This window comes from Stenella coeruleoalba (genome assembly GCF_951394435.1).
Source record: "Stenella coeruleoalba genome assembly, chromosome: X".
NCBI classification, from domain to species: Eukaryota; Metazoa; Chordata; class Mammalia; order Artiodactyla; family Delphinidae; genus Stenella; species Stenella coeruleoalba.
This window is the reverse complement of record NC_137152.1, coordinates 53,745,825-53,806,772: the sequence shown is the minus strand read 5'-3', so window position 1 is coordinate 53,806,772 and position 60,948 is coordinate 53,745,825. Positions and strand designations below refer to the sequence as shown.

Here is a 60,948-nt window from a genome sequence, read left to right as displayed (position 1 = left end):
CCCCTCTCCTGGGTATGTGAGAAGGTGGCAGTGGTGGAGGGCTCTGTCTGTCACCTCTCCTGTGCTCCCCAAGCGCCTTCCTGCCTGGGATAGGAAGATGGGCCTGGTGAGGCAGAGTGCAAGAGATGAGACTGGGAGACTAGAAGCAAAGGCCGTGACGAAGGTGAAAAACTGCTAATCCCCAGGCCATGTGGGGCCTGCAGACATATTTAGCCCACACAGAGGTATATGGGATTTTTTTAGACTTGAGCCAACATTTTGAAATTAGAGGCTTCACGTAAAATTCTCGAGTCCTGATGTCCCTTGAAGAATGAGAAGACCTGGCAACGCTGGGCCCACATTCCCACAAGTCAACCCTGGGCTTGAGCTGCCCCTGTAGACATCCACACCCTGCACTTGTCACCACTTCCAGCCTTGGCGTCCATACTTCAGCCAGCCCAGCCCACTTCCTTCACTCACACTTATCTGCCTGATCCCTGCAGGGGGTTGAATTTGTATTTCCTTCTCTAGAATGGCCTACTACAGAGTTTCCCCTTTTTTTCTGAGACTTGAGCCAACAAGCGGTGGCACAGAGGTTCAGCATCCTCTGGTCCCGCCTCCTCCCCAAGCCATAGACTTTTTCCTTGGGCAATTTTTGACACCACAGAACAAAACCAAGAAGGGAAGGTTATCATCAAGTCTTACCATTTATTTCTTTATGGGGTTAAACAAGAGCAGAGAGGCTTCTGCCCCACAGTGCAACAAAACAGAAAGCGGTACACATACAGAGACTCTCACCGAAACACAGAGGCAGGGGAAGGGCGACAACTGAACCATAGCCAGGTGAGGGAGGAAGGGACAGGGACTACTAGGAATCCAGCTTGGAGACTCAGTCATAGGAACTAGTGCAAGAAAGTCCTACTCATGAAGCACAGTGTAGAAAATGGCGTAAGAAAGCTGCCCAGCTCTGCTGCCTGTGACGAACGGCAGGGGCAGCTGGAGGGGTGGTGGAAGATCTGGGCAGTGGGGTGGATGGGGACAGTCAAATGACTTCGAGGTGGAGTGAGGTGCCCCTTTCCCCTGCCACTGGGCAAGGCCCTGGGCTGGTCTGAGCCAGGGGTCTCCTGGGCACTTGGTGAGGGGGAAGAGGGGATGGGAGTCTCCAAGGGTCCATTCCCTGGGGTCCTAAGGTCCCCCTTTACTTCCCGGTCCCTTTGTCCCTCCTGAGGATGCAGGAGTTACAAGGCAATACATAGAGTCTCTCACATCTACAGAAGCATCTCTGGAAAGGAGCCAGCACCTCTTCCCCTCCCCAGCTGAAAAGAGCACTCTAGGGATGGGGTATGTGGCTAGGCCTGAAATGCTGAAGGCCAAACATGGAGTGTGTGGGCAGGGCACAGGGCTGGGCAGGGGGAGGGGAACACGCTGTGAGAAATGAGAAAACTGGCAGGGAAGGACTCCCTGGCCTCACAAAGCCTATTTGGGGACCCAGCTGAGGCCCTTGAATGATTCCCTCTCTACTAGTGAGGTTTCCCATTTATCCCCCAGCCAGCTGATTCCAGCTGTTCCCTCCCCCTCCCCCTTTTGGTTTCCCCTAATGCAGCTCCAGGCCCACCCCTCCCCTTAACTCACTGGCATTGCAGCCCAGGACACAGGCCCTTCTGGCACTGAAAGCCGCTTGGCCTGTCCCAGGAACACAGTTGTGGCTTCCTTTCTTGTCTGCTCCTATTGGCTTGTAGATGTCCCAGGCCATGTGGCCTCCCACCCCTAGGAGATCAGCACAAGGCTAATGGCCCCCAAGGGGCTCTCCAGGCCTCTTCTCTCGTGCAGCTCTCTAGCCTGACTAAACACTTCAAGTCTCTCAACCAAGGGACCACAGCACATCGTCTTTATTTAGCAGGTCCTCTTGCCAGTTTCTGGACTTTCTCCAGCTAGGGGCACGGGTGGCTGGATTAGGGGACCTGCTACAGGGTGAGGAGCAGTGTAGTGGTTCCACAATTGGGATAGTAACCCATGGGGTCAGGGATGAGAAGGGATGAATACTCTTTGGTAGGCTGGGGACGGGGACAGGCTGGGGATGGGGGAGGCTCATCTCTGGAAAGCTCTGGGGCAACGCCACCAGGGTTTCCGTCATAGAGGCCTGGGCTAGGACGAGTTGGGGGAGTCTGGGGACCCAGGCCAGGCCTGACCCTCTTGGGCTTAAGTCCCTCCTCCCCATGGAGATCAGAAATGGAAACGTCTTTGGCCCCAAGGCCAAGATCTCCAGGGCAAGAGTGGCCCTTGGGAGTATGTGCACCTTCTGTAAGATATGGCCCTTCAGACAGCGGCAGTCTGACCATGTGCCCTCAGCCTTCTGTTTCAAGGCCCAAGAACCCAGTCCCTGTGCGCCTTCTCCAGAGGGCTCCTTACGCAACCCTTTCTGATTTGGGGACGTGTCCTCGAGCCTGCCTCAACACTGATGATCTGCCTCCCCAAAGCCAGGTGGTGACAGCCCATTTAGCCATCTCTCTAAGCCCTCTGCCCACCTCTCTCCTCTCCTCTCCCTCTTCCCTATCTCCGCTCTCTCCCGCCACTCATTCTGCACCCCCTTCCTATACCTCATGGCCTAGGGTGCTGGGGCACAGCTTAACTGGGGCCCTGACCTAGCCGCAACTGCGTACACCTCACGTCCCAGCTGGGCCCTTCCCTGTGGCGGCCCCACATGGGACAAGGTGCGCTGGAGCGGGAGGAGGGCCGCTGCGTCGTCTGCCGTTGCCTGCAGGGGTGTGGGCAGGAGGAATTAAGGATCGTGGCAACAAAAGGAATGCGGAGGGGGGAAAGAGCTTCTCCCCTCTGTGCCCCCCAACATTCCCTGAAGAGCCAAGGCTGGGTGAGAAGCCTCCTTCCTTGGGGTCAGGGCTCTCAGTGGTGGTGGGCATTTCCACCCCCCACTACCCCCTTTTTTTTTGGCTAAGCCCCATAGATGGGGGCCTGGGAGGGGGGCACCTGCTGCTCCTGCCTTTTTCTCCTGGATGAGTTTTGCAGCTCCCTGGGGCCCTCTGGCGGTTCTGTTGGAGCTGCTTTTGGAGTGGGGGTTGGTAGGGGGCGATGTGTGATTGCCCCATTTCCCCCACCCCCCACCTGGTCCTACACCTCCCATGGGAGGGGCCCCCGCCCCCTCCCCCTGGGGGGGGGCGCTGGAGCTGATGTCGGTGTGTGGTGGAGGTCTGATCTCCCTCCTTGCTGTCACTCTTCCCGAGTCAGGCCCTCGTCTAGGGCAGGCAGTGCCTCCAGGCCCGGTCCCCCACCACCCTGGCCGCTGGAGAAGGACACCATGGTATGGAGGAGCATGAGAACGAGGACGTAGAGCCGGATCCTGCTGGGACTGAGGCGGGAGCCCCCAGAGACCGGCAGCAGGGAGGGATTGTGGCTGAGGTGGCCTGGGGGGTCGTGGCGGGGGTGGTAGTGGGGGTACTGTTGGTGGTAGTGGTGGAAGTAAGAGTGGTGGAATTGCTGGTGGTGGGTTTTAGGGGCTTCAGACTCCTTGAACTTCTTCTTCTCCGACTCACAGGAGACCCACTGCACGTCACAGCACTTGGTTTCCGGCCGCTTTGGCGAAGTATCCAGCAACCCTGCCAATGGATAAGCAAGGCGGGGTGGGGTGCTAAGGGGGCTGCTGGCTATGTCTTTCTGAGAGAGGTGATTGTCAAAGCTGGGGCTGCTCTGGTAGTCCTGCCCAAGACTCTTCCCCCTGCCCCTTAGCATCGTCCCTTTCTGGACACATCTTCCAGGGACCCCAGACAGTTTTTCTGGGGTAACTCCCTGGCCAGGTATGTTTTGGATACAGATGGCCACTCTGCTCTCTCCCCCTATTCCACTTTGCCCCATCCCAACCTGGGGCCTCACTACCTACTCCTGCAGCCACTAACCTTCTCCTGACCCAACTTCCCTGTTGCCCTCCCTGCTCCCACAGCCCCGACCTGGTGCCTGCTCTGGGCCCCTGGCCTCCCCCCTCCTCCCAGGGCCCTGCCTTTACCTGTACAGATAAAGCCAGGGAGCCCTCCGTACACCATTTCCTCATTGTCAGGGAGGATAAAGGGGCACCGGGTCTGCACCTCCAGGCAGTATTGCTTGCAGGGCACCCAGCGCTGGCATTCCTGCTGGGTCACGCTGAAGTATTCTGAGCACAGCCAGGCCTTGTAGACAGCCTGTAGGGAGAGGAAAAAGCATCAGCCCAGGCGCCAGCCCCTTTCCGCTTCAGAGGAGAGGGATGAGGAGGGGTGTACCTGTACTCTATCGGGGGAGGGCACGGTGTGCTCACCAACCCACCCTCAGGATCCAGGGGGTGGGGAAGAAGGGTTTGGGTCAAGACCACTACCTCCGACCCTAAAATCTCCCATTTCATAGCCAGAACTCCCAAGTCCCCAATCCGCAGTCATCCAAGACTTTGAATTTGTTCATTGGTAAAATCACAAAATGACTCCTATATCAGAGCTGGAAGAGGCCCATCCAACCATACCATTTTATAGCTGGTCCCGCGAGATGTCCTGACTTGTCTGAGGTCACCTATATTGAGGTAAATTTCACTTCCATTCAATTCAGCAAACATTTCTTTGGCTGATGGTGTTAAGTTTCTAAACTCAAGAAGAGAGATGGAGAGGATAATCTTTGCTTTACCTCATTAGGGTGTTGTGTAGATCAAATAATATGACACATATGAAAATGTTTTGTAAATTCTATAGTGCAATACAAATGTGAGGGGTTATTTTTAATAAAAACAGGAATCTGCCTTACCAAGCACCACATGTGCCTTCAAGCTCTACTTAACCCGTGCTCTGTCCTGTTGGCGTCCGCCCTGGAGTGGAGCAGACACCACATTTCATTTGGAAACTTTGCTTGGCCGTTTCACTTCGTGGGTATACTTCCTGCCCCTCATCTAGCCCATTTCCACCAGGCACTTGGTCCTGGCTAAGAAAGGTTCCCTGCTCTATACTCTTTGGCTATCATCAAGACCAGAGTTCCTCAACGGCGACACTACTGACATTTTGGACTGGATGATTCTTTGTAGTGGGGGCTGTCCTGTGCATTATAGAATATTGAGAAGCATTTCTTGCCTCTACCCAGTAGTTGCCAGTCGCATCCTCCCCCTCCTCATTGTGACAACCAAGAAATGTCTCTGGCCATTGCCAAATATCCCCTGGGTGGGGGGCAAAATCATCTCCCATTGAGAACCAGTGATCTAACTCCTTGCTACTGAAAGTGTGGACCTGGACCAGCAGCATCACCATCACTTGGAGCTTGTGAAAAGTGCATAATCTCAGGCCCTGCCCCAGACTTGACAAGTCACACCTGCATTTTAACAGGATGCCCAGAGCCCTGCCCACATCCATTCTTCGTATTTTCAGGGGCACCTTCCCATAGTTGCTCCTTGTAGCGATGGTTCTCCGACTTCAGTGTGCCTCAGAATCCCCTGGGACACTTGTTAAAAAGGCAGATGCCCCCCTCCAATTCAGCTTCAAGAGGACTGAGGTGGGCTCAGGAATCTGCCTTTGGAACAAGGGTCCAGGTCATTCTGCGGCCAGAGGCCTTTCAACCACACTCTGAGCAACGTGGTCAGAGCTTCTTACACAGATTTTAAACATTTACACTCAAATACAAATAACTCCACGGTGAACATGGACTTGGGCAATGTAATCCCACACTGGCCTTTTCCAAAGTGGGGGCAGGGGCGTGGTGATGGGTGGTAGTGGGTTGTGGTGCAAGTTACCCCCCTGAGGAACACAGATGTGATACCTCACTGGCTTCTCAAATTTAACATGCTCTAAATCTTAAAATTCAGTTCTTGTTTTTACTCCAAATCTGCCCACGCCCCTGAGTCTTGACCACTTCGGTTAAGTGCCATGACCATCGACCTGGGTATTCAATCCAGAAACTTAGGTGTCAGCCATCACTCCTCTCTTTGCCAGCATCCCCACACGCAGTTCATCAGCAAGGCATGCCAATTCTCCCTCTACTTTCACGACTCTGTGCAGGCACTGTCATTTGTCACCTGGACAACAGTCTCCTATGTGGCCTCCCCACCTCCACCCTTGCTCTTTCCAATGCACTGTTTACACAGGAGTAAGAGCAATCTCAAAATGACATTCAATCACGTTACTCCCTTGCTTCAAACCCTTCAATGCATTTAGAATAAAACCCAAACTTTCGACCACAGACTTCAAACCCCTGCATAACTTGGCCCCTGTCTGTCTCTCCAACCTCATTTTCTCCCTCTCCCATACGGCTCATAATGCTCCACACGCTGAGGTTTTCTTTCTTTTCCTTGAACATGCCCTACTTCTTCCCACCTTGGGGCCTTGGCACACACTGTTCTCTTGGCCTGATATGCTATTCCCCTGCCCCCCACCACTTTTGGCCTGGCTAGGTCCTTCTCAACTTTGAAGCCTCAGTTCAAAAGTCACCTCCTCAGAGAGGGTCTCCCTGACCACTCTAGTTAGAGAATGCCCCCTCATTATTCTTTTTCTTAAATGTTTCTTCACCACAAGTATGAGTTTGTCTGCATCCTTGTTTTGTTTTTCTCTGTCAACCTCACTAAAACGTAAGACACATAAAAGCAGACGTGGGTCGGTCTTATTGACCATATTGAGTACTCATCACAATATATGTAAAAAAACAAGTCTTGCTGATGGAATGAACCAGATGAGTAAATGAGGACATGTCCCTACTCTCAAAGAAATTTCAGTTTCATGGATAGACAGATCTCACTTGAAACGATGGCACATTTTCTATATTATAAGAGAAGTTAAACCACGGGCCACTGGAGTGAAGCAAATAGAAAAGCCAGAAAAGATTTCAGTGAGGTTATGAGTTGAGCTGGGGGAGTTCCCTGGTGGTCCAGCGGTTAGGAATCCACCTTCCAATGCAGGGGCGGTAGGTTCGATTCCTGGCCAGGGAACTAAGATCCCACATGCTGTGGGGCAACTAAGCCTGAGGGCCACAACTACCAAGCCCACGTGCTCTGGAGCCCACGCGCCACAACTAGAGAGAAGCCTGCATGTTGCAACGAAGAGCCCGCACACCACAACGAAAGATCCCGCGTGCCACAACTAAGACCCGAGACAGCCAAAAATAAATAAATAAATATTTTTAAAAAAAGAGTTGAGTTGGGACTCAAGGTAGAATTTTAGATGGCATGGGCAGAGATGAGACAAAAGGGCATTCTGGACTGAGGCAACAGCTTAAGCAAAGGTACAGATGTGAGCACATCATGGTGTGCTAAAAGAATGGAGAACGGTTTCATATGAATGAAGTGCAAAGGATACCAATCTCCCGTGGATGGACACTTAAGTTATTTCCAGGTTTCCACTATCACAAACAATGCTTTGGTGAGCGAGCAGGTCTGTACACACCTCTCTTGAACACTTGTGTTACATTTTATTTATATAAACTCAAGAGTGAAATTATTGGGATAAAAGGTATGTGCAATGGAGTGAGAAGGGAGTGGAAGGAGGTGGAAAGGAACAAGTAAAGGTAAGAGGCAGGGGAAGAGGGAGCTACAGGGGTAGGAGAGGGGCTCAGGGGTTGGATAGAGTGGCAGTGGAGTCCAGGGGCACAAGAGAGGAGGGGAGGAAGAAAGAGAGGGTAAGAGAGTAGGGAGTTGGAAGGTAAGAAATGGTGGTTATAGCGGGGGTAGGAAAAAACAGCACTGGGGAGGAAGCAGGGGAATAAGAGATGGAGGGTGTAAGGGAGGTAAAGAGGTACAGTGAGGGTGAGAGAAGATGAAGGGTAAGAAAGAGTAGGGGATAACAGGGTGGGGGACAGGAGACGTGGAAGATGGGCTGTGAAGAGGAGGGGTAAGAAAGACGGAGGAAGAAAGAGGAGGGTTCAAGAGCCAGCAGGGGAATAAAGGGGGGTAAAGAAGATGGGAACAGAGGAAGGCCAAGATAAGAAAGAGGGATAAGACAACAGAAGGAGATGGGGGAGACAGAAAGAAAAGTAAGACAGGAAACAAAAGGATATCCCTAACGCTAAGGGCCCCAGTACCCTGGAGACTCCCCCCCCCTCCATCTTGTGGGTCCCAGGGCGCCAAGAGGCAGCTCTGTCCACAGCCTCTGCCCCAACCTCTGCAGCCTGGACCCAGAGTCCACCCCCACCCTCACCCTGAATTGTGTGGAACAGCCCAGTCCTCCACTGCTGGGGTTCAGAGGCCCCTGCGCGATTCTCCCTGGGCTCTTTCGGTTTAATATTCCTGCTCCCAGGTGAGGCTGCAGTGGAGGGCCAGCTCTCCTCCCAGGCAACTGCAATTAGCCTAATAGCAGGCGCTGGTGGCCGGGCACTCCCCGCCTCTGCTCTGGGAGAGAGAGAGGGAGTTGAGGGAGGCGGGGCTGGGAGAGGGGTGGCCTGACAGTGGGAGGGAGGCCTTTCTCCTTAGCTAGACGACCCTCCCTCAGGCCCCAGGCCCCAGAGTCACCATGGCGAGCAGGTTGCCTGAGGAGGACACCAGGCCTGTGGGAGGCAAGACAGGAAAAGGCAAGGAACTAGTGAGAGGAATGGAGGAAGTAGAGTGACACGGGGCTGAGAGGTAATCCAATTCCTTAGCCCCACATATGGCCAGCTGAGGTCATTGCTGGCCCATGTGCTTTAAAAAGGGGCTGGGGTCCTTCTCAAATGAAAAGTCTGGCTCTCAGGGCTACCACCTGGACAGCAAGCCTGCCTTAGTCTCCGTAGCCCTTTTCCCTAGGCAGGCCTAAGTCACTTGCCCCATCTCATCAGTGTTAGGACTGAGCCAGAGGGGACCGGGTTGCTTGGGCAGTTGCAGGGGATGTGGGCACTCATCCACAAGGATGGGGAAGAGCCAGGAGAGCTGTGGGGCTTGCTGGAGGCGGGGCATGCAGAGCAAAGGAAGAAATGTCTCAGAACCAGACAACAGTCAATTGGGAGACCCTCGGAGGTCTTTTGCTCTAGTTCCTCAATTCTGGCTGCATATTAGAATCATTCAGAGAGTCTTTTTTTTTTCCCCCCAGGTATCCTGCTATTTTCTTTTTAACTAGTTTTTTAACATCTTTATTGAAGTATAATTGCTTTACAATGGTGTGTTAGTTTCTGCTTTATAACAAAGTGAATCAGTTATACATATACATATGTTCCCATATCTCTTCCCTCTTTTTTTATTTCTTATTTTTGTTTACATCTTTATTGGAGTATAATTGCTTTACAATGGTGTGTTAGTTTCTGCTTTATAACAAAGCGAATCAGTTATACATATACATATGTTCCCATATCTCTTCCCTCCTGCGTCTCCCTCCCTCCCACCCTCCCTATCCCACCCCTCTAGGTGGTCACAAAGCACCGAGCTGATCTCCCTGTGCTATGCGGCTGCTTCCCACTAGCTAGCTATTTTACATTTGGTAGTGCATATATGTCCATGCCACTCTCTCAGTTCATCCCAGCTTACCCTTTCCCCCTCCCCATATCCTCAAGTCCATTCTCTAGTAGGTCTGTGTCTTTATTCCTGTCTTACCCTTAGGTTCTTCATGACATTTTTTTCTTAAATTCCATATATATGTGTTAGCATACGGTATTTATTTTTCTCTTTCTGACTTACTTCACTCTGTATGACAGACTCTAGGTCCATCCACCTCACTACAAATAGCTCAATTTCGTTTCTTTTTATGGCTGAGTAATATTCCATTGTATATATGTGCCACATCTTCTTTATCCATTCATCCGATGATGGGCACTTAGGTTGTTTCCATCTCCGGGCTATTGTAAATAGAGCTGCAATGAACATTGTGGTCCATGACTCTTTTTGAATTATGGTTTCCAGAGAGTCTTTTAAAAATGCTTCTGCTTGGCCCACATTGCACTCCAGATCAAGTCAGTCAGAATCCTTGTGGGTGGGGCCCACACATCTAGAGTTTTTCAAAACACCTCAGTTAATTTTAATATGCAGAGAACTTAGCCCTGCTTCATTTTATAGCTGAGGAAACTGAGGCCCAGAAAAGGTGGGGGGGAAGGACTCTTCTACAGTCACATAAAGTATGGCAGAGGGAGGAACTTGAAACCCAGTTTCTCGACTCTAACTCCAGGGTTCTTCCTACTGGACCATCCTACCAGTGACTGCATTCCAAACTCGGGGGCAGGACACATTAGCGTGGGGAGGGGAGGAGAGCTGAGGAGAACCAGGCCTGCTCTTGGCTTTCAGGCTCTTCAAACTCCAGCCCTGGCAGGAAAGCCTTCTTCATCATGCCCTGTCCTCTGAGCTTAACCATCCTGGACCCTCAAGGTAGCAGCAGATGATGGGTGGGGTGAAAAGCCTTGACCTGACAGTGCCCTGCTTTCCCTACAGAATCCCCTTCCCCACCTCCAGCAGGCCACCGCTGGGCTCAATCAAGTTCTGGCTGCTACAGCCAAGTTGCTATGGGAACTGGGAGGGGAAGGAAGCAGGGAGTAACTAGAGGGAACACCAATTAACCCAAAAAGGAAGCTGAGAAGGCTATCCCACCCCTCCTCCCGGCTGGGCTGTTAAACCACTCTTTTTTTTGTTTTTGTATAATGTCTTTTTTTAAAAAAATATTTACTGGGGCTTCCCTGGTGGCACAGTGGTTGAGAGTCCGCCTGCCGATGCAGGGGACACGGGTTCGTGCCCCGGTCCGGGAAGATCACACATGCCGTGGAGCGGCTGGGCCCGTGAGCCATGGCTGCTGAGCTTGCGCGTCCGGAGCCTGTGCTCCGCAACGGGAGAGGCCACAGCAGTGAGAGGCCCGCGTACCGCAAAAAAAAAAAAAAAAATTACTGATTGATTTTGCCTGCATCAGGTCTTAGTTACGGCACGCGGGATCTTTAGTTGCAGTATGTGGGCTTCTTAGTTGCAGCATGCCTGCGGGATCTAGTTCCCCGACCAGGGATCGAACCCGGGCCTCCTGCACTGGGAGCAGGGCGTCTTACCCACTGGACCACTAGGGAAGTCCCTTAAACCACTCTTGAAATGGGAGCAGGTAAGACGAGGGGTATCCCCACCCATCCTGGGCTCTGCAGCTGCTAGTTTAGGGAGGAGTGGGAGGACCTGGAGAGCCTTACCTTCCTGCTCCCTGACTTGCAGCCCTGGCGGGCATTCTCATCCCTATGCTCCTCTGGGAAGAAGCATGTGACTTCTCCTGGCCCCCAGGGTGCTACGGGAATGCATACAAGTGTGTACCTACAAACACAGCCCACAGCCAAGACTCAGGGCCAGAGGGTTTAGGAAGAGGAGGCCATCCTGGGCTCCTCGGTTAGGGGGCGGGAAAACCCTCCAGAGAGGAGAGCTTCAGTTCCTGCCAACCAGGAAGTCGGCAGTTTCCTTCTTGGATTCCAGCTTGCTCCCCTCCCTAGGGCCTATTTCCCCATCCAAATCCTCCCTACAGACCTCTTCATGGCTCTTTGCTTTCCTAATGCACTCCTGGGACACTTGGCCAGGAGCTGCAGCTGCAGAGACCGTGGAGGCAGAGTGGCAATCTGGGCTGGGCTTGGGAATGAAACCCACTGTCCACAGCACATACATAACCACCCTGCCCCTGGAATTCACCTAGGTGGAAACTGAGGCTCAGAAAAGGGATTTGGTTCAGCCAAGTCAGAAACATGCAAGAAATCAACTATAAAGCCAGGATTAGAAGGGAGGTACTCTGGTGACTAATCCCATGTCTCTTTGTGCTGCATCCATCAATACACAGAGCATTGTGTGAAGGACCTCCTTGAGCAGGTCTGAAAAGAGCCGCACGCTTCTATTCCTGATTCTGGGCTTTCAGAAGGTTGGGTCAGAACAGGGTAAGGTCAAGGTCAATCTCTCCAACCCAGGGGAGGGAGATCTTGGACATATCTCTGGGAGTAGTTCCTTGGGATTGGCAGAGTCAGACTGAGATGAGAGGCATTACAGGGCAAATGCAGGTGGATGACATGGCTTTACTTTAAGTGGCTGTAAAAATAAGCAACAGCTTTCCTGCTGCTGAGAATGAGCAGTCATGAGTCAGAGTGGCCTGGCCTGGCCTGGCCTGGAGGAAAGGCGGGGGAGATGGCTTGAAAGGTGGATAAGAACCCAGAGCTACTGCAGTTCCAGAGGGTCCAGTCACCTCCAAGCCTCTTAGGCCACCTGCTCCAAGGCCAGGGGCAGCCTGGTTAGTGGAGAAGTGGTGTCCCTAGTGCAGGAGCAGTTCTCTGAAGGAGCCTAGATGACCCATATCAATCAGGTGAGCAGAGGAGGCAGGTTCATGACCACTCGAGAATAGGAAGGACTGTGAGAATCACAACTCCACCTCCCTATCTGCTGTTGGAATTTCCACTCCAACGTCACTGCCACAAGCTATCCAGCTACTGACTGCACACCTCTTGTCACAGGGCGCATGCTCTCTCCTAGGGCAGCCCGTATCTTCAGACAAGTCTCGCAGTTAAAGAAGTTCTTTCTCCTTCTGAGCTGAGATAATGCCTCTCTGTGGCATTGCTCGTGGCTCCTCCTAGCTCTTCTGGGACCATAAACTTCCTGTCCCCATGCCAGCCCTGCAGTAGGTATTTGTAAACTTCCCTGAATCAGGTCAGGTCTTCCCATTCATTTTTTCCTGCAATGATCAATTTCTGAACATGTTCAAGTGCCTGGCACTGTGCTGGGGAACTACATATGACAGAGATAGGGAAGACAAGATTGCTATCTTTAAGGAGCAGGAGAGACAACCTTGTGCATCAATCATTAGAAGTCACTGTGATAAACAGTATGTACTTGGTGCAATGATAGCATAAAGGGAGGAAGGATCAATGGTGTTTTGAGGGCTGAAGCACAGGAAAATACCTCCATGTGGGAGAGGCTAGAGTTGGGGCTTGGAAAAAATGGGTAGAAGTTCACTGGGTGGAATAGGGCAGGAATAAGTGCACTTAAAGCAAAGGAATAAGTAGGTATAAAGGCCTGGAGGTGTGAAACAGTGCCGGCTTCAGGCACTGTCGGTAGTTTAGCATAGTTAGAGGGTACAAAGGGGGCCATGATGGGAGATGAGGCTACGGAGGAAGGCCATGCCCATATTATGATATGTTCTGCATGCTGAGGAGGAGCCAGGCTTCATCCTATAGGCAATGGACAGCCTTTAGTGGATTTTAAATAACTGCTTTTTAAAAGATTGCTTATCACTTTTAAGTCAGTGATAAGTTAAGTCTTATCACTGACTAACTTTTCAGATTTATGTTCTGAAAGTGTGGATGATGGAGCACAGGCATCAAGGCTGGAGGTAGGGAGGCCAGTTAGGAGCCTATTGCAACAATCTGAATGAGAGGTGTTGGGGATACCAGGTTTCTGGCTTGGGTGGCAGGATGAATAGTAGTTTCATTCATTAAAGAAGGGAAACCAGGAGGAGGAGTAGATTTGGGGGTGAAGAAGATGAATTCAGTTTTTGGTCATGCTGACTTTGAAATATAGGTCAGTATATACTAGGCTAGGTAGAAATGTCAAGGAGGCAGCTGGACACAATGGTCTGAGCTCAGAAGGAGGGTCTGGGCTAGAAATAAAGGTTTGGGAGTCATCAAGGGTTAAGGAGTTAATCATCAGGAACATAGTAGGACTATACTTTCCCACACCCTTTGACATTAGGTATGGCCATAAGACTTACTTTGGCCAATGAAATGTGAGTTGAAGTGACATGGATCCCTTCTGGGGAGAAGCTTTAAGAGCTGGAGTACGATTTGCCTCCACTGCTGACTGTGGAAGTGGTGTTGAAATGGACCTTTTGCTAGCCTGGGTCTCTTGGTGACTATCATGAACAGATGCTCCCTACTGACCTATTTTGGACATGTATTATGAGCAAGAAATAACTGTTTGTCGTGTTAAGCCTCTGATATTTGGGAATTGTTTGCTACTACAGCGTAACCTGGCTCACTCTGACTGATAAAGTAATAGTGGAAGCCAAGGATATTGCCTAGGGAAAATTAACGCACAGAGAAAAGGACCAACAATGGATCCCTGGAAAACACTAACGTTTAAGGGGCAGGTAGAAGAAGGGAATCTGATGAAGATGGGGGAGTGGTTTAAGAGCTTGGAGAAGAAACAGAAGAGAGTGGCATTCTATAAATTAGGGGAGGAGAGTTTCAAAGAATAAGAGTGGTCAGCAGATGCGGACATGCTGGCAGTCTCATCATGGTGAGATCAGTTTCAGTGGAGCAGTGGGGGCAGAAACCAAATTGAAGCCAATTTAAAAGGGAATGTGAGGGAAGAAAAATTGAGAGAGCTATGTGTAGACTACTCTTCCAAGAAGCCAAACTAGTTTTTCAACTATTTTTTGGGATGTGGTTTCCAGTTCTCTGTTCTACCCTGGTTGTTCCTATTCAGACAAGTTCCTATTTTTCTATGTCCCTTGCAACTGAATGCAACCCCCAGACAGAGTTTATTAACACAGAGTCAAGTAGAAGTATCAGCCCTCCTATCCTAGAAGCTCTGTTTCTGTTACTGCAGCCTAAGACCACATTTGCTCTCTGGGAGACTGTATTGTATTCTTTTGGTAATTCAGTGGAGATGGAGAGGGGAATTTCTGCCTGGAGTGTGGGATCAAAGACACAGCCTAGATCAAAGTCCCTGGAAGGAGCTCAAGCCTTCTGGCAAGACATCTGAATGAATTAAACATCCTTGAGACGGTAGGCTCCCTGAGGACAGGGACTGTGTCTTATCTGTGTAGTTCCCTTAGGACTCCACATGGAATTAGGTATACAGAAGAGATGCCTGCTAAGTACTTGAAATCCAAGCACTTGTAAACCAAGCCTCCAGCAACTAGCCCAGACTGGAGTAAGGTGGAGATCTCCAAGAAAAGGGTGAAAGTAATGGCTTATGTAATGTGTTGCATGAATCTTACAGCTTTGATGGAGAAATTGGGGATGCATTAGCAAAAAAACAAAAAAGAAAAAAATCATAGAAAACTAAGCAAATAGAAAAAAGAGAGGCAATTATTAACTCCAGGAAAACAAGTTGGCCAAGGAAGAAAATGTAATCACAGTATTCTACATGACTCAGCTGTGAACAATATTTATAATCCTTATAATGTAAATATGGAATACTGTTAACACCAGAAATTGTGATATGACAATATTGGATATATGAGGGGAGTGCACATACGGTGCTGCTGGTAGTAAGAGAGCTAAATCCCACTCTAAAAAAATAAAAAGGCAGTACATATTTAAATCAGAAAAAAAAAATAAAGAAATGACAGTATTGGTATATCATTTAGGGATGTGGAGGTAAATATTAGAAGAAACAGCTAAGAGGTTTAGAAGTATTTGACTATGAAGAGTGAAGCTTAGGGTTGGAGCAGAGGGCTTCTGTTTTAATTATAAGCAATGAGCTCTATATTTATCATTTAAAAGATATTACATTACATATCCTTTAAAAGACAGATGCTACAAGAATATATATCTATATATGGAATAGATATACATATGTGTATACATGTATATATATGTATATGTGTGTATCTTTGTGTGCACAAAGATATTTCAAACAGAAAAGTCAAGAAATAGCAGTATTGGCACACCATTAAAAATGTGACAATAAATATCAGAAGAAAAAGCTAACAGAGCTTCAAGTGTTTAACTCTGAAGGGTGACTATATATATGTAGCTTATATGTCTTTTAAAATTATGAACATATATTACTTTGATAAAATGAAAATAAAATAAATATATAAACTGATATGCAGCCATGAACCTCAAAAACAACAAAACAAAATCCCTAAGACTTGACCTGACCAAGCTTGCCAGACTCAGCCAAAAAACCCCAGGCCCTATTGCCCAGTCATGGATCGTCTACTTCATCACCACTGTCTGGGGCATGGGCTTAGGTCAGGTCAGCTTAACAGGCCAGCGGAATTAATGAGTGGCCCCATAGCCAAAGAGAACTCATATGAGAGGAGGGGAACTTTGAGGGCCTCTGTGCCCAACAGCTGTGCAGGCCACCCACCATAGAAATGGTGCCAGTGTGACATGACAACCATGGCTTCATTTGAGTTGCACACAAATGTGTTTGGCATAAAATCCCGCTGCCCCCTCCCAGGGGGCACACACTGTTAGTCTGGGCCCAGGCCCAGGTAGAAATCTCCAGCTCCCTGCAGGGATCATTGTGAAACCAGCTCCTTGCCCCTACCTTACTTCTGTCCCCAAACACAGTACCTTGCTAAACAGATGAGAGGCTGGGGAGAGACCTAATAAAAGGACCTGTTAGTTGTGCTTGGTCTCTGGGGGTGAGGTAAATCAAGGCTTTGGAGTCCTTCCATCTCTGGCTCTTCCCTCCCCTACCTGAGCATATCTCTGTGCCCTCATTCACTAGAATCTCTCCAGTTGCCTTCTGGCTCCTAACCTTCCACCTCCACACTAGACACTTCACCTGCTGCTCCCAAATTACCTTTCCCTTCTCCTAAGGGAAAGTGTTGTCAATCTCAATTGAGTATTAAGCAGTCATTTAGATTAAACACATCTAATTAAGGTGACAATAATTATAGCTACCATTTTTTAGGTGCTTAACATACGCCAGGCTCTGTTCTAAGCAGCTGACCTTTATTAACTCATTGAATCCTCACAACCACCCCCTGAGATGGAGAAACATTTACAGGTGAGGACAGGAAGGACCAGAGTTAAAATAGCTTGTCCAGGACTTTCCTGGTGGCACAGTGGTTAAGAATTCGTCTGCCAATGCAGGGGACATGGGTTCGAGCCCTGGTCCGGGAAGATCCCACATGCCGTGTAGCAACTAAGTCTGTGCGCCACAACTACTGAGCCTGCGCGCTACAACTACTGAGCCCACGCACCACAACAACTGAAGCCTGTGCACTTTAGGGCACGCATGCTGCGACTACTGAGGCTGCATGCTGCAACTACTGAAACCCATGTGCCTAGAGCCTGTGCTCCGCAACAAGAGAAGCCCCTGCAATGAGAAGCCCGTGCACCGCAACGAAGAGTAGCCCCCACTCGCCACAACTGGAGAAAGCCCACGTGCAGCAACGAAAACCCAATGCAGCCAAAAATAAATTTAATTAAAAAAAAAAGCTCGTCCAAGGCCACACAGCCAATAATAATATATGGTGGCTACCATTTCCCGAGCACTTTCCATCTCACAGGCACTGTGCTCTTAAGAGATTAGCATGTTATATGTCATTGAAGCCTAATAATGACCCTATTTCTTAGTTTTGAATTCAAAGAAAATGAGGTTCCAAGAGAGATGAAAGGTCTCAACAACTGTTTTATGGAGAAGACAGATTTCAAGCTGGAATGTGAAGTCAAGTTTACCTGGGCTTCAGTTCCCAAGCTTATACACCATATTGCCCCTAGGATGGTCCCTCCATTTCACTATCACCATTGAAGTAATTAGCTTGTTACTTAAACGAATCTTTTTGATGGAATTTCAAGTCAAGTTGGGGAGAGATTTCTAGGACTGGATGGGAGAGTGATTTTCTAAAATCAGTGTATTCAGCTCACTCCCAATATGAGTAAAGTTTTCTTTGTAAGGGAGTGTCAGGGGAAGAATACTTGGGTACTAGGGGCTACAAATGACCACTTCCATTCCCCCATCAAAGCACTCCCTTTCCTCTTTCCTCTAAATGCATGCATGTGTGCATGCATGGGAGCACAAACACACACACACCCTGGGAGTGTTGAAAAGAGGCAACTGTTCCTGCTCTGATCTTTGGCAACCTGTGATGGGAAGGCAGCTCTCTCCTTGTACAAAGGTCTTCTTGCCTTTGGACATGAGTTCTCCTGTTCTAGGTCTTGTCACGTAGGGGCTCCTGGAACTGCCTTGCCCTGGAAGACTCCAATGCTAGAGTCCATTCCTTCAGAAAGGTTTCAGGGCAGCCACAACACTCTACCTAATTGCTCCTTCTCCCCAGCTTGCTCCATAAATGTTCTTCATCAAAAAGCCTTTGCTCCAGTCAGGTGGAGAGTTAGCCAGAGCTGGGTTCAGATTCTGGCTCTGCCACTAACTGGCTGTATGAACTTGGACAAGTCATCTGTAAGGAGGTAGGGACTCAGTCACTAATTTGCTATGTGACTGTAAGCAAAGTACTCTCCCTCTCTGAGTCTCAATTTGGATCCAAGAAGATGGTCCCTAGGGAGGCAGCATGCATGGGGAGAAGACAGGCTCAAACATCTTTAACCTCAAACATTCCTGTGGTCAAATCCCAGGTTTGCTGTCACCAGTTATGAAAACTCAAACAAGTTACTAAATTCCCTGATCTATACTTTCCTTATCTGCAAAATGGAGATAATAAAAGCACATATCCATAACCTTTCTGTAAATGATGTCTGTAAAGCAACTAGCACAAAGCTTTACCTATAGTAAAATTACACTGGTACAGATTGGGTACCCTGGATTTGACCTGGATTCAAATCCTAGCTCCAACTCTTATTAGCTGGATGACCTTGAGCCAGTTACTTAACCTCTCTGAGCCTGTTTTCTCCTAAGTAAAATGGGGATAAATATACATACACTTCACAGGACAGATGTAAGAATTAAGTGAGATAAAGTATATAAAAAGTGCCTGGGATAATTCCTTTCCTTCCCATGCCCTCCTTTCAAGCTGTAAGATGCAAATAATAAATGGAAAAAAAACACAACTGCCACAAATGTAATCAGAAAAAATCATTAATACATACAAATCAATAATAAAAACACAAGACATGGACAGACAATTCATAAAACAGGCAATAACAAATGACCCATAAACAAGAAAAGCAAAATCTGACCTAAGGAATGCAAATTACAAGCCAAGGCTATAACACTTTTCAGCTACAAATTAGTAAAGTTTAAAAAATATGATAATCAATATTAGACAAGGGTGGTAAATTAGTCTCACATTTTTGGTGAGGGTATAAACTAGAAGCAGCCTTCTGGAAAGAAATTTGGTAAGAAAGAAATTTGTATGTCAAAAGCCTTAGAAAGGTTAATACTCTTTGATTCTGTAAGACTAGTTCCAAATGTTCGTCCTGAAGAGTTAATGTGTATGCTTCCATTTGTATGCAAAACAAGGGAAAGAAAAAGTCATTTTGTGTGCAAATGTTGATGTAAGCTCAGAGAGGGATGGAAGGATACACACCAAATCGTTAACATCAGTGACCTCAGGGCAGTGGGACTGTGGGGGGAGGGAACATGAAGATTACTAAGTGGAATACAGAGGTTTCTTTATAAACCTCTGTATTGTTAGATTTGGTACAATGAAGGTGCATTATTTTGTGATTTAAGAAACTCAGCAAAGCAGAGAAATAAGAAAAAAATGATTGAGATACTATTTATTAAAAAAAAGGAATCACAGATCTGACAAAGATTTATGGACAAAGATATCCATCACAGCTTTATTTACAATAGTAAAAGTTTAAAGTAAATATCCAACAATAGGGTACTAGGTAACTAAATTGCACTAAATTCATGGGATGGGATATTGCATGCTCATCAGGAATGATGTTTGTGGGAATTCCCTGGCGGTCCAGTGGTTAGAACTCCATGCTTTCACTACCAAGGGCCCAGGTTCAATCCCTGCTAGGGGAACTAATTCTGCAAGCCATGCGGCACAGACAAATAAAAGAGGTTTGTGAATATCTAATTACATGGAAAGATATTCAGTATAACTTTAGCAATAAGTTAAAAAGAGCAGGGTAAAAAACCTGGATGATTTCAACTATGTAAAAATATATAGTCACATCTATTAGGGCGGCTATTATCAAAAAAAAAAAGGAAAAGTATAAATGTTGATGAGAATGTGGAGAAATTGGAACCCTGTGCATTCATTGCTCATAAGAATATAAAATGGTGCAGCGCTGTAGAGAACACTATGGAGGTTCCTCAGAAAGTTAAATATAGAATTACCACGTGGTCCAGCAAGTCCATATCCGGGTCTCTAACCAAAAGAATTGAAAGCAGGGATTCAAACAGATACTTGTATACCAATGTTCATAACAACATTATTCACAATGGCCAAAATGTGGAAGGAAATGAAAATATAGGTCCACACAAAAACCTGTCTATGAACGTTCATAGCAGCTTTATTCATAATTGTTCAAAGGTGGAACCAACCCAAGTGTCCATAGAGATGAATGACTTTAAAAAATGTGGTACATCCAGACAATGGAATATTATTCAACCATAAAAAAGAATGAAGTACTGATACATGCCACAACATGGATGAACCTTGAAAACATTATGTTTAATGAAATAAGCCAGACATGAAAGGACAAAAAGTGTATGATTCCACTTATATGAATTACTCAGAATAGTCAAATTCATAGAGATGGGAAATAGAATAGAGGTTACCAGGGGCTGGGGGGAGGGAGGAATGGAGAGTTATTGTTTAATGGGTAAAGAGTTTCTGTTTAGGAGAATAAAAACATTTTAGGGATGAATAGTGGAGATGGTTGTACAACATTGCAAATATACTTAATGCCACTGAATTGTACACCTAAAAATGGTTAGAACGGTAAATTTGATGTTATGTATATTTTACCACAATAAAAAACTATGCTACAAAGAGACATATTAGGAGGAAATACACTATAACATTAAGAGCATCTCTGGGACCTTTTTCCTGTTATATTTCTATTTTCCAAAATTTCTCAGAGACCACCTTTTTGGCAATTGGAAAAAAAGGTATTTTTAAAAGATTCTGAGTCTCTAATAGCTCTGAAAGATTAACCTGGTTGGAAGTTTTAGTTGAGTTCGACACTGAGCAGATATGCTCACCTTTCACACATCAGCCAGGTAGCCATGCTATCTGCTGAAAACCAAATACAAAGACAGGAAACAATGGTAACACTCACCACCACCACTCGTCCTTCTCCAGGCAGAGCTTGGTGAGTTGGCACTTCCTTCTACCTCCAAGAGAAGCCTCGCCATCCCAGGCCAGGGCTCACCAAAAGCCTGGCATGGGAACTGGGTGTCCAAAGGCCAAGCCAGGCCTTCACAGGCTCTGGGGTGATAAGGTCTGATGGTTTCCCCTCCCAGCTCTCCCAGCAGCTGCTGGGCAGGGCTCAGGCCTGCACTAGGTCTGTCTAGGAGACCTACTCCTCTCCTGCCCCGGTTGATCCTTCCGGCAGATTGGGGCTGAGAATCTAACAGATACCCTCCTTCCAGGCAAGAGGAGCCCAGCTCCTCCCATCTCCGTGGTAGAGCCTGTAGAAAAAGGAGGGAGCAAACACCTCCTTTCCTCACGCCCATCCTCTGTCACAGTCTCAAGAGGATACTGGTGATTATCATTGGGGCTCAAGGACAAGAGACTGGGGTATTGAACAAGGAGGATGTTGGTGGGTCCCCACTTTGGATCTGAGCTACTCCAGGGGGTCCCTACAAGTTGCCAGTAGGTGCTGCTGGATTTCCCTTGCAGTTCATCAGCTTCTCACTCCAGCCTCTCAAGAGCCAGCTGGGCATTGCCTCTGACAGCTGGGGGAGTTTATTAAGATTTTCTTCATACATGTCTGCACTGGGGAAAGAACAGACAGACCTGGGTTTGTGTGGCAGTCCTCCCACCTTTTAGCTATGTGTCCTGGATGGGTCGGCCACGTTCCTTCACTGAACCTCAGTTGTCACATTTGTAAAAAGGAAATAATGAGAGTACCTGCCTGCTAGGATGACTATCAGGATTAAATGAGTTCATGGACACACATAAAGCCCCTGGCATCTCCCAGGCACTTGGAGGCTGGCAGTTTTCTTTTCCCCTTTCCCTTTGTTCTTTGGCACCAGCCTGCCTTCACCTTCTGGCCCAGAGACTTGTGGCTCAGGTTCCAGCTCCTTTTTCCAGAATCCATTCAAACAGGAGCTTTGGTCCTGGCAGCTCCTGTCACTCCATGGTAACCCCTTCCTTCACCAGGACCAGCTGCAACTCACCTGGTGCCCTTGCTCTCCTCTCTAAGCATGGCTGCCTGGCTCGAGGTATCAAAAATTCAGGCTTTTCTGAACACCCTCATATACCCAGGGAGAAAAGTCTGGTCCAGCATCCCTGCACACACCCTGGTCTGTGCGCCTGTAACCACAGGAACACAACATACCTATTCCCCAGAGGCCTCCCGACTCAGCATTGGAGAATGGTGCTCCTGGAGGCCCACGTTTGTCTAAAGCCCCCTCAGAAGCTGCCCCTGGTTTTCCAGCAAACACCTGCAGCTGGAATCCACATGTGGCTGAGACGTGAGCTGGGGATGGGGGAGTAGGGGTGGGGGCAGGTCTGATGCCCAGTCTGCAAGGGCACAGGGCAGATAAACAGCCTCACAGGGTGGGAACATAAAAGAATTGCCCATAAAAGAACTGCCCCGAGGGAGAAGTTTTTCTAGGGCAAACTCCCACCCTCGAGCCTAAGGTGTCGTCCTACATATGCACCCACACACCGAAGAGTGGGTGTGCCCTTTCCCTGAGACACCGATGCCTGGGGAGGAGACCAACATGCACCCACATGGCTTAGAGGCACCCTCTCATGCTTGTAATGTGTTCGGAGATCCCTGACTCTCCTTTAACCTCAGCCGCACCCACTGTCTTCCCTTTCCTCACCCTTACCTCCACTGTGTTCAGCAGACTCTTCCAGTCAGACCATGAGAGTGGGTGGAAGGCTGCTGGGCTCCCTTCCTCCACTTAACTCCCCTCCGCCCCCACCTTCAGGAGATACCAGTTTATCCTTCATGGAGGTTCCCGTTGCTATGGTGACTATAGTAGTCAGGCACCAGCCTGTGGGAAGGATGGGAAGTCGCCATGAAGAAGATTGTGCCTTGTGTGTGTGTCTATGTGTCTAAGCATGTGTGCATTCACACACACACACACGTCCACACTGAGTGGGGAGGACAGAAGGCAGGAAGGAGAAAAAGAGCAGAGAGGGATAAAGGGGACAGGAGAAGAGGGGACCAGAAGATGAAAGGGGGGCAGGAGGAGGGATGGGGATCAGAGAGGCGAAGTGTGAGAGGGGTGCGAGGGATGCGAGGGGTGAGGGGGCATGCAGGAGACAAGGGCAAGAGGTGCAGTGCCGGGACGGGGGTTAGGGATGAGGCCAGAAGATGGTCAGGACGCGGGGTAAAGGTTGGTGGAGTATGAGGTAGAGGTGAGAGATGAGGGGAGTGGAGCTGGATGGGAGATGGGAGAGGGCTGGCAGTTAGAAGGGAGCAGGGAGGGGCGTGGGGGGAAGGGGAGGGGTGGGAGCAGGTGGGGGTAACTGTGGGGAGAAGTGGGCGTTGGAGGAGTGAGGTGTGGGTGCGGTTTGGTAAGGGTCTAGCAGAAGGTTGGGAAGGTTGTGGGGTCATTGGTATGTGGGGGTGTTGGCTGTGGGCCAAAATTGGGAGGAATATGGGGATTGGTAGTGGGGTGGGTCAGGGTAGGGGTGAGGGGATCCGGAGAGCTGTGGGCAGCATGGGGCCACTTTCCCACTCTCACGTTTAAGCCCCTATACCCTGTCTGAGCTACAAACATTGCCTTTTCCGTCCCCGGCCCTTCCCAGAAGCCCGGTGCTCACGTTCATGGCCAGTGAGCTTCGGTGGATCTGGACGCCCCTCCTCAGGGGAGCCTTTGCCATGGTCCTGGGAGGCTGCTTCTTGACTGCCTCCCCCTTCCTCCACCCCCTAATGGGGACAAGGGTACTCCCTCTGCCCTCACGAACCCTGGGTCAGGGAAGCTGACTGTGGGGCACTGCTCCGTGCCTGAAAGCTTGGGTGACAACAGGGACCACTTGCCAACTTGGGGCTCCTGCCCTTTGCCCAGTGCCCCGAGCTTCCTGCTCTCAGCACCAGCGTTAGCCTGGGAATCCTGCTTGGCAGGAAAACTGTGGCAGGTGGGAGGAGAGAGGAAGGCAGTGAGGCAGAAACAGCTGCCAGCCGGAGTGGAGGAAGAGGTCCCCAACGGGTAAGGGCAGAAGGCGAGGTGCTGGCTCTGGCAGCCCCCTCCCCTGGGTGTGGGTGTTAGGCATCCTTCCCTGGCCTTGCCTATCCAATGCTGCTGTTGAGGCGGCAGGCTCTGCTCACTGGCCTGAACTCTGAGCTGACACCGACCTCAGAGGTCAGCTGATCCAACCCGCTCTAGACTCTGGAGCCAGAGTCATCTCCACAGCATTTCCCCCAGGGCTCTGTCTGAATCAGGCTAGACCTTTCCCCTGGGAGCAGGAACTCACCTCCTCTCAAGGCACTCTGTTCCCTCTTTGGAAGGAAAAAACTGTTAACTGAACAACTCTGATATGCCAGGCCTAGGTACTGTGCAGACTTCTCATTAATAATGAGCTCATAGGGCTGTTCTGATGAATTACCTCCATTTTACAGATGAGAAAAGTGAGGCTGAGAGAGCTGAAGTCCCTAGCTCAAGGTCACACAGGTAATACATAAAAAAGCTGGGCTTGAACCCAGGACTTTCTAACCATGAAGTCCCTCTGGGGTTAAGCAGAACATGCCTCTTGTTTTGCATCCTGACAACTCTTCTGAGGTCTGAAGTTGGAGACCACACCTTCCTGAGTCTCCTCTTCTTCAGGTGAAACAGCTCCTTCAACTCTGTCCAGGAGAACTTCAGTTTTAGCCTCCTCCTAAACTGCTCAGTGTGAGACCCAGAACCAAACACACAGTATACCAGGTGGGTGTGGGCCAGTCCCGAAGATAACAGAACTATCGCATCCTTCCTTGGCACTAACCTTTATGGTTGTGGCCCTATGGCTAGTGAGAACTGAGAACTGGCCTTCTATCCCTTCTTGGATCAGAGCTATGAGAGAAGAGGCCAGGGTTTTGTTCCCATCTCCACCACTGCCCCCCCCACACCCCATCAGACTATCCTCAATTTAGAGCAGGGAAGGGGCAGAGGTGGAGGAAGAGGCAATCAGAACCAGGTGGGGTGTGGCAGGGCTGGGAGATGGAGAGGGCTGGGGGAGTGAGGGGGTGGTCCAGTAACCACAGGCAGGGCCAGAAGGGCTAAGCAGAGCAGGAGGCAAGGGCTGAGGGGATGCGTGCACAGGGAGGTAAGGGAGGGGTGGAGCGGGGCCCCAGGGGTTGGGAGAGGCCAGCGTGGGAACGGGCACTGGCCTCCCTAAGTTATCATCGCCCTGCTGTGTGAGAGGAAGTCAGTCACACATTAAGGAAATGTCACAGCTGGTACTAAATTGGGAGGTGTCACAGGCAGCATTGAGGACAGGTATGATGTGTGGGGCCCTGTGTGGCCCGAAACAGGGGCAGATGTTGCAAAGGGAGAGAACAGGGTTTCTGGGGCTGCCCGGGAAAGATCTAACTGAAATACTGGGGACAGGCCCCCGGGGATGGGGGTCACCTGGCCTTGGAGCAAAGGCTCCAGGTTTGGTTTCCAGCAGCAGAGGAAGCCACCTCACCCTAGCCTGGGGCGGTGTGCTCTCCACCCTGGAGAAGCTTGGAGGATGTGGCATTATCTCCAAGGGATCCCATTTTGGGGAGGGGCTGGACAGCAGGGCTTGAAACTGGGGGGCAGGCTTGGGGATCTGCAAAAAAGGCCTGGGATAGAGGTGGGGCACTGGGGTGAAGACAGAGGGGCTGCAGGAAGGAGGAGAGCAGGGCTGTCTTTTCCTGTAGGGCCTATAATACAGCTGGAATCCAGAGGCCTGTGGGTATAGGCCTCAGTGAAGGGAGAGCATGTTGGAGAGGGTGGGAAAGACAGGAAGAAAGCTGTGGAGCTGACACTGCCCTTCTCCCAGCACAGCAGGCAGCAAGAGAACAGGCGGAGTTCACTTGAGAGGGAGAGAGAGAGTGAGAGTGTGAAAGCGGCAAGGAGACAAAGGAGGGCAGGGAGGGCCCTGGCCATTGCAAACCTGATGAGAGGCCATGGCCAAAGCGTGAGCTTAGCATCGACGCCATGTGGGTTGGAGTCCTGGCACTTCTGCTCCTTAGCCGACTGGCCTTCGGGCAAACTGCTTGAGCCCCCTGCACCTCAGTTTCCCCATCTGTAAAATGGGGCCCATGATGCTGGTATTACCAGCCTCCCCAGGCAGTTGTGATCTCATAATACACGTGAAAGAGGCTACAAACCCTAAGCAGGACATCACTGCCAGGTATTCTGTTATTCTTACAAAATACTGTCAGCTACCTTTTCCCACTTCAATCTCACAGAAGACTCAGGATGTGGGCAGAGCCAGGATTATTATCCTTGTTTTACGAATGAGGAAACAAAAGCTTAGAGAAGTGAAGTGATGTGCCCAAGGTCACACTACGAACAAGTGGTAGAGATGATCAGGCCTCCTGAATCCAAGATATCAGTCGTCTTTCTCCTCCAACAAACTGCTCGGTAAAAATAATCAACATGAGGGATTATCATTCAGTGCCGGATCAGACAGAGCCTGAAGCCAACTATGACCTGGAGAAAACCCCACGGGAAAGTTGTAGCATGGTCTCTTTTTCATCCTGGAGATTGTGGGAAAGAAAAAGTCGGGGCCACGGGGTTGGAGGGAAGGCCACAAAAGGCAGACATCCTTTATTCCGTCTGCTAGTGGCCCGTGTCCCTCTGCTCGCACTGACATCAAGGGTGTGTGTCTCTATCTCTATATGACAAAATGTGTCCTTTTTCATGTGACAGTACTTCTGCCTGTGTGTCTCTGACATCCTGGGGAGATGTGCATATGTATGACACCTTGTCTGCTTCTGTGGCACCGTTTGTGGGTGTTGACGACCTCTCTCTACCTCTGTGTGACTTTGCCCGGGGTGGTGGTGGTGCTGTTTGGCAGTGTGTGTATGTCTATCTGTCTGTACACCTTTAAGAAGTGGAATATCTCATTTGGTAGTGTGAGTGAGGCAGTGAGTCAGCTGAGGCTGAGGGAGGCGGGAGGGAGACTGCTAGGTTACGAGAACAGGAAAAAGGAGAACGAGAAAGTGAAGTCAGGAGCAAGGAGCTACCCGTTTCCTCCCCAACCCCCTGCCCAAATCCCTAAGGAGCCCACCAAGAGCGTGGAACTGAGCAGAAGTCCGCAGGGGTCACGTCAGATGGAAAGGGGCACTTTCTGTCACTCCCCAAAGCCTCGGAGGGAGACAAGCTAGGCTATGAGACAACTGTCTCCCTCTCCAGCTCTCAGCCCCCAGCTTGAGGATGGGTGAGACCAGCACCCCACCTGGTCTCCTCTTCACTTGACCCTTTGACCTTGCTGTTCTCTTTCCTCTCAGAGGCAGGCCACCTGGCCAGGCTGCACAAACAGAGCAGTAGCACCACGTCCCAAATGTTTACAGCCCCCATACACCCACTGTCCAGAACGACCCTGCTCAGGGTCAAGAAGTTTCTCAACACTCAGCTCTGCCCTAGGCAGGCCCATTCTGCAGGGGCCCCGCCTCTCCTCTGGATGCCCGTCCCCAACAGCCAGTAAGCCAGCTTTCCCTCCACTGCCACCCCAGGGCACTGGGAAAGCACTGGAACTTCTGTAGTGCACCAGCATCCAGTAGTCCTCCCACAAGCTGCTGTGCCCTGCTCCCAGCTCCTTCTCTTGTCAGGGGAGAGGAGCTGGCAGGTACCCTCCTTGGGAGAAAACAGGCACCCTGGGGCTCCACCTGCTTAGACTCTGACTAGCCACCTCAGGTCATATAAGGTCAACAGTGTGCTGTGCCCCATAACCAGGTGCCCCTCCTCTCACCCACTGGCAGGGGCCAAAGGGTCAGGGTTAGGTTGCCAAATAGTCTTCCCCCACCTCTGGCCTTCCCCCTGCACCAGCCAGTCCCAGGACTTTCCATTCCAGCCAAAGAAAGGAAAGGGGCACCGCTAGGTGAGGACGGGGGCTGGGGGAGCCAGAGCCCTCTTTCCATCCCTTTGCCAACCGGGGGAGCCCCCGGACCCCTCCCTCCTCATGCGGGGGGCGGGGCGCGAGAAAGCCCCAGTCAGATGGTGCCCAAAGCCAGAATCAATAGAAGTTGGCCAGGTGGTTACCTGACTTGAATCCCTGAGGCCCTGCTTCCCGGGAGGGTCCCAAGGTAGCACTACCCGTGCCCCACTGAGAACGGTGGGGGTGATGGGGGGAGGTGAGGTGGGTAGAGGGGGAAACCTCCTTTTTTCTCCCGGTCCCACGGCCACGGCTCCCGCCGCCGAAGCGGCAGCCGTTGTGGCCGCGGACGCCAGTCCCTACCTTACAGCCTTTCGTGCAGGACCGGATTGAGTACTCTTCTGCCTGTAAGTATTTATGCAGCACGAGGTCGAACTCGTCATATTTTTCCTGAGCATGTCGGTCGAGCCGCTGGTACGCCTCGATACAGTTGCTACACACCTCCCAGGCCCCGGAGCCCGGGCTAGCCACCAGGGCCAGCAGGTCCCCCAGCAGGGTGTCCAGGCTGCAGTCCAGGCTGTCGGGGCGGTCCATGCCCAGCAGCAAGTCCCAGACCGTGTAGGTGTCGCAAAAGGAAAGAGTGAAGTTCCGAAAGTGGCCTTTGAGCAAGTTTTTTTTGGCGGTGGGGAACTCGGCCGGGGCACGGGAAGGGGAGTCGGGGGGCCGTAGAGGGGGCGCTGGGGTGGTCGGTTCGAAAAGTCTCTGCAAAGATTGCAATTTGGTGCAAGCTGCGTCCAGCCCCGTGGGTTCTGGGACGCCGCCGCAGTCCGGCCCGGGACCGGCGGCGGGGGCGGCTTTGGTCAGGTTGCTGTATCGCGGGCCGCAGGTGCCTGGGGGCGCGCTCGGCTGGTCGGGCGGCTGCGGCGGCGGCGGCAGCACCGCGCGAGGAGGCACCGGCTGCAGCTCCCGGCCGGCCCCCCAGGGCGGCCGCATGGCGCTGCTCAGCTCCCTGGCCCGGGGCCGGGCCCCCGCGCACAGCCACAGATGGTCAGCGAGCAGCACGGTGAAGAAGAGCAGGGACGCCAGGGACAGTCGCCATCGCTGCGCCCGCTCGGAGTCGGCGCAAGGTTTGTCGCTCGGCCTGGGAGCCCAGCAGCAGCAGCAGCAGATAGTCAGCGCGGCGGCGTCTTTCCCGGGCCACATCCAAGCGCCCCTGAACATATTTCAGGGGGGGGTCCGGGCTGGAGGGAAAAGGCGGGCGCGAGGCCGGACGGCCGTCTCGGGCTGGCGGGCGGGCAAGCCGGCTGCGCGCCGCTCCGCGCTCCTCGGCGCCGTCCAGGCTCTACCTCGGGGGCTGCATGGCGAGGCAGGCCGGCCGGCCCGGGGCCCCGCTCAGGCCGGAGTGGCGGGGCGCTCTCGCGCCGTCCCCGCGCCCCTCCCGCGCTCCCTCGCTCGCCGCCCGGGCGCGGCCGCCCGGCCCGCTAGGCGCTGCCCGGCGTCCCGGCGGGGGGCGGTGCGGGGCACTGGGGCGGTGGCGGCTGCGGCGGCGGCGCCGCACTCCTCATAGTGTCGGGCCGCTCAGCTGCCCCGGGCTCAGCGCCACTTCACTCCGCGCCGGCTGCCGCCCGGCTAGCACTCCGCTCCGGCCGTCTCGGCTCGGCGCAGCTCTGCGCCCCTCAGCGCCGCCGTGCGGGCCCGGCCGCCGCGCTCCGCTCCGCTCCGCTCGCCCCGCGCCGCGCTGCTCAGCTCCCGCCCGCCCGTCCGCCCGCCCGCCGGCCGCCCGCTCTGCGCCGCTCCCAGCCTCGCTCGCGCCCTCCTAGGCCCGCCGGCCGGCCCTCTGTTCGGCCCTTCGGGCTTCGCTCGCGCTCCGGCCGTTGGCCGGGGCCGGTCCCGGGCCAGCTCCGCTCCGGCTCCGCGCCCGCCGCTCCCAGAGTTCCGGCTCGGGCGGGCCACCTGGCTCCCGGCGGCGCCACAGGCGCCGGACGCCGACGCGGGGCTTTACTTAGTGCGCCTCTCGCTTCCGCCTCGCGTTCGCACCGCTGTGGCGGCCGCCGAGCGGCACGGCCCCTTGGCTCCCGCTGGCCATGCCCCCTCAGTCTGTCGCCATCTTCCGCTGTGCAGAGAACACCTTGAGAGCCCGTGTGCGAGTGTGTTTGGGGGGGACTGGGGGCGGAGAAAGAGCCACGAAGAGGAGGAGGGAGCGGGACTGGGGCCCCGACTGCGCCTGCGCCTCAGGACTCCCCCCCCCACCCCCCCCCAGCCGGCCGCAGCCTGTGCTGTTTGGGGATGTTTCCAGTCCACCCCCAACTCCATTCACTTCAGCGCCTCCGTTCATCCGCCCGCTCCCCGCGTGTACTGGCCGCACGCTGAGTCCCAGGCCCGGCGCTCCCCCTCCCCCGGTGACCCGGGAGCCCGCCTCCCTCCCCGAAGCAGCCGGTCGCTCCCCCTGAGGGCTAGGGGACTTCTGAGGGTGATTGTTAGAGGCAGAAGGAGGCACCTCCGTAGCGTCTCGCTGCCACCCTGGGTCGCCGCCCCCGTCCCCGTGACTAGGCGACGCTGGAGCCGGCTGCGGATCGGACCAGTCCAGTGTCCCTAACTCCGCTGTCGCCCTCACTGTCCTGCCCCAGGCCAAGGCGGCCCCTGGTGCTGAAGGACAGCTCCCGGCTTAGCTGCTGCAGAGGACAGAGCTTAGAGAGAGTCCTGGAGGGGGCAAGACAGTGGGCTAAGATGGGTAGTAGCGATGGGGTGTCGTTTCTGCCCTTAGTAAGATTTCCACCAGCCTCTCCCCTGTCCTAGCTTCCTGGCTCCCCCTACAGGCTGCTGAGAATAGCTGAGCGAGAGTTAGGGAAGCTGCGCCGCCAGGATGGAACCATGTGCTTGGGGCCCTCACAGAGTCACATGGCACTAGGAACTCAGACGTACAAACGTCCTGCTGCACCACTAACCTTGTTTGGATTCCACCAAATCTCAGACTGATCCGATCGCTTGTTTCCTTTTCTCGTTCCCTCCCACCCCAGTAACTCCCACCTCTAATTTTTGTTAATATTAAGAATACCAACAATAAAGTAGCCTTTGTTGAGCACTTACTAGGTGCTAGATACTGCTCTAGGCACTTTACATTCATTATTTCATTTAATCTTCACAACAGTCTAATTACGTAGGCACTGCTGTTATCTTCATTTACATATGAGGAAGCTGAGGTTTAGGGTGGTTAGGTTGCCTAAAGTCACACAGCTAGTAACCAATGAGGCCAAGAGAGAAACGCAGGTAGTCTGGCTCTAGAGCTTCCCACACTCCAGTCAAGCCCTGGGAAGATGAATGGGTGGAAGATAGTCCTGCCTTCTAGGAAATTGTAGTCTTTATGAGGAATATACAGATGAGGCACATATGTTGGCTACTGGGAGAACTCGTGGACTGGAGACTTGGGTTCAGGTAATAGTTCTACCACTGCACATCCTTTGTGCCCTTGAGAGAGTCCTTTCTCTCTCTGAGTCTCGGTTTTCCCCCGAGTAACACGAGGGGATGCCCAGGGCTGTATGAGATGGGTGGGCATTGTTAGCATTACTCAGAGGTGGGCTGGGGTGGGTGCACGAAAGCTCTCTGGAAGAAGGAGAATTTGAGCTGGTTCCTAAAGAAGTAGCAGAATTTGAGTGGGTGGGTGGGTGGGAAGGGCATTTCAGGTAATAGGAATGCAGGTGAAAAGTTTCAGGGATGAGGAGGAGCTTTGTATGGTTGCAAAGTCACGAGTGTGACAGTTTGGCTGTATTGGTGGTGAGAATTTGTGGGGAAGAGTAGAGGGATTTGAGACAAGGGACAAAACTGTCAGGCATTTGGGAGGCTTATTCATTATATTCCAAGCACTACGCTGGGGACTAGGTAGGAGCCTGAGGTGGATCAGACATGGCGCTGCCCTTCAGATGCTCACAATTGAATTAGGGAGGCAGATATTTTAGAGAAGGAATTGTAACCCAGTATAGTAAGGATGATATGCAAGGGAGGAGAGGTCTCCCTCCATAGAGAGAGGGACTGATCAACTCTGCCAGCGTCCCTCAGAGATGATTTTGCACATAGCCAACTGAGTTGGGGGCATTCATTCATTCATTTATTTAGCAAACATCTACTGAGGACCTGTTATGTTCCAGACACTGTACTAGGCATCAGAGATATAGACATGAGTGAAATACATGTCTTGGGCTGCGGGAGTTTAGTCGAAGTCTTAAGGAATGAGTAAGAATTGGTTAGACAGATGGGAGAGAAGGTGGTGTGTGAAGGATGTCCCAGGCAGAGGGAATGTCATGTGTAAAGTCCCAGGAGCAAAGCCAAGAATGGCATGCTCAGAAACCTGCGAAGTAGTTCATTGTGACTACGTGTGAAATGGGAGCACTGCCAAAAATGAGGCTGACGATTTGGCAGGAGCCAAGTCATGAAGGGCCCCGGGTGCCATGCTAAGTAGTTTGGACTTTATCCCAAGGGTACTAAGAGCCATGGGAGAGGTTGAAAGGTTTTCAGCAGGAGGTGACACAATCAGATTTGTATTTTTAGAAGATTGATTTGGCTTCAGGGATAGAGATTGTGTTGGGTGGGGCAGAGGGTGGGTCCGGGGGACTCCAGGCAGGGAAACTGGTTAGGAGACTGGTTAGTAGTCCAGGTAAGAGTTGTTGAGGGCTGAACAAGGCCAGCAGCAGCAGGGGAGGAGAGAAGAAATGCACATGGGAGGGAAATAACAGGGGTAGAACTGAAAGAACCTAGGACGGGCCTAGATGTAAGGAATCAAGTAGAGACAGGGCCTGAAGAAGGAGGATGAAACTAAAGGGTTCAAATTAGTGACATGGGCACGACTGCCCCTGTGCACCTAGGAACCGTCTTTCCAGAGCCATTCTTTGTTTAGTCCTTGGAGGGTTCAGTGTTCTGTTTAACAAAGAATGCTAATCACCTACAGATACTTAGGTCACAGCTTATTGGCAGGACCACAATGATTGACACCCTTGATTGCCAATGAAAGAGCAGCCTGCCAGGCCTAGGCTATCAGCTCTGAGCACCTCTGGAGCTTTCTGTGAGAAGTCACTCAGGCAAGACTCCCTCCCTTCTCCCCAGCACAGACAGGGTGAAAAAGTGTCTCACAAAGGTCCATTTATCACAGGAGCACAATATAACAATAACTTACCCACACAGTACCCACTGTGCACAAAGGAGAAGTGGTAGCACACCAGGGATCAGAGGAAGTTCTCCTTCTCCCGCTCTAGATGACACAAGAAATTGGGATGGGGGAAGGGAAGGCACTGGCCTCTAATTGGGCCCCTGGAACAGAATAGCCAGGTGGGGAGGGGGCTGCTTCTCCCCAGAGCTGGTGGGCCCTGACCAGCCTTCTTCCCAGCCCTTTCTCTCTACCTGCTCCCAGGTCAGCAGGGGCTAAAGCCAGAGGGTAAAGGTGGGTCACTTCTGAGGGGACCCAGACTGCCCAAGAAGAGTGAGAGAGTGCTCTCAAACCAGGCAGCGGGGAAGGCAAGTTGGAGTAGAGGGAGGGAAAGGGTTTTTCCACAGTGAAATTCCGACAATTAGGCAGAAGTAAAAGTGGGATCCATTTAAAGAGACCAATGTGGTGACACAGGGAGCCTTCTGTTAAGCTCAGATCTTAAAAGGTCATGGGCAAAAGATGGAAATGAGAGCTCGTAATTAAGGGTGAATTTACATACCCGTAGGAAGAGTGTCAGGATGGCTAAAGCACAGCTTGAGCTGAAGCTTGTCAGGTTTTGCCTGATCCCACCCTCTGTCCCTTTCCTCCCTCCATAGTTGGAGTAATTTTCCTCCCACCTGCAGGCTATACCTGTCCTAAGGCGGGAAGGGTTGAAGTCATCCCACCCTGCACGCTAGAACTCAGGATCAAGTAGTCCCTTTGCCACAGGTCTGAGTCTGATCTCAGGTTTCCACTGAGGCCGTCTCCTTGTTCAGTTCTGATCCCTGGCCTTGTCTCATGTTCTGTGTCTGAGTCCCCCAGTCAGAGACCCGGCCTGACCACCAGTCGCCTGTCAAGGCCTAGGCCCAGTAATGCTCTTTTAGTACACCATCTAGGGAGAGAGTCCTGAGCCCAAGCCCCGACCCAGTGGCTGAGGCCTGATGTCTTACTGATGGACTCCTCTGATCCTGCTGCCCACTTGTATTTATAAATGTTTAGATGCCTCTAGTCATGTTTGCCCTCCATTTGGATCCCTGGTTTTCCTATATTATAACCCTATGTCAGTTAGGTGTGCTTTGGGCTGCAAATAATAGACAACTCTACAACCACAGCTTAAATAGATAGATGTGTCTTTGTCTTATGCAACAAAAGTTCCCTGAGTACGTGGTCCAGGAATGGAAGAGCAGTTCAACAATGCCATCAAGACCCTGGCTTATCATCTCCACCATCCTTAGGCTCAGCTTTCATCTATTTGCTTTTTGCCTCATGTTCACAAGATGGCTGCTGCAGCTCTGGGCCTCCTGTCTGTATTATAGACAGAAAGAAGGGGAAACAGCCACAGGGCAAGATGGCTAAGGACAATGGACCTTCTAGAGAGGCTTTGCTTTTTTAGTCAGAATGGAACACTTTCCCCAGTGATATCTACCTGCATCTCTTTGACTAGAACTGTGTCATATGGACACTCCTAGCTACAGAGGAAGCTGGGAAATCCAATACTTTTAGCTGGCACATTGCTGCTCCGAGCGAAGTTGGGATTCTGTAAGTGAGCAAGAAAGAGAAATCCTTACTAAGCAGGCAACTGGAAGCATCTGCCGTGAACCCCAACCACCAGCTGGTTGCCTGGACTACATTTCCTGCAGATACTGGGCTTTGACTGCTGGACTTGACTTCCTCACAGCAACTACAGCTGGTTTGTTCCACTAGCACAGGATAGAAGAGAACTGCCTGGTTTAACAACAGCACATGTGAAAAAGACCTTGATTTGATTGTAAAGTCAATGTGAGCCAACAGAGTGATGATGCTGCCAAAAGAGGTAATTCGATTTTAGGCTGCATTAATAGAAGTATAGAACCAGAACAAGAGAAAAGATGGTTCTGCCCTTCTCTACACTTGTCACATCCCACCTGGAGCACTGTGCTCCATCCTGGACATCCCATTTAAATAAGGATACAATGACAAAGTGCAAGGTGTTCGAAGGTGAGTCACTAGGCTGGTGCATCAGCAGCCACATCATGTGAGGAACACTTGAAAGACCTGGGCTTATTTGGTCTAGAGGTAAACAGGCCTAGAGAAGGAAGGGTCAGAAGTAATTATTCAAGTTAGGGTTCAGAGCCAGGGATATTACAGCAAGCAGGGTAGTATCAAGTGATTAAGTGGGAGAGAGAATCAATAACAATAAAAACAAACATTTATATAGTGCTTGGTATGTACCAGGTACTGTTCTAAGCGTTTAAATGTATTAAGTCACTTAATCCTCTAAGACAACGAGATAGGAACTGTTATTGTCTCCATTTTTCCAGATGAAGACAGACAGGTTAAGTCACTTGCCTAAGGTCACACAGCAAGTGGCTGAATTTGAACACAGGTGTTCATGCTCACCTTACCTCCTCTTGGAAGAGGGCTGGCGATTCTGGGTAATTGCCTAGATTTGACCACCAGAGAGCATTTGCAGCTTGCTTGATTGTTCAGCTGTGGTGAGTAAGTTGGCACAGATGGGGCAGAGAGATATAGGGCCCCATTTTAAGACCTCTAACTCAGGGGATTCCTCTTAGATACTTTGATACCTTCTCAGTCCAAACGAAGAGAAGTAAATGTCCACATCTTAGCCCACCTTGGGCTTTCCCTCTCTTCCAATTTCTAGTGTGAGGAATCCAACCTCAATCCTAGGTTATTGACAGAGTGACCTCACCCTAGACTCTTCCACTCTAGGCTGAAAAGGTAGAGATGGTCAGCCACCTCTGGGGTCACCACTACCCTAGGGCCTGCAGCTCTTGTGGCTGCTACCAACCCAGGCCAAGAGAGCTGGTTTTCTGGCCACCAGGCCCAGAGTCTGATAACTCCTCAAAGATACTAGGACTAAGTCCACCCTGACCCACATTTCCCAAAGTCATCAGTTCACTCCCACAGTGTAAGCCTCACTTCCACCCTCCCACTGATTTTCACATTACTATCAGAGTAGTGATAGTACTACTATCCAATCCATCCCTCCAGTTTTTCTCCATCTTCCCGAGTCTTCCACCAGAGCCCTCTTGACCAGCTGCTCCCTAATCAGCATTCTCAACTTCTTTTACCTAACAGAAACCTAGTTCTACCCAGAGGGCTCTGTTTCCCCTGCTGCCTTCTATGTGAAGGCTGCTTGTTGTCTTGTCCAGTATTTTAGGGTCAGGAGGTAGGGTAGGTGTCTTCCTTGCTCCCCACTACTACTTCTAGACCATTTGTTTTCCTCCCTCTTGCAAAAACTACAGCTCTTTTGAGACTCACATCATGTTGATATATCACTCAATCCTGTTCATTGCTGTCACGTACAGACCTCCTGGTCATAGCCTCCATAGTGAGTTGAAGTCCTAACCCCCATTACCTGTGAAGGTGACCTTATTTGGAAATAGGACCTTTGTAAATGTAATAAAGTTACGAGAAGGTCATACTGGATTAGGGTGGGTCCCTGACTGGTGTCCTTATAAGACAAGGGAAATTTGGACACAGAGGCAGGCAAAGAGGGAAGACGGATGGCCGTGTGGTGACAGAGGCAGATAGTGGAGTGATGGGTCTACAGCGCAAGTCAAAGGATGCCAAGGATTGTTGACAATCACCAGAAACTAGAAGAGGTGCATGGGATAGATCCCCCTTAGGGCCCCTAGAAGGAATCAACTCTTCTAACACCTTGATTTAGCACTTCTGGCCTCCAGAACTATTAGAGAATAAATTTCTGTTGTTTTAAGCAAACCATTTTGTGGTAGATGCTCTTTGTTGAACTGCTCTTCCATCCCTGGACCACGTACTCAGGGAACTTTTGTTGCATAAGACAAAGAAACATCTATCTATTTAAGCTGTGGTTGTAGAGTTGTCTATTATTTGCAGCCCAAAGCACACCTAACTGACATAGGGTTATAATATAGGAAAACTGGGGATCCAAATGGAGGGCAAACATGACTAGAGGCATCTAAACATTTATACACATTTTGTTAGAGCAGCCCTAGGAAATGAATACATGCTCTTTCTCAATGAAGACTTTGGTTTCTGTCTCACTGGCTTTCATTCTCCCCACTGCAAGTCCTGCCATCATCCTAAGAGACTTCAGTGTCCATGTCAACGATTCAGCCATTACTTGGACCTCCTGCTTCCTAAACATCCTCATCTCTTTCACTCCACCTGAGCCACCTACCTCCATTGTCACAAACTGGATCTGCTCCACTATAAATCAGCAATCTCAACTGAGCCCTCAGTACTGTTTCATAATCCTACTAGGTACTAAATTGTTTTAGTGTCTCTCACTCTCCAGAATGACAATTTCAAATCTTCTCCACTCTTTTCTTAAACCTCCAACCCCCGTGTCTCCTCTCTGTCTCTCCCATAGCAGATGACTATGAGAGATAACCTCATCATTTACTTTATCAAAAGATTGAAGCATCAGGCAGGGCCTCTACTTCCCACATTACCTCATCAACATCCTCTGTAGGACTTTCCTCCTGTAATGGTGGGGGAGGTGTCTCTTTTTCTCAGAGGGCCATTCCTTCCACTGGCGTTTTTAGCCTATCCCCTCCCTCCTTCTCACACTACTAACAATACCTTTTCTCTCCTATGTATTCAACCTCTTTCTCTCAACTGCACCCTTATCAGTAGCAGGTAAAACAGTCTCTACCATCTTAAAAATAATGTCACCCTCAACTCCACACCCTCATGCAATTATCAGTCATTCTTCTCCCCTGCCAGAATAAACTCAAAAGAGTTGTCTACATTAACTCCTCAGTCTACTCCAAACATGCTTCCTCCCCATCACTACCCTGAAAGTGCTTTCACTCAGGTCACCAATGACCTTCATGCCATTAAATTCAAAGAATTCTTTCAATCATTATCTTACTTGGCATCTCAGTGGTATTTGACATTATTGACTGCTTCCTCTTTATTGAGACACTTTCTTCCATTAGCCTCTTTGTTCTTCTCCTACCTCTCTGAGAATGCCTTATTGGTTTCCTTTGGGGGCTCATTTTTCTCTAACTGGCTTTTCAATGTTGGAGTTCCTCAAATCTGCATTATATTCTCCCCTTATACTCTTTCACTAGGAAATCTTGTCTATGATCATGTTATGTATCCCATATTTATATCTCTACTGAGATGACTGAAACACAACTCAAGTTCAATACACCCAAGACCAAACCTAGGATCTCCTCCTTGAGATCTGGTTCTTTACCAGTGTCCCCTTTTTTCCAGTGAATGGAATCTCCAACTACCCAGTTATGCAATTCAGAAACCTAGGAGTTATTCTCAGCAATCCCTCTCCCTCATATCCAATCCATCACTAAGTTCTGTTTTACCTCTTAAAAGTTTCTTAGTCCATCCACATCTTTCCAATGACACTGCCAGCCACCACCCTTGTCTACTTTGCTGTCATCTCTCATTTTATCTATTACAGTAGACTGTTCTCCACATATCCATGCTGCCTTCTCTCCAACCCAGAGTGATGTTTTCAAAAGTTAAATCTGCTTGTGTTATCATCTTGTATAACAATCCTCCAATAATTTCCTATGACTCCTAAAAGAATAAAGAACTATTAATATGGCCTATGAGATCCTGTAAGATCTTGTCAAACTTACATCTCTAGCCTCAGCTCACATCACTTTCTCCCTCATGCTCTATGCTCCAGCCATGCTGGCCTTCTTTTAGTTCCAAATATACCATTCATTGTTGGCCACAGGGCCTTTGCACATGCTTTTTCCACTTACTGGAACACTCTCTCCACTTCCCACCTCCATCTGTTTTGCTTGGCTAATCCTACTTAATACTCAGATCTTAGCTCTAGCATTACTTCCTCAAGGAAGGTTTCCTAGACCAGTCCATCTAGGATAGGTCAGGTTCCTTTGTTATATCTCTCAAAGAAATGTCTTCCTTTCTTCACAGTACTTATCTCAGTTGGGCTTCACCCTTATTTGTGTGATTCCTTGGTTTATTACTGTCTCAACCACTACACTCCAAACTTCATCAGAGCAGGAGCCATGTCTGTTTTTGTTTCTCCCTGTTTATCTAGCAGCAAGTATAGTGCTTAATACATAGATGGTCAGTATTTGTTGGATGAATGAATGAATGAATGAATGAGTAAGCAAGTGGATGAATAGACACTTCAAGTGAAACCATCCCCTCCCCATTATAGGGATGTGGCTTTGCTCTAACAGATCTGCTAGCATGACTGTGTTTTAATACCAAACATGAACCACACAATGTAGAAACAGAGGGTCTTTCCCTCATAGTTGCCTCCGGAGGTACTAAATTCTCCTCAGTGAAGGTATCTAAGCAGAAATTGAATGACTTTCTTGTAGTTAAATACCGATAAGAAGAACTTTTTGCCATCCAAGGTTTTATGATTCTAGGGTTTGGTACACAGAAAGGGTAGCTTGAACAAAGAGGATTCAGACACCCTCTGGGATAGAAAAATGGAAAGACATGGAAGAAACCACTTTAGGATCCTAGCCCCATTGACACCACGTTCATTTCCTTCCCTCTCCAAAGAAGTTCTCTTCTAGTCCATATTTGGGAGGACCAGCATTTTTTCTACATTGAGGATTGCTATGGGCGGTGGTTAGAGATTCTTTAACTTCCAAGTCTCTCCCAGTTCTGTCATTCGCTGGCAACCTTGCTTCCAATTTTCAACTTTCCTGCTTAAATTTAAAGCTATTTCCTCTTGCTTCTCATAGTAAGAATGGAAGTACACTGCCCCAGCTATATCCAGAGTTCTTAATAAAGGTTATTGTTTTGGGCTGGATATAAGTCCCCACATTTCACAGTACAGAGAATTGAGGTGCCATCTGTTATACTGTATGTGGGCTACTCTTGTTATTCGGATGTTAAGGGCCTTGTAAGGTTGAGCTGTTGTTAGACTGTAGGGGTCAAAGCCATGCCTCTCAGTGTAGGGGACTGGCTCTCACCTTAACTGTGGGTTAATAAATGGTATCAATCATAATCTTGAGGATCACCTGAGAAAGAAGTATATTTGTCAGAGAGGGAACCAGGGCTGAGGAGGAGGTCTCTAGGACATCTGGGAATCAGGTTTCTGTAATATTGGCTGGGAGGGAACCTAGCCCTCAAATACTTCCTCACTGAAATTGCAGGTGAGAGGTGACCACCCTGTGAACACAGGCCAGGGACAGAGAGGGAAGGGGCCAGGCCTCTGACCCTTTGGAGCCTGGATGTAGTACAGACAGTGTGTCAGTCCCAGAGAAGGGTTAGCCATGGTTGGCTCAGAGATGTTGCTGTGGAAGCTGAGCTGTTTGGGTTTCTGTCATTGCCCCATGCTTCCCCCAGAGTGCTTCAGGAAGCTCTTTGTGCAAATGCTTCCTGCTGCCTCTGCCATGCCCAGGAAAAACCAAAGATTGGCTTCGTTGCCCTCACAGGCCAGAGTGTTAAAAAGAGAGTGTCACATGCCTGGAGCTGGATATGTGGCAGTAGAGTCAATGAGAAAGAGGCAGAGCCCTACCATGGGGCCCACTATAAGGGTCCTGGGAGTGAGAACTTCCCTCCTGCATACCCTCCTTCCCAAGGTCTTCTTTGCTCCAGTCTGAGAGACTCCATGTTCTGTTTTGCTAAAGGATTGACAGTGGTAAGTAAGGTCAGAGTGAGACCTAGGGCCCTAAGGAGAAAGGGGAGATGTAATAGACCAGCATTGGGAGGCAGCCACAGCCTCTTCCCCATGGAGATTCTCTTTTCAGTGCAATGGGTGTCCCATAATGAGGGAAGTGGTTTCTTTATTCACTGGGTAGTTTCTCATGGGTCGACAAGAGACCTATCTATAGAGACAGAAGTAGATTTTCCAGTTGGCATTGGGCAGATGGGGTCTGTCCAGCACTGCTCTTTAGATCCTCTCTGGAGCCAGCCCCCTAGGCTGGGCAAGGCCTTGGTCAAAAGGCTCCTGGTCTGGGATCTGGTGTAGATTGCTTGTGAAGGCCAGAAAGCCCCTCTTTGCAGCTTCCTGCCTCATCAAGCCATAGGGAGCTGCCTAGTAAAGGTGATGAAAGGCAGGACCAGGGGGCAAGGAAGGGCCTCCATCCTCCACAACTCAATACCAAGTTACTGTCTGCCTCACCTTCTGCCACCGGCAGAGCTGAATATAGAAGGGAACTGAGTGGAGGTCGTAAGGCAGCGGAACTGGGCTGAGCAGTAGAGTCCAAGTTACCCTGGATGCTGGTCCATCCGTGATCTGGAACTCTGATGGAAGGAAGACCTGGGTTTCCTAGACTTGGGCTTCTCCCTCAGTCCCTCCCACAACCTGCTCCTGTACCGCTTCTGGCTAGGGGCCCACACCCTGGCATATGCTGCACTTTGGCTCTGTAGCTGTCCTGTCCCCTGGAGGGTCTGTGATTCTCCTCCTTAGTTTTGGGGCATGGTACAGTGATCTAAAAGTTGCCTCTTTCAGCTGGCCTTGTGGTCTCTAGTCTATGGCTCGCACCCTCTTTGGGAAGCAGCACTTTGGTAGTAAAAACAGTACAGACACTGGAGTCAGGCAGGCCTGGTTTTGCCTCCCAGCCCAGCACAAGCCATCAGAGCCTATCAGTTTCCCTATCAGCAAAATGGGAAAAATAGCTACTTCATAAGGTTGTTGTGTAGATAAAATGTCATGATGGCTCTAAAGTGTCTGCTACATGGCCCTTAGTATGTATTAGTCCACCCTGAACTGTTCCTTGTAGGACAAGGTAGGCGTTCCCTTTTCGTCTCTCATGGTGTCTTTATTCTGTTGCTTGAGACACATTCCCTAGCAGGTTATTAAGTCTGGTTCTCAGCTAACAAGAAATTCTCAGAGGGAACAATTTCTGTGTATAGCAGAGACTTGTGGGCTGGGTGCTTGTCTTCATGCCCCTCAGGACAAACATCCTCCGAGATCCAGAGAAAGGGAGTCTCTGTGCCCTTGCTGCTCAGGTATGAGTGGGACAAATGTGTGTGAGGGAGTGTTAGGGGGAAGTGATTCCCACCCTCAGGATAATGAATGCAGAGGGAGAAAGCCCCACAGACCTTCTAGTGGCTATCTCAGAAAGGAGTCAGGAGATAGAGCCCAACATCTTCATTCTCAATCTCCTCAATCTGGGAACTTTGGAAGATGGAAGCTTTGCCATTTTATGTTCATTCCACTGTAACAATTCACCAAACCTAGTACGTGCAACGTGTTGCTTTTGTTACTTCTGTTTTGCCTTGGTGGTAGTCGACAGAGCTCTCTACCTGAGGGTTTTCTTTGGATTTATTTTGGAGGGAGTGCCAGGATGACTTTATCTCACCCTTTAGCCAGCCCAAAGGAGAGTTGTGCCGCACCTAAAAGGATGCGTGCCAATGGCAGCTTTACAGAGGAAAGGAAAGGAGGCTGAATCCCTAGGTCTTCAGGAAGGAAGCCAGTGGATCTCTTGGAGTTGGTGTGAACTTCACACATGGTCTGGGAGCTTAGGAGGAAAAGCAGGTGAGGCTTCTGCAAGGTATCCCTCAGGGAAGCTCAGCGCTTTCAAAGGTTGATCTAAACTCACATCTGGGCCTGTTTGTTGTATCAGCTATGTGGCCTCTTGAGTGGATGCCCTTTGAGGCTCTGATATGTCAGTTATCAGTCTCTCTCTTCCTGTGCTGAAGTCTGAGCTCAGCTCTAGACTATTCCAATAAGGACCTATTTTTCAAGGAGTGCTTCTGGCTTTCAGCTCATTTGTGGGATGTGGATGACCAATGTCTTCTGAGTTTAGTAACTAATTAAGACTCACCCTCTTCCCCAAGAAATCACTGATGATTCACCTTTTTGGTGTACCCAAGGGGAGGGTGAAACTCTTCTCAGAGTCCCTAAATTGCCTTCGTATAATATCTGGGTACCTTAAATTTATGGACCATAAAAGTAAAAAGGTGGCTTTTCCAAGCCAGAGAAACCAACGTGGTAGACATGGAGAAAAGCCATTGCTACAGTGATCTGGGGGTGAAGTTGAGACAGCTGTTCTGAGCAGGAGTTCTTCTAGGCTGGCACAGCTCAGGCTAGAATATCAAAAGTGGGATAATGTTTCTATGTGAGAGTCAGTTAGGGAGGGAAAGATTTCTGTGCACAGACATAGTAAGGACTGAACTAAATTATATGCGAAGAACTGTCTTCCTCCTTTACTATGCTTTGAACTTCTCTACTGTGGTATTTTGGGTCCCCAAGCCTGTTCTAGTGTTCTGGAGCCTTTCATCTTCTCTGACTTCTCTGGCTGCTCTTTGGACCGCCTCCACCCTCTACATTGGGTTTCATATGATTTGGGCTTCAGGGAGGTGATGCTGCCTAGGACTGAGCTGCCTCGGATTGAGCTGACCCAGCATGACTCTGTGCACAGGAGCAAACAGATTCTAACCCAGGAGTTCTGAGTCTAGGCTAAGGGTTCTGTAAATTAGCCTCTGCTGCCCACCCCCCCCATGGTAACTGAGGTTACTTTTTCTCACCTGAGGTGACTTGTGAAAAAAGGCTGTCAGACCTCCAAATTACTGGCCACTTTCCCCAGCCCCTTATAGCTACCTCGACCCTCTCTGCAGTGCTGCCATGAACATATCTCTCTCTTGGGACAGGGGAAAGACACAACTTGGTCAAGTCCTGAGACTGGTAAGATTCAGGCCATCACTGAGAGGGGCTGCTGCCCACTTTGGCCTGTATCCAGGACACCCCCCCCCCCCACATCAGGGCTCTTTTAAGGATGTGGGGAGTGAATGGAGAAAGAAGGTGTTCAAGACACTGGGAATGGGATACTTTCTCTCAGAGCATGCTCAGTCTCAAAGTCACCAGCCTGAAGGCCCCTAAGATCCCTGAGCACCCATCTCAAAGTCTAAGAGCATGAGCCTTCCCAAGTATGCCTTGAAGTTAACTCAGGAGCCATGACTTAGCTTCTATCGTTCTTTGCCAGGTAGCTCTGGCAGGGCAGACATGGCCCAGAGCCCAGCTGGCCCACCTTTCACCCTCTGGGCTCTGCACACCTTTGGACATTAGGGCGTGGATGGAAGAGGAAGCAGGCTCTTGATCTGATGCAAAAGATGTAGGCTTCTCTGTGGACCTCGGAAACGTCCCATTGCTCTCAGAGAGAGTACTACTCTACCTACTGAGCCAGAAAATGAGTTCAAGGCCAAGCCTGACCACCCAGACAAGTTTGGAGGGTTTATGCCTCTCTGATTATGAGCTGGCAGAGTAAGGATACCAGTGGCATCCCACCTCCCAGCTTAAGAATTAGGTGGGGAGAGGGCTCCTAGAAATAGATCTAGCAACTTTCATCCTGGGCTCTAAGGCCATCCCTCAGCATGCTGGGAAACCGCTGCTCATTTTCACTTCTGGCTCCTTCCTTCAGGTATTCCTTATATAAATCCTTCCTGTATCCAAGACCCCTACCCCATCCCAGAGGCAGAGCTTGACCTATCTAGGGGCAAAGTTAGAAATCTGAAGTCATAATAATAAAGACCTCTAGATGCTTTATATGTATTAGTTCATTAATCCTCATAAAAACCTTGTGAAAGAGGGATCATAATTCTTTTTTACAGATGCATAAACCAAGGCTCAGAGAGGTGAGATTGCCAGAGTCTCACAGACAGGTCGTGGAGGACTATCTGGCTTTTAAGCCAGGATTCTTATAGAATATCACTCTGCCACCTTTTGTTATTTTAGATCCCTTCCTCTTCCTTACTCTTTATATCCTACTAAATGCCAAATTTATAGATTCTACTTTATAAATAGCTTCTATGTCTGCTCCCTCCCCTCTTCCTTTCTCTCCCTCCTCTCTTCCTTTCTCTTGTCTCCTATATTCTCTCTTGTAATTGAAATAAAATTTGCATACAGTGAAATGCACATATCTCAAATGTTATAACTCAGTGAGTTTTTATGAATGTGTACATTGTATTTTTACCACTTTAAATCAAAATATAAAACATTTTTATCACACTTGAAAGTTCTCTCATTTGCACTTTCAGTTAATCCTTGGCCCCCATAGGCAACCATGGATATATTTTCTGTTAGTATTCTAAAATTTCATATAATGGAATAACACAGTATACACTTTTTAGGATTCTACTTATTTTGATCATATAATGTTTTTATATTCTACATGTTGTGTGTATCAGATATTGATACTTTACGCCCCCCCCTTTTTTTGGTAACAGCTTTATTGAGCTATAATTCACATACTATACAGTTTACCCATAGAAGTGTTCACTGGTTATTAGTATATTCACAGTCATGCAACCATCACCACATCGATATTAGGACATTTTCATTAATCCAAAAAGAAACTCCAAACCCCTTTGCCATCACCCTTCAGCTCCCCCCACCCCTGCCCCCAGCCCTAAACAACCATTAATCTATTCTGTACCTCTATAGATTTGCCTATTATGAATATTTCATACAAATGGAATAATATGTTTTTATTGTGACTGACATCTTTCACTTAGCATAATGTTTTCAAGGCTCATTCATGTTTAGCATGTATCCGTAAGTACTTCATTTCTTTTTATGGCCAAATAATATTTCATTGTATGGATATACATTTTGTTCATCCTTTCTTCAACTGATGGACATTGGGTTTGTTCCCACCCTTTGGCTAACATGAATAATGCTGCTATGAATATGCATGTACAAGTCTTTGTGTGGACATGTTTTCATTTTTCTTGTTTCATATGGTTACCCCATGTTTACATTTAGAGTAACTGCCAAACTGGGAATGTCTTAATTTTTCCTTCATTGTTGAAAAATAGTTTTGCCATATATGTTTCTTGGTTGATAATTTTTATTTCTTTCAGCACTTTGAATATGTCATCCCCACTGCCTTATAGTCTTCATTGTTGTTGATTAGAAGTTAGCTGCTAATCTTATTAGGGCCCCTAGCATGTGATGATATGTTTTTCTCTTGCTGCTTTCAAGATTTTCTCCTTGTCTTTGTCATTCAACATTTTGACTATGATGTATCTTGGTGTGGCTCTCTTTGTCTTTATTGTACTTGGAGTTTATCAAGCTTTTCAGTGTGTGAGTTAATGTTTTTCATCAAATTTGGGAATTTTTCAGTCATTACCTCTTTGAGTATTTTTCTGTGCTTTTCTCTCTGTCCTTTCCTTCTGGTACTCCCATTACCTGTATGTTGCTGTATTTAATGATGTCTCACACTTCTCTGAGGCTCTGTTAGTTTTTTCTTCTTCCTTTTTTCTCTCTGTTTTTCAGATTGTATAATCTCTAATGATTTATCTTCAAGTTCACAGATTTTTTTCTACCAGCTCTAATTACTCTTAAACCCCTCTAGTGAATTTTAAAGTTCCATTTATTATATTTTTAGCTCCAGGATTTCCATTTGGTTCTCTTAAAAAATAATTCCTATCTCTTTATTGATATTTTCTATTTGATGAGACATTGCCATCATAGCTTACTTTACTTTTTAAATCTTAGTTTCCTTTAGTTCTTTGAACATATCTATCATAGCTGTTTTAAAATCTGTCTACTAAGTCTGACATCTGTGCTTCTCTACAGGCAGTTCATACTGCCTACTTTATTTCCTGTTTATGGGTCACACTTTCCTGTTGTTTGCACATCTTGTAATTTTTTTGAAAACTGAATATTTTAGATAATATATTGTAGCAACCCTGGGTACTGATTCCCCTGGTCCCTTGGGGGCTTGTTTTTATTGTTGTTTGCTTGTTTTCTTGGTTATGGTTTAGTGACTTGGCTGGACTATTTCAGTGATATCTGTTTCACCCACAGTATGCTGCCTATTCTGTCACTCCTCAGAGGCACAGCCTTGGGCAAGTGCATAGTCTCCTTGAATGCCTGGGCTGGTCTTCCTCTGGTATCCCACCCAGTTGTTAGCCTCAACTAATTGCTAGCTGATTTGTCTGTTGTTTGTAATGATGGCCTGGGGGTATGAATCACTCCATGGTCTAATCTGATTAAAGTAGATTCCCTTTGTAGAAGCAGAGTGTTAACCAAGGTTTGGGGCTGCTCAGATCCCACATAGGCTCTGTGTCTTTCTGTTCAACTTCTAGGTGGTATACCATTTTGCTTGTTGCTTTGAGTATTCTGGAGCTACTAACCTCCTTTTAATTGTTCACCATCAAGGTCTCCATTGTTTTGAACAACACTCTCAGGCATGAACTTCCCCACACTCTATTCCAAATAATGTCAGTTCCTTTGAAGAGGGCTACAGAGCTCTCTGTTTAAAAATTTTTTTTTTCTTTCAGTTTTAGTGAGATATAATTGACATGCAGCACTATATAAGTTTAAGGTATACAACATAACGATTTGATTTACATGCATCATAAAATTATCACCACAATAAGTTTAGTGAACATTCATCACCTCATATAGATACAAAAATAAGAAATAAAAAAAGATGTTTTACTTGTGATTAGAACTGTTAGGATTAACAACTTTCAACTATAATATACAGCAGTGCTAATTATATTTATCATATTGTACACTACATCCCTAGTACTTATTTATCTTATAACTAGGAGTTTGTACCTTTGGACTGCCTTTATCCAATTTCCTGTCTCCCCACTCCCTGCCTCTGGTAACCACAAATCTGATCTCTTTTTCTATGAGTTTGTTTGTTTGTTTTTGAAGTATAATTGACCTACAACATTGTTTGTTCCTGTTATGCAGCATAGTTATTTGATTTTTCTGTACATTTCAAAATGATCACCATGATAAATCTAGTTACCATATATCATTATACAAAGATATTACATATTTATTGACTATATTCCCACACTATATATTTCATACCTGTGACTCATTTATTTTGCATTTGGAAGTTTGTACCTCTTAATCTCCCTCACTTTTTTCTCTCCTCTTCTCACTGCCCTCCCCTCTAGCAACCACCAGTTTGTTCTCTGAATCTATGACTCTGTCTCTGTTTTGTTATGTTTGTTCATTTGTTTTGTTTTTTAGATTCCACATATAAGTGAAATCATGCAGTATTTGTCTTTGTCTGATTTATTTAACTTAGCATAATACCCTTTAGGTCCATCCATGTTGTTGCAAATGGCAAGATTTCATTTTTTTGTGACTGAGTAATATTCCATTGTGTGTATATCTACCTATCTATTTATCTATCTCACATCTTTATCCATTCATCTATTGATGGGCACTTAGGTTGCTTCCCATATCTTGGCTATTATAAATAATGCTGTAATGAGCATAGGGGTGCGTATATCTTTTCTAATTAGTGGTTTCATTTTCTTCAGATAAATACCCAGGAATGGAATTGCTGGATTGTATGGTAGTTATATTTTTAATTTTTTGAGGAACCTTCATACTATTTTCCATGGTGGCTGCACCAATTTACATTCCCACAAACAGTGTATGAAGGTTCCCTTTTCTCCACATTCTTGCCAACATTTGTTATTTGTTGTCTTTTTGATGACAGCCATTCTGACAGGTATGACATGATATCTCATTGTGGTTTTTTTTTTGTTGTTGTTTTTTTTGTGGTATGCGGGCCTCTCACTGTTGTGCCCTCTCCCGTTGTGGAGCACAGGCTCTGGACACGCAGACTCAGCGGCCATGGCTCACGGGCCCAGCCGCTCCGCGGCATGTGGGATCTTCCCGGACCGGGGCACGAACCCGTGTCCCCTGCATCGGCAGGCGGACTCTCAACCACTGCGCCACCAGGGAAGCCCCTCATTGCGGTTTTGATTTGCACTTCCCTGATGATTAGTGATGTTGAGCATCTTTTCATGTGCCTGTTGGCTAGCTATATGAATTCTTTGGGTTTTTTTCCTTTGCATTTTTTTAAAAAAATGTATAGTTTATTTTTTTAAAAATGTATTTATTTTATTTTTATGGCTGTGTCGGGTCTTAGTTGCGGCACATGGGATCTTCGTTGTGGCATGTGGGATCTTTCATTGTGGTGCGTGGGCAAGCTTCTCTCTAGTGGCATGCAGGCTTAGTTGCCCCGTGGCATGTGGGATCTTAATTCCCCAACAAGGGATCAAACCCACGTCCTCTGCATTGGAAGGCAGATTCTTAACCACCAGACCACCAGGGAAGTCCCCCTATGAATTCTTTGGAAAAATATCTATTCAGGTCTTCTGTCCATTTTTTAATTAGGTTGTTTGCTTCTTTGACATTGAGTTGTTGTATGAGTTCTTTGTGTATTTTGGATATTAACCCCTTATCAGATTTATCATTTGAAATGATTTTCTCCCATTCAGTAGGTGGCCTTTTCATTTTGTTGATAGTTTTCTTCACTGTGCAAAAGCTTTTTAGTTTGATATAGTCCCATTTGTTTATTTTTGCTTTTGTTTCCCTCCCCTGAGGAGACATATGCCCCAAAATATTACTAAGACCAGTGTCAAAGAGCATACTGCCTATGTTTTCTTCTAGAAGTTTTATGGTTTCAGGTCTTACAGTTAAGTCCTTAATCCATTTTGAGTTTATTTTTGTGCATAGTGTGAGAGAGTAGTCCAGTTTGATTCTTTTGCATTTAGCTGTCCAGTTTTCCCAACACCATTTATTGAAGAGGCTGTCTTTTCCCCATTGTATATTCTTGACTGCTTTGTTGTAGATTAATTGCCCATGTAAGTGTGAGTTCTCTGTTCTTATGGTCTGTCTCTCTCTTGGGCAGAAACTCTGTGCCCTTATACAGGAGTTGGGGGAGTGGGCAGTGGCCTGATTCTTCTGCTACTGTGACACTACTACTCTATGAGCAGGGCTCACAGCTGAGACAGTAGTCACTTTTGAACTTGCCCCTTTACCCTGTAAACAAGCTGGAACAAGGGCATTTGAGACCGAACTTTCTCAGCCTGTCATGCCTGGAGTCAAGCTTCTACCTTATCAATGGAGATTGGGTTGGGGAAAGGAGACTGGTCCTCTTGGCAGTGTTTGCCCAAAGTAGAGCTTCTGAAATATGAATCTTGGAGGAATGAGAGATGCTGTTGGCTTGCCCCTCCAAAGATGAAACCATAGTGCCAGACTGGGAGCTAGATGAAGAGAGAGGCTTGTCTTCTTGGACACACCTGACTGGTGTAGGAGCTGGGGTGTTGATAAGGAAGTGTGTCATGACTCAAAGGCCACAGACTCTGTCACACCTTTTTTCGAATAGATGTTTCTCCATTTGGTGTATATCTTTAGAACAGTTTCCAGAGACTTTAAATGGTTGTTTTAAAAATAATTTTCATCATTGAGATTGTTGTTTCTCTGGGGAGACGGCTCACAGCATTCCTCACACTGCAATTCTGGAAGTTAATATCCTTTATTCCTTTTTATTGCTGAATAATATTCCATAATATTATCATGTACCCTCTACCCAGTTTCTCCCAAGGGTGACAGCTTGCTAAACTATAGTACAACATCATAACCATGGTATTAACATTGTTATAACCCACCAATTTTATTCAGCTTTCCTCAGTTTTGCTTGTATTCATGTGTGTGTGTGTCTGTCTGTCTGTCTCTCTGTCTGTATGTGTATGTGTTTAATTCTATGCCGTTTTATCACACATGTAGGTTCATGTATCCACCTCCAAAGTTAAGACATGGAACAGTTCCTTTACCATGAGGATCTCTTATGTTTCCCTTTTATAAACATACCCACCACCCTTCTACCTCCATGCCTCTCCCTAATTCCTGGTGACCACTAATCTGTTTTTTAACTCAATAATTTCATCATTTCAAAAGTGCTATATAGGGCTTCCCTGGTGGCACAGTGGTTGAGAGTCCGCCTGCTGATGCAGGGGACACGGGTTCGTGCCCCGGTCTGGGAAGATCCCACATGCCGCGGAGCGGCTGGGCCCCGTGAGCCATGGCTGCTGAGCCTGCACGTCCGGAGCCTGTGCTCCACAACGGGAGAGGCCACAGTGGTGAGAGGCCCACATACCGCAAAAAAAAAAATAAATAAATAAAAGTGCTATATAGATGGAATCCTACAGTAAGTAACCTGCAGGGTTAACTTTCTTTTCACTCAACATAATTCCTGCAGATTTATCTAAGTAGTTGTTTTTATCAATAGTTTGTTTCTTTTTATTGTTCCACAATATGGGTGTACCACAGTCTGTTTACCCATTCACCTGACGAAGGATATCTAGATTGTTTCTAGTTTTGGGCTACTATGATATTATGAACATTTGTGTACAGGTTTTTGTGTAAACATAAGTTTTCATTTCTCTTGGATTAATGCCCAAGAGTGCAATTGCTGGGTCATGTGGTCATTGTATGCTTAATTTAAGAAAGAAACTACCAGTCTACTTTCCAGGGTGGTTTAACTATTTTACATTTCCATCAGCAATATATGAGTGATCCAGTTTCTCTGCATCCTTGCTAGCATTTGGTGTTGTCACTATTTTTTATTTTAGCCATTCTGATAGGTATGTTGTAATAACTCACTATGGTTTTAATTACCATTTCTCTAATGATGTGCTTATTTGCCCTTGTATACAACCTTTAGTAAAATGTCTATTCATGTTTGTTGCACATGTTCTAATTGGATGGTTTGCTTTTTTAATTATCGAGTTTTGAGAGTTCTTTATACATTCTAGATAGGAATCCTTTGTTGGATATGTGCTTTGCAAATAACATTCCCAGTCTTTGATTTTTAATCCTCTTAAAAGTCTTATGCAGAGCAATAATTTTTAATTTTAATGAAATTCAATTTATCAACTTTTCCTTTTATATACTGGGCTTTTGGTGTTTATTCGTGATGTGCCTTGGTTTGGATTTTTTGGGTTTATACTTTGTGGTGTTCACTCAGCTCCTTGCATGGGTAAATTTATGTATTTTACCAATTTTAGGAAGTCTCAAACATTACTTTTTTAAATACTCTTTCAGTTGCATTCTCATTCTCTTCTCATTTTGGGACTGTGATGAAAAGAATGTTGGATTTTTGTTATCGTTTCTCAGTACCTGAGATTCTCTTCATTTTGTTTTTAATCCTTTTTGTCTCTGTTTTTCAGATATGGTAAATTCTACTGACCAGTGCTCAAATTTACTGATTTTATCCTCTGTCATCTCCACTCTACTATTGAGCCTATGAGGCAAGTTTTAAATTTCTGTATTGTATTTTCCAGTTCCATAATTTCCAGTTTTTTGTAACTTCCATTTATTTTCTGGGATTTTTAATTTTTTTGTGTGGTACGCGGGCCTCTCACTGTTGTGGCCTCTCCCATTGTGGAGCACAGGCTCCGGACGCGCAGGCTCAGTGGCCATGGCTCACAGGCCCAGCTGCTCTGCGGCATGTGGGATCCTCCCGGACCGGGGCACGAACCCACGTCCCCTGCATTGGCAGGCGGACTCTCAACCACTGCACCACCAGGGAAACCCGATTTTCTATTTTTTAACTTGTTTGCAGTGAATGTGTAACTGCTTGTTGAAGCATTTTTATGATGGCTGTTTTATGATCCTTGACAGATAGTTCTGACATCTGATTCATCTTGGTGTTGGTGTTATTTGATTGTTTTTTCTCTTCACATTGTGATTTTTCTGGCTCTGATTCTTTTTATGAAGATCCAGATGATTTTTTATTGTATCTTGAACATTTTGGCTATTATGTTGAAAGACTCTGGGTCCTATTTAAATCTTTTATTTTAGCAGGCAGTTCATCCTGTTTAGGTATAGCACACTGGTCGTGGCCTGCTTTTGTAGGCTCTGGTTCCAATGATAATTTAATTTTCATAGCCTTTGCTATTCTCTCTTCATCTGCTTGGTTTATCTGGTGCTGCTTGGGTTCCCATTGTTCTCTGATGGAGCGGAAACTCTTTTCCCAGTTCAGGCTGCCTAATGCATATATTATAGGTGGGAAAAGGGATTTTCTACTCACAGGGAAGAAGAATGCTTCCTGGTCCAAGCCACCTGTGGTCCCTCTTGCCACTGGCCTTGCTTCTCACCTATTTTGGAGGGAAGTCTCTGGCTCTGTGGGAGAGGGGGATTGCTTTCTGGTCAGGTGCTTCTTGTGGCAAGATTGCCCCCCCCCCGTCTGTCGGAGACTGAGTGGTTTCAGGCACAGACAGCTTGTTGCAATGGGATTTTCCTTGTTGGTACCTCTGAGCGGCCATGTTTCATGTCCCTGGTTGGAGCAGAGGAGTCTCAGGCCCATGGGTACAAATAAGTTTCCAGGTCTAGGTCATTTGTTATGGTGGGGTACCCCTTGCTGATGCTGTCTGGCCACATATTGTCTCTCTGTGGGGGAGGAGATTCTTGGACCTGGTGTGGAAGGAGAAGCTTGCTCTGGCCACTTATTGCCAGAGTTGATCCCCATTAATCCCCTTGCCAGTGCTGCTAAGATCACTTGGGGTTGTTACTGGGGCTCTCGTTCCATCTGGGAAAGAAATGAACCTACCTGGCTTCCTTGTATTGCTAGGTTGGGGGTCAGTTATGATAGGCCTGGGTCAATGTCTGTTGAGTAGGAGATCATTAGGTGCCCTGCTGATGTGCCTTTCTTCAAGTCCTTGGCTCTCTAAACATTTCACTGTCCTCTTTCCACCTTTCATAGTTCTCTTTTTATTGCCTCACGTGTTGTTTCTAGGATTACTAATTGCAGCAAAGAGAACAGGGATGAATTAGTCTACATCATCATGTCTGGTGTCATGGAAATCTAGGTAACTTTTAAAGAGAACCAAATACATTTTTCAGAATGAAAAATGTAATTGTTAATTTAAAATATTCAATGGGTAGGTTAAATAGCAGGTTAGACAAATAAAGAGACCTTTAGTGATCAGAAAAGTAGATCTGAAGAAATTGTTCAGAATGCAGCAGAGAGAGAGAAAGTGATAGGAATTATAAGTGAGAAATTAAAAGATATGGATGATAGAATGAGAAAATCTAACATAAATCTAGTTGCATTTCTAGATGGAGAGAATGCAGAAAATGAGAGAGAAACAAAATTCAAAGAAAAATTGCTAATTTCCCTTTATTGATGAAAGACATGGATACTTAGATTCGGTAATTACAACAAATCCCAGGCAGAACAAATACAAAGAAAGCTATGTAGAGACACATTGTGGTAAAAAGACAGAGAATATCTGAAAAGGGACCAAACAGAAATAAGGAATTATTTCCAAAGGAATGACTATTAAACTGAGAGAAGATTTCTCAAAAGCAACAAAGTCAGAAGATAGAGGGATAATACTTTCAAAGTGTCAAGGGAAAATATCTGTCAATCTAGAATATTCATCTTTGAAAAGCTAATATTGATGAATAAGTGCTAAATAAAGACTTTTTCAGATATGTAAAATCAGATGCTCACTAAAGGATCTTCTCAAACAAATTTCCAGAAAAAAGAATGAGATGAAAAAAAGAATAATGAGCAAAGAAACTTAGATAAATATAAACAACTATTACCTATGTGAAACAATGTAGTGACTGAGTTGGGGAGTTTTGAAAAGGGTGGGATTAAATTACTGGACAACAATAAGCTGAGGGGGTGATCAACATTAAAGCATTAGAAGATCCTTGTGTCATCTGGGAGAAAGGTAGAGATACTGATTGAATTTAGACTTGGTTCATTTCAGTATGAATACTGAAATTTAAGTGTAACTACTAAAAGAATAGAAATGGAGCATACAACATACCATCCAGTAGAGGGAAAAATTGAGCAAGAAAACCTCAATTACTTGTAAATAAGACAGAAAAGGAGAAAAAAGAAGGATAAAAAAGAGTAAATATAAAACATTAAATTAGATGGTATGAATAAATAAAAAGTATGTCAGTGATCAAAACAAATGTAATTAGCTGAAATCCACCAAAGTACTGAAATTTCAAATTGATAATTATTTTTTTTCAAAATCCGGTTGTATATTGTTACAAAGACATACCTAAAACATAAAGACCATATACTCTGGTCACAGTGCAATTAAGTTAGAAGTCAATAGTGAAAAAGTAACTTTAAAAAATATAATTTTTTAACATGTTTATTGTAGTATAATTGCTTTACAGTGGTGTGTTAGTTTCTGCTTTATAACAAAATGAATCAGTTATACATATACATATGTCCCCATATCTCTTCCCTCTTTCATCTCCCTCCCTCCCACCATCCCTATCCCACCCCTTTAGGTGGTCACAAAGCACCGAGCTGATCTCCCTGTGCTATGCAGCTGCTTCCCACTAGCTATCTATTTTACATTTGGTCGTGTGTATATTTCCATGACACTCTCTCACTTCATCCCAGCTTACCCTTCCCCCTCCCTGTATCCTCAAGTCCATTCTCTACATCTGCACCTTTATTGCTGTCCTGCCCCTAGGTTCTTCAGAACCATTAAAAAATATATAGAAATTTTAAAAAAGATGATGTTTGATTAACTCATGGATCAAAGAAGGAGCCATAATGTAAATTAGAATATATTTATAACTGAATGGTAATAAAAATACCTCACATCAGAATCTGCAGAATTCAGCAAAGGAATAGTGTACTTAGAGACAGATTTATAGCCTAAAGTACCTTTATACAGAAATAAGAAAGAATGAGCATTTATACATTAAGTGCCCAACTTAGGAAATTAGAAAGGAAAAAATGAAATAAAGCCAAAGAAAGTAGAAGGAAGGAAATAACAAAGATAAGAGCAGGAATTAATAAAATTGAAAATGAAGCTATAATAGGATTTAACTACCAAATTGATAATTGAAAAGATTAGTTCTTTGGAAATAGATAAACCTTTGACAATGCCAGTCAATTAATAAAGAAATAAGGGGGAAAAAAATGAAAGAAGGAGGACTTCCCTGGTGGTCCAGGGGTTGAGAGTTTGTCTTGCAATACAAAGGATGCCTGGTTGGGGAACTAAGATCCCACATGCTGCAGGGCAACTAAGTCCATGCCCCGCAACTACAGAGCCCATGTTCTCTGGAACACGAGCGCCACAACTAGAGAGAAGCCCACACACCACAACAAAAGATCCTGTGTGCCGAAACAAAGACTTGACACAGCCAAAAATTAAATAAATATTTTTTTAAATGAAAGAAGATTCACAACTAGAAATACAGAAAACATTAAAAATAATGTTATTACCATGATCTATTTTATTACAATAATCTGACATCTTAAACAAAATGGACAATATCCTGGGCAAATATAACTTAACAAAAATGACTGCAGAAGAAATAGAAAACCTGAATAGACCTATAAGCCTTAAAGCAATGAGTCAAAGGTAGAATTCTACCATATTCCTCACTCCAAATCTCACAACCCAGATGATTTCAGAGGTGGGTTCTCTCCACATTCAAGAAACAGATGAATCCAGTCTCACACAAAACTTGTTCAGGGAATAGAAAAATAAGAAAAATTCTCTCCCAGTTCATTTTTTGGGGCTTTATAACCTTGGTAACAAAATTGACAAGAACATTAAAAAAATGGAAAAATAATAGGTCAATCTCTCATATGATCATAACAAAAATCCTATACAAAATATTAGTATCTCTTTGGAGAAAATGTTAAAACTTTGTTGAAAAATATTAAAGAGATCTAAATGAATAGAGAGGTATGCCATATTCATGGATAGAAACACACAACATTGTAAATGTCTGTGATCTCCCAAATTAATCTATAAATCCAATACAATTCCAGTCAGAATCCCAACCAGGTTTTTCTTGGTGTAACTTAAAAAGTTGATTATAAATGTTATGTCAAAAAGCAAAGGGCCAAGATTAGCAATAATCCTTTAAGATAGGTAGGTTTTGTGCCTATTTCATATATGAGAAAACTGAAGCACAGAATGGTTAAGTAATTTGGTCAGGGTCACATAGCCAGTAAGCAGCAGGACCAGAACTTAAACCCAGGAAATTTGGCTCCAGATTCCACACTTTTAAAATCCACACTAGGGAATTCCCTGGCAGTCCAGTGGTTAGGACTCTGCACTTTCACTGTTGAGGGTGCAAGTTCAAGCCCTGATCGGGGAACTAAGTTACTGCAAGCCACGCAGCCAATAAATAAATAAATAAATAAATAATTTTTTAAAAAGAAAAAAAATCCACACTAGATAATTTTGAAGAACAGTTTGGGGGGGTTCACTCTGCCTCATATTAAGACTGACATAGAGCTATAGCGATTTAGAGAGTGGTATTGGTACAAGAGAAGACAAAGTGGCCAATGGAACAGAATAGAGAATCTAGAAATAGATACAAAAGACCAGTCCTAACAAGGAAGCTGTAATTAAAATTCATTCATTCAACAGATGTTTATGAAGCATCAACTATGTGGTAGGCACTAGAAATATAGCAATGAATAAGAGACAAGTCTCCTCTCTCATGGAGTTTACATTTTAGTGGAGGAAGACAGAAAATAAATATGTAAAGCTATAGAATATCCTAAGTAGTTTGCCATAGTGAAGTGGGTGCTATTGTGGCAGCAGGAAACAGTGAAATCAGCAGAAGCCCATGAGACCTGTGGAACATATTGCTGTAGGTAATGTTGAGGCAGTGGGAGGAGTGGTTAATAATTTCAGAGATCTGGCATGGGGCCAGTAGTAGCTTCTCTATTTTAGATTAGGATTGGCTGGGCAGGTGGGGCAGGAGGAGAGCCAGGCCAGGTTCCCTAAATGTTCAGCACCCCCATCGTGATGAGCAGTGTTTGGCAACAGAGATGCTTCCTTCAGGGTGTCGTTGGCAGCCTGGACCTTTCCCAAGGCATTGACCGAGTGGTGACAGGTAGTGCAGGGAAGTGACAGCAATGGCATTCTCATTATTGAGGCCATGGGATTCTGGGTGAAGCATAATGGTCATACAGGACATTTGGGTCAGCCTTTGAATGAAGGCGCTAGGATATCATGTGGTACAAGCAGGGGAGCGTCCTGTTAGATTTAGATATGAAGCCACCAAACGTCCCTGTGGATTATATTCAGAATTTCTACTGTCCACAGAAATGAACTTCTGGAATAGCATTGTGGCAAGAATTTCTTTTCGTTCTTTTTTAAGACTTGGAGATAATTTTTAAAAATTGAGGTATAGTTGATTTACAATGTTGTGTTAGTTTCAGGTGTACAGCACAGTGATTCAGTTATATATATATATATTTTTTTTTTCAGATTCTTTTCCATTATAGGCTATTACAAGATATTGAATATAGTTCCCTGTGCTATACAGTAGGTCTTTGTTGTTTATCTATTTTATATATAGTAGTGTGTATCTGTTAATCCCAATTCCCAATTTATCCCCCCAACCTTCATAAGGTTCACAACCCCTTCATAACCATAAATTTGTTGTCTATGTCTGTGAGTCTGTTTTATAAATAAGTTTATTTGTGTAATTTTTTTACATTCAACATATAAGTGATATCATATATTTGTCTTTCTCTGTCTGACTTACTTCACTTAGTATGATAATCTCAAGGTCCATCCATGTTGCTGCAAATGACATTCTTTTTTATGGCTGAGTTATATTCTATTGTGTATATGTACCACATCTTCTTTATCCATTCCTCTGTCGATGGACATCTAGGTTGCTCATCCATGTCCTGGCTATTGTGAATAGTGTGGCAGGAATTTCAACCATACTGACCTCTTTGTTTTTTCAAACATACTTTATCATTTTTACCTCAAGGCCTTTGTTCTTGCTGTAATAATCTTCTTTCATACATCTTCGGTATTTCAACTCAAATATCTCCTCTTTAAGATAGGCCTTCTCTGACTACCCTATGTAAAGTGAACCCTCAGTCACTCTCTATCACATCCCATTGCTTAATAATCTTCTTAACACTTACCACTATCTAAAGTTATCTTGTGTATTTGTTTACTAGTTTACTTTTCTATTTTCTACTCATATGTAACCTCTGGGAAGAGAGAAACCACTTCTTTTTGGATCACTGCTTTATCCCCATATAGTAAATGCTCAATAAATATTTGTTGAGGAAAGAAGGAAATGTATCTGCCAGGGGAGCAAAAGATAACTTGTTCTAGTGGAACAAGAATTTGAAGCCCTCTCAGTTGATCCTTTGGATAGATTTCAGCCTAATGTCCGTTCTTGATTGTTGCCATTAGCTGAAACCAGAAAGCAAGGCCTCAAAGCTTTCTGGTCATAGAATTTACCAGGGTGAACCTGTAACATTGCCTCCACAACTCTGGTTTCTGAGAGAGGGCATTTCTCCCCATCCCCCCTCATCTCCACCACCTCCATTCCCTGCTTGTGGTTCTGGTTGTCTGGCTGCCTAGGAAGACATCATACTTCTGGCATGAACTGAATTTCTCTTTTTCCTTAGGTGTTTTCAATTGCCATGATTTAAAAACTATGTAATGTGATTAACACTTTTAATGATTTGTCTTGATGGGATGATTGTTTATTATGTAAAACTGGGCAAAGGGGCAACTGAGTTCCATTAGTCCTTTTTTTACATTGAATATTTCATTAAATACATTTTATTTCTTCCTCTTTCTTTTCTTTTCTTCTTTCTTTCTTTTCTTTCTCAGTATTGTGTTTGTAGTAACAAAATGGTAAGATTATATGTAAAATCTAAACTACATGCTCTGGAAACATTTTTTTCACATGCATTTGGCTTAAAAGGGTAGGTGTATGAATATTTTCTGAATACAATACAGCCAAAATTTTTGTAAATCCATTTATTTTCCATTTTCATATTTGTGCTATATAGCCAAATAACATTTTAGATAAAATTGATTGACTCAATATAAACTGTTAGTGCATACTGATTGTATATAAAAACCTTATATATGACAAGTTAAAAAAAAAGAAAAACAGTGACGTTCTATGGTGTGAATGGTAGAGGATTGAGAAAGGGGATGCTCAAGGTAATTTTTGTAATAGGTAGTGTTGACTATTGCAAGTCACTGTTTTGAATACTTTGTATTAATTCATCTAAATGTTGAACAATCCTATGAAGTACGTACTATTGTTATCATTGTCATTTTACATGTGGGGGAATGGTAGCATAGACATATCAAGTTACTTGTCAAATGTCACACAGTTGGGAAATGGTGGAGCTAGAATTTGATCCCAGGCAGTCTGACCCCAGAGACCTTTCTCTAAGCCACTGCACTGGTAGTCTTCATTGCTAATAGTTCTCCTTCCCACTTGGGATAATTGCCTTCAGCTGGAGACAGACGCTCAGGGGAGAAAGTAATGGGAACTTGGATCCTCCAGGGCCAAAGAAGTCTCCAACCCTCGGAAGTCTCTGTTTCAATGAATGTGTGTGGGAGGTGTATGTATTAATGCATATATACATATTTATGCAAGCTCATTTATTTATTTAATTTTTTTTTTGCGGTATGCGGGCCTCTCACTGTTGTGGCCTCTCCCGTTGCGGAGCACAGGCTCCGGACGCGCAGGCTCAGCGGCCATGGCTCACGGGCCCAGCCGCTCCGCGGCATGTGGGATCTTCCCGGACCGGGGCACGAACCCGTGTCCCCTGCATCGGCAGGTGGACTCTCAACCACTGCACCACAAGGGAAGCCCACAAACTCATTTATTAATCCCTGCCTCAGTAGCTACTTATACATCAATAATATAGATTAGAAAATGTAATGGTGAAAAAATTCAATTGCCAATAGCAATAGTAAGCATAGAATGCCTAGGAATATAAATTTTACAAAAGTTTAAGACATGTATATGAAAAGTATAAATACCTAGGAATATAAATTTAACAAAAAAGTGCAAGACCCATAGGAAGAAAAGTGTAAAATTCTACGGAGAAATATAAAAGACTTTGATAAATAGTGAAACATACCTTGTTCTTAGATAGGAAGATGCAATATTGTAAGAGTTGCCCATTCTCTCATAATTAAACTATACATTCTCCCAATGAAAATTCCAAGAGTCTTGAGGGTTGTTTTGATTCTTTTTGAAATTTAAAAAATTATTCTAAAGTTTATCAGGAAGAATAAATATTAAGGAGTTGCAAGGAAATTCTGATAAATAAAACTAAGGGAGGATTTACCCAACCAGATACTAAAATTTATTACAAAGTTACAATAATTAAGATACTGTAGCATTATCCTAGTAATAGAGAGATACATCAGTGGAATCAAAATAGAAAATCCAGGGAGGAGATTCAGGAGGGCAGAAGAGTAAGACATGGAGATCACCTTCCTCTCCACAAATACATCAGAAATACATCTACAGGTGGAACAACTCCAACAGAACACCTACGGAACCCCAGCAGAAGACCTCAGACCTTCCAAAAGCCGTGTGCATGACAGGCTCTTGGTGCTTCAGCCAGGCATCAGGGCTGTGCCTCAGAGGTGGGAGAGCCAAGTTCAGGACATTGG

The 60,948-nt window shown here is 46.7% G+C and overlaps 1 protein-coding gene across 1 annotated transcript; it reads right to left on the bottom strand.

Moving 5' to 3' along the window:
* Positions 1 to 693: 693 nt before the first annotated feature.
* On the bottom strand, positions 694 to 28,978 carry NALF2 (NALCN channel auxiliary factor 2). The gene is made up of 3 exons (XM_079911076.1): positions 28,005 to 28,978; positions 3,995 to 4,166; positions 694 to 3,590 (listed from the first exon to the last, which is right to left on the bottom strand). The coding sequence occupies exons 1-3, from the start codon at positions 28,860 to 28,862 to the stop codon at positions 3,205 to 3,207; spliced, it is 1,416 nt and encodes a 471-aa protein (XP_079767202.1). The 5' UTR covers positions 28,863 to 28,978; the 3' UTR covers positions 694 to 3,204.
* Between the last annotated feature and the right edge of the window lie 31,970 nt (positions 28,979 to 60,948).

Excerpts from the sequence above, each read along its gene's own strand:
- NALF2 (XM_079911076.1), bottom strand. The coding sequence starts at position 28,862 with ATGTTCAGGGGCGCTTGGATGTGGCCCGGGAAAGACGCCGCCGCGCTG. Across the intron at positions 4,167-28,004 it reads CCTGCACGAAAGGCTGTAAG|GCTGTCTACAAGGCCTGGCT; the intron begins GTAGGGACTGGC and ends CTCTCCCTACAG. Across the intron at positions 3,591-3,994 it reads CCCTGGCTTTATCTGTACAG|GGTTGCTGGATACTTCGCCA; the intron begins GTAAAGGCAGGG and ends ATCCATTGGCAG.